This window comes from Myodes glareolus, chromosome 9 (assembly GCF_982192425.1).
Source record: "Myodes glareolus chromosome 9, mMyoGla1.1, whole genome shotgun sequence".
NCBI classification, from domain to species: domain Eukaryota; kingdom Metazoa; phylum Chordata; class Mammalia; order Rodentia; family Cricetidae; genus Myodes; species Myodes glareolus.
This window is the reverse complement of record NC_142034.1, coordinates 38,972,301-39,042,550: the sequence shown is the minus strand read 5'-3', so window position 1 is coordinate 39,042,550 and position 70,250 is coordinate 38,972,301. Positions and strand designations below refer to the sequence as shown.

Here is a 70,250-nt window from a genome sequence, read left to right as displayed (position 1 = left end):
ACACAGCACCTGCCCCATAGTAGGTACTCAGTCCTCCAACACTGACACAGCGCCTGTCACATAGTAAGTGCTCACTCCTCCAACACAGACACAGCCCCTGTCACATAGTAGGTGCTCAGGTGTCCAACACTGACACAGCGCCTGTCACATAATAGATGCTCACTCCTCCAACACAGACACAGCCCCTGTCACATAGTAGGTGCTCAGGTGTCCAACACTGACAAAGCCCCTGTCACATAGTAGATGCTCAGCAAAGCTTTACCAGACTGTTGTCTTGACTCCGGAGAATGGGGAGCGGGCAGAAACATATGAACAAGCATCAAAGGGAGAGGCTTCGTAAGAAAGGCTGAGTTTCCTCAGTCCACTCAAACTGGCGAGACTGGCTGCTTCTCTCAGGAATTAAAACACCCTACAATGCACTGCCCTCTACTCTAGGCAGGTGAGGAGAAGGCTGTGGCTGGTGACTAAGGCCTGGTGGCCAGGGTCTGGCAGTTGCTGTTGGGCTACTACAGCTGATGCCCTGGGCTATAGATGCCCCGCTGAACCTGTACTCTACGTAACCATCTACTTTTCTCTTCCATTCACAATTCAACATCTGCTGCCATTTCCCCAAAGTGACTTAGATACCACACTGGCAGTATCAATCTTTGGTTTACTGTCTTTGCAAGATGACTCTGTGCCGTAGCTCACCATGCTCTCCCATCTCAGCATTTGCCCTCTAGGAATACCCTAGATCCAAACATGCTCCCACTTTTGACCCCCAATGCTCAATTGACTCCCTAACAGTCCTATCCTCACACTGTCTGGAGGAGAGGCCAAGCTATCCACATGGACATATCCTGTTTCCTCCATGGATCCTGAATCTCTCCCAAGACTCTCCTGCCCTCTGGTCCCCTGTAGACAGTCATAACACCCAAGTACCCACTTTCTGAGAGTTAACAACCACTGGAAGAAAGGACCAGCTTGGAGTCAGACTGTGGATGGGCTCTGTCCCACACTACTTGTTTAAGGGAGTCCTCCACATACCCCGTTTTTTCTGTAATATGAAGGCAATGTGATACAGTCTGAGACACACTCCAATTCTAGCCTTCAAGAATAACCTTCGCCTTTTCTGAGGATGTTCTTCTTACAATGGGATCCATAGAACATTCACCATTCATATCTGCCATCCTCCTGTGCCCCAGAGCAGATGGCTCCGCAGCACCTCAGTGAAGCAAAGATGAACACGCTGTCTGATGTAGGCAGAGGCTCCTCCTTAACCTCACAAGTTTCAGCCTTCTTCAGAACTCTATCTTCACACGAAAGATAGCCTTCATCCTCAGACTCCCTGATGCCCTGTTACTACCTCTCATGCCCACCATATTTTCCACCTCATGGGACGGTCGTTTCTGACACTACCCAGGCATCAACAGGCTAGGTCTCCTTGAGGGAATAGTGAGATGGTATTTCAGGGTCTCTGTCCTGACAAACAGCAGATGAGGAGGATATCGCCTGAATTGTAATGTCACGGAAAATGAAGTCCATGCAGACCAAGAGGCCAAGACACAAACCCTTGATGTGTGACCACGAAGCTACTTGAACCCTGAAAGGTCCTGAGAAAGACCAGCTTGTGTGCTGTCAGTGAACACAGAAGACACGACCAGGGAGTTAAGGACAAGGCTGAGGACAGAAAGAACGGCAGAGACAGGTAAATGAGGAACAATGAGGTAGGAGAGACTTGTACTTTGTGAAATGACCACAAACGACCTCAGGATACTGCTCTGCCCCTTCCAACTTTTAGCTTGAAAGCACCGAGGAGGTCTGGCTCCTTCTTTGATTATGTTCTGTCTCTGAGAGGAGCCTGCTGCACTGTGAGGACTGGGACAAGCAGGTGAGTCGGGGTAATTGAGCTAAAGGTGAACAAGACTGGGTCCATCGTCCAGTTTTCCTCATTTGCCCTACTTTGAGTCTGAATTTCCCCCCTGCCTTGGTAGGCTGGATCTCCTACACAGGTTCCCAGAGACTATGAACATGAGGCATTTCCTAGGGACTGGCTAAAAAAAATCAACCATATGCTTAGGTGGGCTACTCACTCTGTCGGTAGGATATATGCATCACTAAGTATCAATCCTTATTTGTGTACTAGAACATTCTTTGTCTGGGTTTCCCAAACTTGTTTGTTTTTCTGCCTCGCTAGCAAGTGTGAACACTGCATCCTTCCTCTGGGGTTCTCTCTCTCATACACCCATCTCAGTCACCATCTTTGGTGTACCACTTCCCCCTCCAGCGTGCACCCCACTTCTCTGCTCCAGCTCCCTCCTTTCTCGTCCGTGATGTCACTGCTGGGAGAAGGCAATCAGGGAGGAACTCCTCACTTTCGGCCAACTTCAGTTTCCTTCTAAATGCCATGACATCATCTTTATTTAGGAAATTCCATTTTCCTCCCTACACCCCCAACCTCTGTCCCAAGCCCCAGAGTCCCTATGAAGAGGAGTTCCCAACTCAGACCAGCACAACACTCAGCCAGCTTCTGAAGCTTCTGTGCTCTGCAGTCTCAGCTCTGTACAAACCCCTCCTGCAGCAACACCATGAAGCTCTGTGTGTATACCCTCTCTCTCCTCCTGTTTGCAGCTGCCTTCTGCGCTCCAGTGCTCTCAGCACCAAGTAAGTCCATTCTTCCATTGCTGCTTTGAGACCCAGTGGGTTCAGTTTTACAGCTGGGGTCAACTCAACAGTGGGGTTTGGGCAGGAGGCCAAAGGGAGCTGGGAGGATTCCAGAGTCTACCATTAAACGTAGAGACTACCAAACATAACTACTTAATCTCCTGTTTTCTTAAGATTTAGCAGTTGAGCTGGGTGGTGGTTGTACTTGTCTTTAATCCCAGAACTCGGTGGGCAGAGGCGGGTGGATCTCTGTGAGTTCAAGGTCAGCCCAGTCTACAAGAGCTAGTTCTAGGACAGGCTCCAAAGCTACAGAGAAACCCTGTCTGGAAAATTTTTTTTTAAGAAATAAATAAATAAAAAGAATTAAGGAGCCAATAAGGGAAAATGGTGGGCTGGAAGCCAGGTATTGAATTGACTTTCTCTCTGGTTTAAGCTTGTCTGTCTCTTTTCCTTGATTTCCCCACCTGTACCATGAAGGAAATGGGAGATGTTCTGAGACTCACTCCAGTTTCAATCTTCTAGAATTTTTTTTCTCTTCTTCGAGGATGATCTCTTTGGAGTAAAAGTCCCACTCTGGGTGGATGACCATGCATTCAGGGCACCATGTTTCCGGTTCTAGTAATAGTGATGCTCAGTGAAGATCTAGAATGACTAGCACCAGGCACAGGTTTGACCTTGTCCTTGCTTTCTCTTCCAGTGGGCTCTGACCCTCCCACTTCCTGCTGCTTTTCTTACACCTCTTCGATTCTCCCTCGCAAATTTGTGACAGACTACTATGAGACCAGCAGCCTTTGCTCCAAGCCAGCTGTGGTGTAAGTATATACTGGGGTGAGGGCAAGACTCAAAAAGGGCCAGACACACATGAAAGGACTGTCGACCAGAAGGGATTCAGTTCTAAGGGTCTAAGCTGTTCCAGAGAACAGTGAGGTCATGAGGTCACTTTTTGAGTTCTGATAATTGCTGGATGGTCATTGAAATGGGGGCAGGGGTCACTCTTGTGGAGGAAGATAATATCCAGAGGCCATGAAACCAGAAGCAAATAAAAAACTATGCATACTATACGTAGAAAGGTATTTTCAAGGAGCATTGAAAAATTGGACTACCTAGTCATATTGATCCTAAAATCCATCGTTTCCTGATATAGGGAACCCCTGGGATCACAACTACACACCCAGGGCTCATAGTTACAGGGAGTCTCGACGTGTCAGGGTTATGCAGGAAGGATCCCATCTACCGTGGCTGCCCATGGAAGCAAAGCTCAAACAGAGTGAGATGCCTACCACAGGCAGGGACAGTGGTAGATGTCCTCTAAGGTCCCATGGGATTCTCATCTGCCCTCTTCTTCTTCTCCAGATTCCTGACCAGAAGAGGCAAGCAAGTCTGTGCTGACCCCAGCCTGCCCTGGGTCAGTGAGTACGTGAATGACTTGGAGATGAACTGAGCTGCAGGAGGAGCCACGTCAGCGAGGGGGGCCCTTGAGCCCTGACACCTTCCGTGGAGAAGTGCCCTGCTCCTTCCACTAAGAATTCCTGCCCCACTTCTTAATTCAGATCTTCACAGAGACTGTTATTTTATTTGTTATTACTATTTATATTTAGTTGAAGGACATGTGTCTCCCATGGAGATGGTTTACCATTGCTGTTTCTCTGCTATTGTGGATATGATCGTGTAATTGATTTCATGCATCTTCACAATAAATCTTTTTTTTCTATTTTTTAAATTTTTTTTATTAATTTATAAAAGTTTCCACTTCCACCCCTCCTCCCAATACCCTCCCATTTCCCCCACTCCCTCTCCATCCCTAAGAGCAGTCAGGGTTTCCTGCCCTGTGGGAAGTTCAAGTTCCTCCCCCCTCCCTCCAGGTCTAGGAAGGTAAGCATCCAAACTGTCTAGGATCCCAAAAATCCAGAACATGCAGAAGAAACAAGTCCCAGTGCCATTATCAATGACTTCTCAGACAGTCCCCGTGCCAGCCACATTCAGAGAATCCGGCCACATTCAGAGAATCCGTTTTGATCACGTGCTCATTCAGTCCCAGTCCAGCTGGCCTTGGTGAACTCTCATTAGATCAGTCCCCTTGTATCAGTGGGTGGACGCACTCCTCACAGTCCTGCCTTTCTTGTTCATGTTCTCCCTCCTTCTGCTCCTCATTTGGACCGTGGGGGCTCAGTCCAGTGCTCCAATGGGGGTCTCTGTCTCAATCTCATTCGTCATCGGGTGAAGGTTCCTTCTGATCCTGACTTCCTTGCTCACGTTCTCCCTCCTTCTGCTTCTCATTTAGACCTAGGGAGTTAAGTCCAGTGTTTCAATGTGGGTCTCTGTCTCTATCTCCATCCATCACCAGATGAAGGTTCTATGGTGATATGCAAAATATTCATCAGTACAGTTATGGGTCAAGGCCAGTTCAGGCACCCTCTCCTCTGCTGTCCAGGGAACAATCTGGGGATCGCTCCTTGGACCTGGGTACCCCTCTACATTTTACACCGGTCAGATTAGCTAAACTCAAAAACACCAATGATAGCCTATGCTGGAGAGGATGTGGAGTGAGGGGAACACTCATCCATTGTTGGTGGGAATGCAAACTTGTGCAGCCACTGTGGAAATCAGTGTGGCGGTTTCTCAGGAAACTGGGAGTCAACCTACCTCAGGACCCAGCAATTCCACTCTTGGGAATATACCCAAGAGATGCCCTATCATACCACAAAAACATTTGTTCAACTATGTTCATAGCAGCACTATTTGTAATAGCCAGAAAATGGAAACAACCTAGGTGCCGCTCAATAGAAGAATGATTAAAGAAGGTGTGGAACATATATACATTAGAGTTTTACTCAGCGGTAAAAGACACTGACATCTTGAATTTTGCATGCAAATGGATGGAAATAGAAAATGCTTTACTGAGCTAGGTAACCCAGTCCCAAAAGAGGAATATAGTATATACTCACTCATAAGTGGATTCTAGCCATAATTAAAGGTCTTTGCGCCTATTATTCGTGATCCTAGAGAAGCTAAATATGAAGGTGAACCTGTAGAAAATCATATAGTTTTCCTCCTGGATATTGGAAGTAGACAAGAGTGCCAGGCAACATTGGGTGATCAGGGGCGGGAGTGGATGGAAGGGGAGAGGGTTGGAGAGAAGGGAGTAGGAGAGGATTGGGGAAAGCTTGGGGGATTGTGATGGGGGAGGGAGGAAGGATGGATATGGAAGCAGGGAAGTATATATCTCAACTAAGGGAGCCATTTTAGGGTTTACTTTTTTTTTTCTTTTTTTCTTCTTCTTTTTTTCCATTTTAGGGTTTACAAGAAAACAATAAATCTTTTTTAAAATATCGTTTGTGAGTTTAAATTGATTTTCGTTTGGGCTGAAACTGCCTGGTGTTCTTAGTGATAAACTCCAGTTTGCCAAAGCAGTGAGAATGAGTAAATACTGAGATTTTAACGTATCTCCTTGACTACATGGACTCAATGCATTCTCTCAATGCTTCTAATGAGCCAAACTCAATGAGGAGACACAGCTATGACAGGAAGTGGCTAGTGGCCCAAATGACCTCAAGTGCTGTCTGTGTGACCGAGACCACATCAGATCCTCCCCGGGCCCATAAGATAATGCATGTGGCCTATCTCTAGAACCCATCTGCATGGAAGAAGTGACATGTATTTTGAGAAGAGTTTTGGTATAGTCATGCTTCCTTGTGCACAGGGGATTTTGTTTTACACCAGAAAACTTTTTTTTTCTAAAGTGTACTATAATTTGCCCAAAAAAGTGCCCTATATCAGACTCTAGAAGGTTGATCCAACATGGGCTATTGAGTCACGTTGAACTAGTTTTCCCTCCTTCCTCATTCAGATTGACACTCCGCTGGTCTCCATACATGGTGTTGTACCATTTCCACCTCTCCCCCTCTCTAACTTTCCTCTGTGGCTCCCTATTCCCTCTCAAATTCATGACCTCCTCTTCTCTACTCCCTTCTGTTACCTAATGAGTCCATCTCACATTACTCTTACATATACGTGTTTGGGGCAGATCATTCAGATTTGGATAACTCATAGGAAATTCACCTCCGGAGAAAGCTGATTGTCTCTCTTGTGACAACCATTGCCTGCCTGTAGTTTTTCACCAAGGGAGGGGGGCTGTGAAATTTCCTCATTGACCTTGGCCTAGGGCCTGGTGCCTGCAGAGGCAATGTCCTCGTCCTCTGCTCTCACAGTCTTTAAAGCACACAGGCTGTTTCCAGTCCTCCTGGTGTAAGCTAATGCTGGTAGCAAGATGCAAAAAGAAAAGGCAAAACCAAAGGCAATGGTGGATTTACCAGGGATAGGGCATCCAAGTTTCTTCCCATTTACTATCAATTCTAAAGAAAAGCATTATAATCGCTAGTTTCGTTAGAAACTACATCCCAGAAAACCAGGAGTGGGAAACATGCCTGCAATCCCAGCACTCTCAAGCTGGAGGCATCAGAACCAGAAGTTCATGGTCATCCTCAGCTACATCATTGGCTTGAGGCTAACCATGGGCATGTGAGACCCTGTCTCCCAAAACAATACACCGTGAATGTGTCCAGTCATCAGGACCTTCCTAACAGTCCATGCTCTTTATCTATTTACTGTTTCTGCTAGAAACCATCAGTCATCCACCCACCCCATCACTCTCTCTCTTCTTAGGAAGTCACCTTCGTACCTACGATTTAGTTCTGAGAGCTGGAAGAGGAAGTTAAAGCTGCCATGTCAGCCACTTTCAGCACGAGACACTATATATTTTCAGCATAACAACACCTACTGCAGTGGGTCCTCAGTCATCCATGTAAAGTTTTGTTTTAAATTTGAATGATGCCATGATGATTTTAAACAAATTCAGACCTTGTCTTACTGGTAGAGTTGGATAACAAATCCTAGGATATGTTGAGTCTATCAGGTTGGGTTTTCTGACCAAGTCATAATTTAGTTCTTTTGAATGAAGGCAATTGATGGAATATATAATCTCAGTGGCTATAGGGTTGTAAGACTTTTTATATCAATCCCCAACCAGGAAATAATGTTTATCACGTGTTCTCACTTGGGTTAGAAAATGACAGGCTTATATGCCTAATAATAGTTTCACTGACACATTGAATGAGTCACGGAAGGGTTGAGTTAGAAGAGTCTTCGAAATGATGTAGGTGACACTGGTGATTCCAGGAAAAATGGCTTGCTTTGGTTCACATATAGAACTGGTCAGCAATACACTTCACTGTCAGCAATATTTTCCACTGCATGTTCCACAAAGTGAAACAGCCTGAAACATAGTGAAATTTAACACATTTTTGGTAAATGAATAAATCCCATATTGGATAAAATGTATTACACTTGAAAACTTATCTAGAGCTGAATACTTATGGGAAGAGAAGTATAAAAAAAAAGACCCTAGTGACAAGATCTTTTCTTCTCTAGGAAAAACACCATGATCAATTAGTGACCAAAATAGATAGTAGCCAGTAGGAAACACAATGGACCCCTCCTTGGTTTCGAGGGGCTTAATCTATGTCCTAGATTCCCCATTCACTCAGCCTTCTCACAGCCCCGCGACAGCTCAGTATCCTACTTATGAGTCCAGGGAGTCTGGGAGGCCAATTCCTCTTCTTTGTCCTTACCTCCAACTACTCTGATCACCTCTTCTCACTTCTCACACTTCCCATGATCCACCTCTGTCCATTGATTTCTTTCTAGTTTTCACACCATGGTTCCACTTCCCTGGGTATCAGTCTCTGCTCTTGTTTGGCAGCAGTGGCCCCATGATTGGGCTGATTGATAATAACACCCTTGTTAGGTCTACCTCTGCTTTCCATAGGTTGCAGTAGTCATGGACCCATCACCCATGAAGGCAGAAACAGCATCCTGGAGTCAGGCTTCCTTCTCACATCCAGGACAGGCAAGGTTTCAATGATGCCATCCCTTCATTATGTGGTGAGTCCTTCATTTCCTGCCTGAGTTCTTGCCATTTTCTCTGGTGTGTGTGTGTGTGTGTGTGTGTGTGTGTGTGTGTGTGTGTGTGTGTGTTCATCCAATCAGATTTTATATCTTGATATGAGATGCCATTCACCCCCTGAATCAAGTATCATCTGTCCTCCAAATACATCTTGTCTTTTGCAACATCTAAGTCAGAGGCCAGGAAGTTACAGTCACTTTCACTCTTTTCTCTGCTCCCACAACTTCCAACTTCCTACATCTATTTAGCCACCTACTTTAGTCTACACTGGAAATTGAACCTGGTGTGGGGATATGCTGGAGAGATGACTCAATGTTGTGGGAGATCCTTCAGCTAATAGCCTTGAAGATATCGGTCCACTTTGGGCATGATTTCATGTACTCTAAATGCAGATGTAAAGCGTATGTGGGTCTCTTGGCTGCTGATTTCAGTTCCAGATTCTAGCACAAGCAGAGAACTGCAGATAACTACTCTTTCTATGAGTTTACCCCTAGATAAATAAACCTCTGTTATACTTCATTCCAGGCTAACAAGAAATTCTTTTGTAGTCCAACAAAAGGTTTCCCAACATGGTGTAACTACATCCACATAAAATCTGAGAGAGCTTGGGAAGGAGTTCTAGACCCAAAAGAACAGAACTAAGCACAGCTTCTTGATAGCCACATTTTTTCTATAGACTCTGTTGGCAGCAAGCAGAGACATGGCTCCTTTAAAAGAAGTCTTCCTGACTCAGTGTTAGTGGCAAAAAATGCATGACATCTTTAAGATCAAGATTCCTGGTTCATGCTGGCAGCATAAACTCTGGGTCTTTTGGGAGGTCCTGCACTTAAGTGGGGTTTGTAAGCTTCATGCCACCAGTTGCTTAATGGCAGCATAGACCCTCTGTGTCCCTGGAGCTATGACGGTGAGCATGTCTTACAGAGGTGGGGAACATCCCTCTGCTATGTTGGACAGGGTGGAAGAAACAGGCAGGGCTGAGGAGTTTGTCCTAGCTACGTTCACTTATCATTTAAAAAAAATAACAAAACACTCTAGGTCAGAAAAATGATTTCAGGTGTGCAATAAAGACAGATTCAGATGAAAAAGACCTCTGAATGGGTCACAGTGTTGGATAAATGTATGTAGCCTTGGGAAAGAGAATAAAAAAGAGTATAGACAGTTATGAAAAGAAATGTGTTTGAAAAATAATAGAAGATTATTGACAGTCTTAGATTAAAGAAGGAAAGAAAAAAGCCATATAAAGGAAGAAAACACAAAGAGAATATGGATTATGCATATTATTGTGCTTTCTTTGAATTTTTTGACTTCAGAGAGACAACTGATTCTGGGTGCTGCTACGCTAAACATATATATATTAGAGGTATCTTGACTTCAAAATTTGGGTCTAAGACTATGTGGTTTTGGAAAAGAGCTTCTGTTTTTGTTTCCACAGAAGATGAGAATCCTTGGATTCCTTCCAGGCTAAAGTGAATTAATAGAACAAGACCCCACTGAAAGGTCTCTGTGAACCCTTCAGAATACTTCATCCGACGAACAGCAGGAAGCAGTTTGGAGAAAACTAAACCCAAATTCCCAAAATGATTGTTTATACATGCTTGTTTTCACTTAGAGGAGATAAGATATAAAGATGAATATTTTGCACTGGAATGGATCTTGGTCTATTGATACAAATTTAAGGTCAACTTGCTATATTGTGTATATGTATTTCTGCCTTAAGGTACTGCGTTTGTGCAGCTCACTTAAAATGTAACGTGTAGTTAAGAAATACAGATTAATTGATAGTCATTTATAATAATCAAGCTTGTAGTCATGTTGGTTAGGTTTTCTAGATATACAGAGATATATTTCAGTTAGATAGATAATTTTCAACATTCTAAAGACTCAGGGAATATGGCATTTAAAATGCTTTAAAAGACTTTTTCTGACAGTGAGACCTGTGTGTTTCTGCCTGAACCAATTACTTCAAAAGGATGATAGGCATTGAAGAGTCTTCTTATGGAGTTTGCTAGCAATTTGGGCAAGAAACTGCTCTTGCCTGGACTGCTTGATGGTATGCTCTATAAACTGGACATGCAGGACCCACAGGAAAATGACTACTGAAGTTGCTTAAAGAAGGTCAGACAGTACTTCAAGGTTCGTGCTTCACAGATGAAACTGCTAGACATTCTGCCAGCTACAGAAGAAAGTGACTGTCAAACTGACAAGATGTTCAAAACAGCCTTTCAAATTTCCTGCTTCATGAAAATGTCTGCCAGATACTATGGGTCTGTAGGTTGAAGATGGGTGCCCCAACATTACAGAAGAACTATGGGTGATTGCCCAAGCAGCATGATTTTTCTGTCAATTCTTGAGTTTTGGAAGGTGCTTACAATGCACTTTCTGTTTACTTAGGTAATATTATTCCTTCTGAGGTCTTTCAAGAGTTGATGATACATAGTTTTAGTTTTCCTTAATTATGATAAAAGATGAATTAGATATGAAATGTAAGACTCACAAGGATAAAATAGATGATCGCATATTTTCTTCAATTTTGCCAGATACAATTAAACTAAATATTCTAACTGTAATTCTTGCTTGAACCTGTTTTGTTATATGTCATTTTACTATGTGAAAGTTAAAGTCTTGCTTTTTAATTCGACAGAAAGGGGAAGATGATGTGGGATATCCTTCTGTATATATGTTGCTTCTAATGGTTGATGAATAAACTATTTGTGCCAATGGTTTAGCAGAGTAAAGCCAGGTGGGAAAACAGAACAGAGATAGAGAGTAAGAATAGGTGGAGTCAAAGAGATGCATGTAGCTTTCAAAGGAGAAGGACACACCAGAACCTTAACAGTAGGCCACAGCCTTATGGTAATATACAGATTGATAGAAATGGGTTAATTTAAAATGTAAGAGAAAGTTAGGAATACACTAGAGTCATTGGCCAAACAGTGTTGTAATTAATATACTTTCTGTTTAATTATTTGGGTCTGAGCAGTCGGGGAGAAAATGAGAAGTCTAAACCTACAACTCAGTTTAAAGAAAGGTCTCTTGCAGAAGACCTGAGTTCAGTTCACAGCACCCATGCTAGGCAGCTCAGAACTACCTATATTTCAACTCCAGAGGCAACGGATGCCACTGGCTTTCATTTGTACCTGCTCTCAGGCACACATACTCACATAGACACACACCTGTATGTAATTAAAAATAAAATAAATCTTTAAAAAACAAAATCAAAAATTAAATAAAATGAAAAACTTAAACAATTTCTGTTAAAATATTTTAAATTTATTCCTGTCTATTATATTACATTCTGATCTTAATTTTTCCTTTCTCCTTTCTTCCCTCTCTGCTGAACTCCCACATCTACTCCTCCATTTTTCTTTAGAAAAATATAGGGCAATCAACCACATATGGCATATCAAGTAAGACTAGGAACCTTGTGGAAAAGAGTCCAAAAAACAGTTAAAGGAATCAGAGACAGACTCTCCTACTATCGGGAGTCCCAGAAGATAACCAAACTACAGAACTACAACATATATGCAGAGGACTTAGGTCAGTCTCACAAAAGCTCTCTGGTTATAGGTTCAGTCTCTGTGAGCCCCTCTGAACCCAAGTTAGTTGAGTATGTACATTTTCTTGTGGTGCCCTTGACACCTATGTCTCCTATAATCAATCCTTCCTCCCCATCTTCTGCTGGATTCCCTCTGCTCTGCCTAATGTTTGTCTGTGGGTCTCTTCATTTACTCCTATTAATTGCTGGATGAAGCCTCTCTGAAGAGTATTGTGTTAGGCACCAATGTATGAGTGTAGCAAAATATCATTAGGAATTATTTCATTGCCTTTATTTTTAGTCTTATTTATTTCTTTTTTTAATTGATTTTTATTGAGCTCTAAATTTTTCTCTGCTTCTATCCATACCACTTCCATCCCCTTCAACCTTCTCCCAAGGTCCCCATGCTTCCAATTTACTCAGAAGGTCTTCTCTTTTTCTATGTCCCATGTAGATTAGATATATGTATGTCTCTCTTAGGGTTCTCATTGTTGTTTAGGTTCTCTGGGATTGAGATTATGGGGCAGATTTTCTTTGCTAGTGAGAACATGTGATAATTGACTTTCTCTTTCTGGGTTACTTCACTCAAAATAATGTTTTCTAGCTCCATCCATTTGCCTGACATATTCAAGATGGTGTTATTTTTTTCTGCTGTGTGGTACCCCATTGTGTAAATGTACCACATTTTCCTTATCCATTCTTTGGTCGAGGGGCATTTATGTTATTTCCAGGTTCTGGCTATGGCAAACAATGCTGCTATGAACATAATTGAGCACATGTCTTTGTGGCATGATTGAGCTTCCTTTGGATGTGTATCCAAAGTGGTATTACTGGGTTTTGAGGAATGTTGTTTCCTAAATTTCTGAGAAATCACCACATTGACATCCAAAGGGGATGTACCAGCTTGCATTCCTACCAGCAATACAGAAGTGTTCCATTACCCCACAACCTCTCCAGCATAGGCTGTTAACAGTGTTTTTGGTCTTGGTCATTCTTATAGGTATAAGATGGAATCTCAGAGTTGTTTTTGATTTGCATTTCTCTGATGACTAAGGATGTTGAGCTTTTCCTTAAGTGTCTTTCAGCTATTTTAGATTCTTCTGTTGAGAGTTCTCTGTTTAGGTCTGTACTCCATTTTCTATTGAATGATTTCTTCGTTTGATGACCAATTTCTTAAGTTCTTTGTATATTTTGGAGATCAAACTTCTGTCTGATATGGGGTTGATGAAGATATCCCATTCTGTAGACTGTCATTCTGTGTTGTTGACCATGTCCTTTGCTTTACTGAATCTTTACAGTTTCAGGAGGTCACACTTATTAATGTTTCTCTCAGTGTCTGTGTTGCTGGGATTATATTTAGGAAGTGGTCTCCTGTGCCAATGCGTTCAAATGTACTTCCCACTTTCTCTTCTATGAGGCTCAGTGTGGCTGGATTTATCTTGAGATCTTTGATACATTTGGACTTGAGTTTTGGGCATGGTGATAGATATGGATCTATTTTTATTCTTCTACATGTTGATATCCTGTTATGCCAGCACCATTTGTTAAATATGCTTTTTTTTCAATTTTCCATTTGATATTTTTTGCTTCTTTGTCAAAAATCAGGTGTTCAAAGGTTGTGGATTAGTATCTGGGTCTTCGATTCAGTTCCATTGGTCCTCCTGTCTGTTTTTATGCCAATAACAGGCTGCTTTCAGTATTGTAGCCCTGTAGCAGAGTTTGAAGTCAGGAATTGTGATGCCTCCAGAAGTTCCTTTATTGTCCAGGATTGTTTTAGCTATCCTGGGTTTTTTGCTTTTTCATATGAATTTGAGTACTGTTCTTTCAAGGTCTGAAAATTTTGCTGGGATTTTGATGGACATTGCATTGAATATGTAGATTATTTTTGGTAAGATTGCCATTTTTACTATGTTAATTCTACCTGCCCATGAACATGGGAGATCTTTTCACTTTCTAGTGTTTTCTTCAATTTCTTTCTTTCTTTCTTTCTTTCTTTCTTTCTTTCTTTCTTTCTTTCTTCTTCTTCTTCTTCTTCTTCCTCCTCCTCCTCCTCCTCCTCTTCCTCCTCTTCCTCCTCTTCCTCCTCTTCCTCTTCTTCTTCTTCTTCTTCTTCTTCTTCTTCTTCTTCTTCTTCTTCTTCTTCTTCTTCAATTTCTTTCTTCAAAGATTTAAAATTCTTGTCATACAAGTCTTCCACTTGTTTGGTTAGAGTTACTCTGAGATAATTTATGCTATTTGTGGCTATTGTGAAGGGTGATGTTTCTCTGATTTCTTTCAAAGCCCATTTATCATCTGTGTACAGAAAGGCCATAGCTTTTTTTGAATTATTCTTGTATCCTGCTCTATTGCTGAAAGTGTTAATGGGTTGTAGAAGTTTCTTGGTAGAATTTTTGAAGTCACATATTTAAACTATCATATCATCAGCAAACAGTGAGAGTTTGACTTCTTCTTTTCCAATTCATATCCCCTTGATCTCCTTTTGTTGACTTATTGGTCTAGCTAGGACCTCAATAACTATTTTGAATAGATACGGAGAAAGTGGACAACCTTGTCTTGTTCTTGATTTCAGTGGAATCACTGGGAGTTCCTCTCCATTTAGTTTGATGTTTGCTGTTAGCTTGCTATATTTTGCCTTTATTATGTTTAGGTATGCTCTTTGTATCCCTGTTCTCTCCAAGACTGTTATCATGAAGGGGTGTTGTATTTTGTCAAAAGCTTTTAACATCTTATTGCAATTATCATGTGGGTTTTATTTTTCACCTTGTTTATATGATGGATAATGTTGACAGGTTTTCATATGTTGATCCATCCCTGTATCTCTGGGATGAAGGTGACTTGATCATGGTGGATGATGGTTCTGATGTGTTCTGGGATTAAATTTGCCAATAGTTCATTTAGTATTTTTTCATCAATATTCATGAGTGAGACTGGTCTGTAATTCTCTTTCTTAGTAATGTCTTTTTGTGGTTTGAGTATCAGCATAATTATATGGTGTGGGAGAATTGTCTGTATTCTTTCAATCATGTTTTAAATAAATGCTTATTGGCCAGGCAGGAGGTGTAGGCGGGAAAACCAGACAGGAACTGGAAATGATGCAAGGAGAGCAGGAGAATTCTGGGGAGGAGGAAGTTGATTCCTCCCACTCCTGCCCAGAACACCAAAGCAACAGGATGTGATCTGCCCCACTGAAAAAGGTACTGAGCCACATGGCTAACATAGATAAGAATAATGGGTTAAGATAAGTCATAAGAACTAATAAGTAGCCTGACCTAATGGGCCAATCAGCTTTATAACTTATAGAGATTTCTGTGTGATTTTTCTCTGGGACTAAACAGTGGAGGGGGTGAGCAGGACAGAAAACACAAAATAACAAGCAGCCCTCCATGTTATAGAATGGTGCCTGTTTAGCAATGTTCCTTCTGTTTCTACTGTGTGGAACAATTTGAGGAGTATTGGTATTAGTTCTTCTTTGAAAATCTTGTGGAATTCTGAGCTGAAACCATCTGGTCCTGGGCTTTTTTTTTTTTTTTGGTTGGGAGACTTTTGATGACTGTTTCTATTTCTTCAGCAGCTATAGGACTACTTAATTTGATTATTTGATCTTGATTTAATTTTTGTAAGTGATATTTATCAAGGAAGTTGTCCATTTCCTTTAAGTTTTCCAATTTTGTGGAGTACAGATTTTTGAAATATGACCTGATGATTCTCTGTATTTCTTCCTTGTCTGTTGTTATGGGCCCTTTTCTTTTCTGATTTTGTTAATTTGGGTGTTCACTCTCTGCCTTTTGTTTAGTTTGGAGAAAGGTTTGTCTATTTTGTTGATTTTCTCAAAGAACCAATTCTCTGTCTCATTGATTCTTTGTATTGTTTTCTTTGTTTCTATTTTGTTGATTTCAGCTCTCAATTTGATTATTTCCTGCCATCTAGTTCTCTTGGTGAGTTTGCTTCTTTTTGTTCTAAAGTCTTCAAATGTTCTGTTAATTCACAAGTGTGGAATTTTCCCAGCTTCTTTATGTAGGCATTTACTGCTATGAACTTTCCTCTTAACACTGCTTTCATTGTGTCCCATAAATTTGGGTATGTTGGGTGGTCATTTTCATTGAATTTTAGGAAATCTTAATTTTTTTCCTTTATTTCTTCTCTGACCCATCGATGATTCAGGTGAGTATTGCTTAATTTCCATGTGTTTGTGGGTTTTCTGGAATTAGTATTGCTGTTGAATTCTAGTTTTAAGCCATGGTGATTTGATAAGATACATGGAGTTATTTCAATTTTATTGTATTTGTTGAGGTTTGTTTTTTACTGAGTATATGGCCAATTTTTGAGAAGGGTCTATGAGGTGCTGAGAAGAAGATATATTCTTTTATATCTGGATAGAATATTCTATAGATGTCTGTTAAGTCCATTTGAGTCATAACATGTTAGTTCCCTTATTTCTCTGTTAATTTTTTGTCTGACTGACCTGTCCAGTGGTGAGAGGGGAGTGTTGAAGTCTCCCACTCTTAGTGTGTGGGGTTTAATGTATGATTTAAGCTTAGAAGTGTTTATTTTACATATGAGGATGCTCTTGTATTTGGGGCATAGATGTTCAGTATTGAGATTTCCTCTTGATGGATTTTTTCCTGTGACTAATATGAAATGTCCTTTTTTGGCTCTTTTGATTGATTTTAGATTGAAGTCTATTTTGTTAGATATTAGGATAGCTACACTAGCTCTTTTCTTAGGACCATTTGATTGGAAATTTCTTTCCCAACTCTTTACTCTGAGGTAATGTCTGTCTTTGAGATTGAGGTGTGCTTCTTGTTTACAGAAGAAGGATGGATTCTGTTTTCTCATCCAATCTGTTATCCTGTGCCTTTTTATAGGTGAGTTGAGTTCATTTATATTATGGGATATTGAGGAACAGTGATTGTTATCTCCTGATAATTTAGTGTTCACTCTTCTTGATGTTAATTTTTGCGTTTTTTCCTTCTTTAGCATTTACTGCTCTGAGATCATCTATTGTCTGTGTTTGCTGATGTAACCAACTTCCTTGGGTTGGAGTTTTCCTTTCAGCATTTTTTGTAGGGCTGGGTTTGTGGCTAGATATTGGTTAAATCTGGTTCTATCATGGAATATCTTGTTTTGTCCATCTATGGTGATTGAAAGTTTTGCTGGTTGTAATAGTCTGGGCTGGCATCCATGGTCTCTTAATGTCTATACAATGCTTGACCACAACCTTCTGACTTTCATTGTCTCAATGAAAAGAGAGGTGTAATTCTGATATGTCTGCCTTTATATGTTACTTGGCCTTTTTGCTTTGCAGCTCTTCCTTTATTCTGTATGTTTGGTGTTTTGATTATTATGTGATGAGGGGACTTTTTTATTTTGATCCAGTTTATTTGGTGTTCTATAAGCTTCTTGTATCTTCATAGGCATTTATTTTTTAGGTTGTCAGTGTTTTCTTTGGTGATTTTGTTAAATATATTTTCTGTGTTTTTGAGTTGAACTTCTCCTTCTTCTATACCTATTATTATTTGGTTTGGTATTTTCATGATATTCCTTATTTCTTGGATATTTTGTGTTAAGCTTTTGTTAGATTTAATGTTTTCTTTGACTGATGAGTCTATTTTCTCTATTGTATCTTCAGCACTTGAGATTCTCTCTTCCATCTCTTGTATTTTGCTGTTTATGCTTGTGTTTCTGGTTCCTTTTTTTAAAAAATTTTTTTTTGAAAGTAATTTTATTAAATTATAAAAAGTTTCCATTTACGCCCCTCCTCCCAACACCCTCCCACTCCCCCCTCCCTCTCCTCCTCCCTCTTTGTCCCCAAGGGCAGTCAGGTCTCCTGCCCTGTGGGAAGTCCAAGTTCCTCCCCCCTCCCTCCAGGTCCAGGAAGGTGAGCATCCAAACAGACTGGATCCCAAAAATCCAGTATATGCAGAGGAAACCAGTCCCAGTGTCATTGTCAATGGCTTTTCAGAAAGACTCCGGGCCAGCCACATTCAGAGAATCCGGCCACATTCAGAGAATCTGGTTGGATCACATGCTCGTTCAGTCACGGTCCATCTGGCCTTGGTAAACTCTCATTAGATCTGACCCCTTGTATCAGTGGGTGATAGTATCCCTCGCAGTCCTTCGTCATTTTCTTCCTCCTTCTGCTCCTCATTTGGATCTTGGGGGGCTCAGTTCGGTGCTCCAACGCGGGCCTCCATCTGTATCGCCATCCAACGCCAGATGAAGGATCTCTCTGGGAAGAACTGCTCAGCAGGGCAACAGGGCTAGCTGGTCTCGTGTTTGTGGTTCCTGATCGTTTTCTCATGATTTCTGTTTCTATAATTCCCCTGGTTTGTGTTTTTTATTGTCTCTATTTCAGTTTTCAAGTCTTGAATAGTTTTTTCATATGTTTGATTGGTTTTTCTTGGCTTTCTTTAAGTGATTTGCTGATGTCTTCCAATGTTTTGTTTGTCTTTTCCTCCATTTCTTTGAGGGAATTTCTCATTTCCTCTTTAAGAGTTTCAAACATTCTCCGGAAGTTATATTTTAGGTCATTTTCTTCTGCTTCATCTATATTTGGTTTTTCAAGTTTTGCTGTTGTGGGGTCTTTAGATTTTACTGGTGTTGTGTTGCTCTTTGTTGTGTTGTGTGTGTTCTTACCTTTTCTATTCATCTTTTCTTCTAATTGGTGTGGTTGGGGCTGTCCATGATTCTGTTGACTAATCTTCTATGTGCCAGTGAATCCAAGGCTCAGATGGTTGTTTCTTGTGGTACAGTCAGTGTCATGGGTTCTAGTTACCCCATTGGTCATTCCGTTTTCCTGGAGATCACTCAGCACTCCTGGGTTTTGCTCTGCTCCGTTGGAGTTTACTGTCTCAGGCCTGCTCTAGCCTAGGTTGTCAGCTCAGATCTGTTTCTGTCAATGTCCCTGGTCTGGATCCATTTCTGCAGAGGTCCCTGGCTTGGGATTGAGCCTGAAAAGGTCTCTGACTCTGATCTACTCAGCTGTAGGTCCCAGACTCGGGTGTGCCCAGACCTGCAGAGGGCCTGGCTCAGACCTGTTCCCTCACACTTGAACCCACAGAGGTTCTGGTTCTTGTTTACTCCTTTAATGTCCCAGACCAACACCCAGACCCTGGGAAGTCCTGGCTCAGGCCTACTTTTTCAAAGATCCCAGACTCATGCCCTGACCCACAACAGTCCTGGCTGAGGTCTACTCCCTTGAAGGTCCCATATTCACGCCCAGACCCACAACGGTCTCTATCTCTGGCCCATTCACTCAGCAGTTGTTCCCCTCTACCTGCTCCTGTGAAGGTCACTGTCTCAGGTCTGCTTTGGCCCAGGTTGCTGTCTCAGTCCTGCTGTTTTGGAGAATGCTGCCTCAGACCTGCTCTGGCCTAGGTTACTGTCTCAGTCTTGCTTCTGTGGAGTTCACTTTCTCAGGTCTGCTCTTTCCAGTCACGTTTGATTCTATCCCTGGTCTCTGGGCTATGCAGCCTCTGGGTTCTAGCACTCCAGGCATTGTCAGGCAGATCTGGACATGTATGAGGAGGTATGGTGCTATTCCGTGGACCTGAACAACCCAAAAGCTCTCAGGGTTGTCTCCCTGCTTCATTCCAGACTGCGACTCCCCCTGCTCTCTGAAACTTGTTGGGTATGAAGTTTGGGCTCAGGCTAGCTAAGGTTGTGTACCAAGTCAGCATGCCTAGTGGCACCACGGTGGTCCTTAAAGCAGTGGACTTAAGTGACCAAGATCTGGGTAGTTGCATGTGCAAGCACAGAGGCATGCAAACTGAAGCAGGGGTCAGGACTGGAGCAGCTTGCTTGACCCACCTCTGTGTGCCCTGTCTCTGTTTCTTGAGGTTGCCATTTTGAAGGAGGGAGGGAGGGAGCTGCACTCTGCGGCTGATGGCAGAAGAGCCTCTGGGTGCTAAACTGAAGGAAACTACAGAAAGGTTTTGATAAAATTTTACGTTAACTGGAAATAAAGAAAGAAGGCAGGAGACAAAAATAATAACGAAGGAAATGGAAAGAGACATTTCTCTAAAATAGCAATGTTGAAGAAATCAGAGAAACAGGCTGAAGGTATATAGGAAGTTGTGGAAGGCCAGGTGATGTGAAATATGTTTGCTCTGGTTTTTCATATCTGCACATACTAATTTGAGGGAAAAAGCATAAAGTAAGCTTTTAAAAACTGATCATAGTAGGATAATTATGGTTAAAAAGTTTTGTCTTGTTTAAGAGTTTTGCCTATTTCTTGAGAAAATTGTGTATGCTTGTTTTGTTAAAAAGTTTGTCTGTGTTTCTTTTGGTGTGTTTGTAAGTTTTGTTGCAAGTATGGCCATGAGACAAAAAATGGTCTAGATACTTTGCTATCTGCATCGACAGCAGCCAGTCAACACCCACTGCTGCTGTGGCTGAATGTATGGGCAAGGTTCAAAACTTATCTCTGAACTAGATTCAGGTTAGAAAGAATTCATTTGTCCTTTGATATAGGTAATGCTGAAACTGTTTTATGCTGTTCTTTACTGAGAAGCTGGCTCTAGAGTTAGAATATGGCTCATCCTTCACTAGACCCAGGCATGCTTATTTAAAAGTTTCCTCTGTGCCACTCTGCCAATCTGAGACCCTGACACAGTGATGCAGAAAAGAAAACGAAGCAAAAGAGTAAAAAAAAAAAAAAAAAGGACTTGGGCCTGGCAGTGGTGGTGCATGCCTTTAATCCAAGCACTCAGGAGGCAGAGACAGGTGGATCTCTGTGAGTTTGAGACCACCCTGGTCTACAGAGCAGGTTCCAGGACAGGTTCCAAAGATACAGAAAAACCCTGTCTCAAAAATGTATATATGAAATAAATTAGACTTGTTTTACTTAAATATTCTCTACTTTAAAATTCATAAGTATATTTTGTTAACATCCAGTTATGCCAGCACTACTTGTTGAAGATGCTTTCTTTCTTCCATTGTGTACTTTCAGCTCATTTGTCGAAAATCAGGTGTTCATAGGTTTGTGGGTTAATATCCGGTCTTTTATTCAATCCCATTGTTCAATGTCTCCACTCCAGCTGTCACGAACACATGCTTCTCCCCTTCCTACTAAAGACATCTTAAGATGCACAGAGGCACAGCTACAGACAGTGTCATCTGAAGCTGCTGGGCTGCTAGAGGCAAACTGATAGCTTTGGGGGCTATCTCAGGTTATCTGGAATGATGGTGAGTGAAACAGAGACACCCACATAATGTCACTTAGAGCTTGTGCAGGAGATTCCACAGTGAGCGTGACAGCTCTGGCAGTTTCTGCAGGTAAACTGAGTCTCCTACAGTTTGGACAGCTGGACTAGCATCTCACTGGACAGCCATGAGATATTTAAAGCACCCAAAGCTATCAGGTCAGCCTCCCTGAAGGATAGAAATGGTTGATTGACATTCCATAGTTTGCAGGTAAAGTAAGAGACTTAAGTGCCTGCCCCCTTTGCTGGTGGAACTTCAGATAGCAACAATGTCACTTATAACCTTGTCAACTGGGGACAAGGAGGCCTCAGCAATTGTAGCCTCTCCTTTTAAAAAAAATACTTTTGATTTGTTCATTTTGTGTGCATGTGAGATCAGAGGACTATTTGAAGAAATTGGGTCTCATTCTACCACATAGGTCCTGGGGCTAAACCATGCCATGAGACTTGGTGGCAGGTACCTTTATCCATCCTGCCAGTCACAGGAGAGCTTCTCTATTGGACCTCTGTCTCTGCTTGATCTGGGGTAGTTGCCTGACTGGGCAGTTGCAGCAGGTCAGTAGAATAGAAGAGTCTATTGGATGTGGTGACTTGGTTGTATCATTTATGTTCTGATTTTGACCAAGTAGTTTAACCTCTCTGAGCCCGGCTTTCCCTTTCTGTCAGGTGGAGGGGGTTGATTGTGCAGTCTCAGGTGCACTCTGCACTGGCAGGTGCTTTAGTCTGCTCTCAGGCGCCCTGACAACACACACGAGAAACTCAGTTCAGCGGAAGAAAGCTTTATTTCCACTCATGGTTTCTGAAGTTGGCCAGGTACTTTCAGCCAAATGGTGAGGCCCCGTCATGGCAGAGGCAGGCGAAGAAAAGCAACGAAGGAATAGGTCTTGCTGCTACCCCAGAAATCCCACCCAACTCTCCAAACCCATTAAAGCATGACTTCAATACAGTTCACGAGGTCAGAGTCCTCATCACCAGTCACCTCTGAACACTGCAGTTTACAGCAATCCTCAAAATTGTTCTTAAGAAAGCTTGAATCCTGGGATGCATAACTAATATGCTACTTGATATTTATTTGAATGTTGATCTTTTCTAAGCAGGTTCATTATGAGTTTCTTCACAAAATAGCCACCATTCCAGTGGTCTAGAGCCATACTTCCAGTATGAAGGGGAGTGCCCCATGGAAGTCCACCCATTTTCACTTTCCCACCTCTTCTCCCCACCCCTGAATCTTATTTCACATCTCTTTATTATTTGCTGTTATTCCTCTTCATCCGTAATTCTGAATTTCCAGAAAAAGAAAAAAAATAAAATAAAACTCAATTCCAGTCACTTTCATAAGAGCATATTTATTATTCTTCTGTGTAAACAAAGCATCCATTGTTTCTTTGTCAGTATGTGACCTTGTCACTGCATCTACCTAGAACAGGCTGGTGACAGCCACTCCCACTGTCACCAAGCACAGTGTGAGCAAGGGGAGGGGGAACGGGTGTTGGACAGTTCCCTGAGATCTTTCAGAACTAAGAGTCACAAACACAAGTGTGACAATAAAATAAATTACAAAATTAAATAGTATAAAATTAAATTAGAATGTAAGTTGAGAGTCCCTGGGTGTAGCTACTTGGCAGCAAACAGTTTACAGGAGATGGAGCTGTGGAGGTGGCTGGGATATTCTGCAGCTCAGGACCCTGCTCCACACAGGGCCCATGTGGGTCTCGTGGGTTTCTCACTGCCTCCAAACCACTCAGGCATTCAATTCCAGGTCAGCAATGTATTCTTGCACCCAGGTTTCTCTGGGGTCAGCGCAGAACTGCCGGTTTCTCTTAGTTTGGAAACTGTGGAGAGAGATGAGGGTCAAAAATCAAATCATCCTATAGAAGAGTCTGAGGTCCTCTGTGGCATCTCCATCTAGATCCCTATCCAAAGAGATGCTCCAGAGAGCCTCTCTCACTGGCCCCCTGTGAGGATCCTGTGCTTCCCCTCTCCCATGGCTGATAAGTCCTCCCTCACCCTGTTCCATACCCCACCATTTAAGGGAAAACATGAGAACAGAACTTACATGACACCTGGCTGAGAGCAAAGGCTGCTGGTCTCAAAATAGTCAGCAATGAATCTGCGGTTAATCTGCCGGCTATAGGAGAAGCAGCAGGAGGTTGGGGTGTCAGCACCATCTGCAGGGGGGAAATCAGAATGTGTTCAAGTCAACAAAGAGCAGAAAAATTGGCCACCACTACTTCTGGAGACAGTAACGAAGGCTAGAGCTTGACCACATTTGGGACCAGAAATTTCCTCTTTGTCTGTCTTTCCTTTTCTGGTCTCTCTCTCTTTGTTTCTCTGTTTCTCTCTGTTTCTCTCTGTTTCTCTCTCTCTCTCTCTCTCTCTCTCTCTCTCTCTCTCTCTCTCTCACACCACTATGGGCTTTCTCTTTCTCTGTGGGTTACCCCATGTCCCTTCCACAGCTTTTTCTGATACAAGAAATTAGCAAAGGACACCTGGGGCATAGCTTAAGTCGTCCTACAGTCAGAGCTCCAAAGGCATCCTAGGGCTGGCTGGTAAGTGATTGACATCACCCTCCTCGCTCACTGTGAATCCAAGTCCCAGGTACCTAAAAAAGGTTAGACATCCCCACCCCACAGAGAGAAAAATAAAAATCTTAAAGAGAAAGATCAGTTTCTCCTTTTCTGTAGCCACAGAAAAGACTGCTGTGGTCTGCCGAAGACCAGAGTGGGGACACGCGCTGTAGCAATGTGGACTCACGTGGAGCTGAGAAGACGTGGTCACAGAGAGCCATGGTGCAGAGAAGGACAGCCAGGGCAGCTATGGGGACCTTCATGATGCAGAGCAGGTGATGGAGCTGGGGCTTGTCAGCAGAGACCGGTCCTCACTGCCGCTTGTGTCCTGCTGGTGTTTGAAGCCATATGTCCCTTCTCTTTATAGGCAGCTGGGCAGAAGGGGAAATGGAATCTGGGGGTGTGGAGGGAAATTTTTCAGCACAGCAATGGTGTCATTTTGGATATTGCACAACCCAGGGTCCTCAGTGACCACACGGGGCTCAGGATATCCAAGAATAGAATCTCTGAGGTGTAGTCTCAGTTCTAAACTCGTGACCTCTTCTTACTTCTTGTGGGGAAATTAGTTTTTCTGATGAGTGGGAGGAGCTAGGACAGTATCAACCCAGGGCTATTCTGAGCAGGTCTCTTCTGATAGAAAACGCTCTGTGAGTGAACACTCTAGCCCTGTTCCTCACCATGGAAAGGAAACTCTGTCATTTCTCAGCTTCTCTAACCGTGGATGGAAGGGTTGTGGATGGTGGCTCAACAGCCCCTCCCCCACCACCATGAGCAGCTGAGTTAAAGCATTCACAGCTAGAGCTGTAGGGACTTGAGGTCACATTTCAGGTATTTGTCCAATCACCAGCTGCAGAGTGACTAGGCCACTGGGGTGGGGAGTATTTGGAGATCATAATGATACTTCATATGTGAGTGTCGATACATGAGGAGCCTAAAAATATTTATACCCATTATTCTAGAAAAAGCCTTTCTAGGAAAGTTTTGTGGAAACAGCCCAAATGTGAAGGCATCTTTAAACATAGAGAGCTGGCTCCAAACTCTCCCCTCAGGAGTTGGAGTTCACAGGTTTGATACATGAACACTGTGGAGAGCTTCAGGCACAGCAAAACAAGGACACACCTAAGGAAGTTGCTTCTTTCTAAGTGTCTATAGAGTTACATTTTTCAGTTTTATTTTATACTGGTTACTATTGGTACATTGCATGTGTGCAGGCCACAAGTGTGTTTATGTGTATGTGAATGTCCTGTGTGCTGTAACATGTATGTAGAGGCCTGAGGACAGGATTCATGCATCTTTCTCTTCTTTCTTTATTTTTTTTTATGCTTTCAGCTTAGTGTTTTATCTTTCTCTTCTTTTCAGGCATTGAACTAAGAGAGTCAAGTATATGTAGAAATTGATGCTGCCTACTAAGAATTCTTGCCAGCCCTCTATTACAATTTTGAAATGAGGGACATTTCACAAACAGTCTCCCAAAGTGAAACACCCCCAGGACGATATGAGGTGCTGCTGACAGCATCAAAGATTCGCTAAGATTGACCTTTCCTGATTCTAAGATTTTGTTTCAGGAATTCTCATACCAGGGGCTGGAGAGATGTCTCAACAGTCAGAGCACTGGGTGCTCCTGCAGAGGGCCTGAGTCCAGTGTCCAGCGCCCATGTGCCAGCCCACAACCACCTGGAACTGTAGCTGCTAGGGATTCAAGCCCTCTCTGACTTTCTCAGGCTCATACATGCACCCAACACTCATATGCATACAATAAAAATCAGTAAAGTTTAAAAAAGCATTCTCATCCCTATGGAAAAGGAAATTAATTGCTGGTGATGAGAGGTTAAGTTTAATGCCTTAAAATGTGCTTCAATCCTGTGTCCTTAGACTTTTCTTATTGGTACAGCATATCACTTTTTTTTATGGATCAAATACACAACTGATTTTTATTTAACCATAGAAAAAAAATGAAATCAAGGTCTTTTCAAGAACATTAATAATTATTTTTTTTAATTTTCTGTCTTACTCATTATAGAATTTTTTTTGAAAGTAATTTTATTAAATTATAAAAGTTTCCATTTATGCCCCTCTTCCCAACACCCTCCCACTCCCCCCACTCCCTCTCCTCCTCCCTCTTCGTCCCTAAGGGCAGTCAGGGTTTCCTGCCCTGTGGGAAGTTCAAGTTCCTCCCCCCTCCCTTCAGGTCCAGGAAGGTGAGTATCCAAACAGACTGGATCCCCAAAATCCACTATATGCAGAGGAAACAAGTCCCAGTGTCATTGTCAATGGCTTTTCAGAAAGACTCCGGGCCAGCCACATTCAGAGAATCCGGCCACATTCAGAGAATCTGGTTGGATCACTTCCTCATTCAGTCACAGTCCAACTGGCCTTGGTAAGGAAATAGTCAAGAGTCCCAGGTAACCTCGGGTGCATGGGGGGGGGGAGGGTTGTTGGAAGGGGAGAGGGTTAGAGAGAAGGGAGTAGGGGAGGAATGGGGAAAGCTCGGTTGACCGGGATGGGGGGGAGGGAGGAAGGATGAATATGGGATCAGGGAAGAATATATTTCAACTAAGGAAGTCATTTTAGGGTTTACAGGAGACATGTTTATATATGGGATCCCAGGTCCAAGGAGAGATCCCCAGATTGTTCTCTGGACAGAGGAGAGGGTGCCTGAACCGGCCTTGGCCCATAACCATACTGATGAATATTTTGCTTATCACCATAGATACTTCATCTGGCGATGGACGGCGATACAGATGGAGACCCACATTGGAGCACCGGACTGAGTCCCCCAAGGTCCAAATGAGGAGCAGAAGGACGAAGAAAATGAAAAAGGAAATAAGGACTGCAAGGGATGCTATCACCCACTGATACAAGGGGACTGATCTAATGAGAGTTTACCAAGGTCAGCATATCACTTTTTCACTTAAATTCTTGAGAATTTCATACATTAGTAGTGTTGATGGGAGCACATATGTCCTTTATCTCGCAGGGAAGCTCTGGAAAACCAAGAGTGCTAAACACACAGGGAAGTCTCTTCATTGAGAGAAATGTATAGCCTGTTTTCCACCCCGAAGTCTGGGAATGGAGGTTGCTAACAGCCTGGTGATCTGTGTTGTCTGTAGGGACAGCCCATACCAAGGTCCCACAAGCAAGCCCAGAGGTGGCCAATGGTCTAGGTGACTTTTGCATTATTTGTATGCCCAGGGGTTTTCCTGAGCCCCCACAACTACCACTGCAGATACTTAATAGTCTAGGTGGCCTGTGTGCTACCCAAATATCCAGGGACTCCCCGAAGATCCCACAACTATGACAGGAAGTGGCTAGTGACCCAAATGACCTCAAGTGCTGTCTGTGTGACTGAGACCACATCAGATCCTCCCCTGGGCCTATAAGATAATGCATGTGGCCTATCTCTAGAACCATCTTCATGGAAGAAGTGACATGTATTTTGAGAAGAGTTTCAGTATAGTCATGCTTCCTTGTGCACAGGTGATTTTGTGTTACACCAGGAAACATTTTCTAAACTGTACTACACTTTAATTTGCCCAAAATAAAGAGCCCTATATCAGACTCTAGAAGTTTGATCCAACACAAAATAAAGGACTCTATATCAGACTCTAGAAGTTTGATCCAACAAGGGCTATTGAGTCATGCTGAACTTGATTTTCCTTCCTTCCTCATTCGGACTGACACTCCACTGGCCCCCACATATGGTGTACATCATTTCCACTCCTCCCCTTCTCTAACTTCCCCCTTGGTTCCCGAGTCCCTCTGAAATTCATGACCTCTTCTTCTCTACTGAGTCCATCTTGCATTGCTCTTACGTACATGTGTTTGGGGCAGATCACTTGGATTTGGATAGCCCATTGACAGTTTATCCCCAGAGAAAGCCGATTGTCCCTCTCTGACAGCCAATTGCCTGCCTGTAATTTTTCACCTTGGGAGGAGGGCTTTGTGAAATTTCCCCCATTGACCTTGGGCTGTGGACTGGTGGCTGCAGAGGCAGTGTCCTTGTTCTCTGCTCCTACAGTCTTTAAAGCACACAGACTGTTTCCATTTCTCCTGGTGATTCCTAAAGTTGGTAGCAAGAGGAATAAAGAAAATGCAAAATCAAAGGCAAACGATTTTACCAGGGATAGAGTATACAAGTTTCTTCCTATTTACTATCAATTATAAAAGAAAAGTGTTATAATTGCTAGTTTCATTAGAAACTACATCCCAGGAAAACTAGGAGTGGGAGACAGGCCTGCAATCCCAGCACTCTCAAGCTGGAGGCATCAGAACCAGAAGTTCATGGTCATCCTCAGCTACATCATTGGCTCGAGGCTAACCATGGGCATGTGAGACCCTGTCTCTCAAAACAATGCACCGTGAATGTGTCCAATCATATGGACCTGTTAACAGTCCATGTTCTTTATCTATTTACTGTTTCTGCTAGAAACCATCAGTCATCCACCCACTACCCCCCCATCACTCTCCCACATCTTAGGAAGTCACCTTCGTACCTACGATTTAGTTCTGAGAGCTGGAAGAGGAAGTGAAAGCTGCCATGTCAGCCACTTTCAACACGGGACACTTTCTAGTTCCAGCATTACGACACCTACTGCAGTGGGTCCTCAGTCATCCATGTAACCTTTTGTTTTAAAATTTGAACGATGTTCTGTCGATGTCCTGTTGGTTTTCAACAAATTCGGAACATGTCTTACTGATAGAGTCTGGATAACAGATCCTAGCACATGTAGAGTCTAACAGAGTGGGCTTCCTGACCAAGTCACTAATTTAGTTTTTTTGAATGAAGGCAATGAATGGAATATATAATCCTCAGGGTCTATAGAGTTGTAAGACTTTTCATATTAATCCCCAAACCAGGAAATAGTCTTCACCATGTGTTCTTACTTGGATTAGAAAATGACATGCTTATATGCCTAATAGGTGTTTAGCACACACGTTGAATGAGTCATGAAGGGGTTGAGTTAGAAGTCTTAGAAATGCTGTAGGTGACAGACTGGTATTTCCAGGAAAAATGCCTTGTTTGGGGTCACACATAGAACTGATTAGCAATACACCTCACCATCAGCAATATTTTCCACTGAATCTGCAATAGCGCCAGCCCGCCTGAAACATAGTGAAACTTAATGCATATTTGGTAAATGAATAAATCACATATTAGATAAAATGTGTTATGCTTGAAAACTCATCTACAGCTGAATACTGATGTGAAGAGAAGAATAAAAGAAGACCACAGTGGCAAGATCTTTTCTTCTTTAGGGAAAACACCATGATCAATCAGCAACTATAACAGATAGCAGCCAGTAGTCAACACAATGGACCCCTCCTTGGTGTCGAGGGGCTCAATCTGTGTCCTAGATTCCCTGTTCATTCAGCCTTCTCACAGCCCACCACAGCTCAGTATCCTACTTATGAGTCCAGGGAGTCTGGTGGGCCAACTCCTCTTCTTTGTCCTTCCCTCCGACTGCTCTGCTTGCCTCTTCTCACTTCCCACACTTCCCATGATCCAGCTCTGTCCATTGATTTCTTTCTGGTTTCCCTACTGTGGTTCCATTTCCCTGGGTATCAGTCTCTGCTCTTGTTTGGCAGCAGTGGACCCATGATTGGGCTGATTGATAATAACACCCTATTTAGGTCTTCTTTTGCTTTAGGCAAAAGGCACATCACTCATGAATGCAGAAACAGCATCCTGGAGTCAGGCTTCCTTCTCACATCCTGGAGAGGCAAAGTTTCAATGATGCCATCCCTTCATTTTGTTGTGAGCCCTTCATTTCCTGCCTGAGTTCTTGCCATTTTCTCTGGTATGTGGGGTGTGTGTGTGTGTGTGTGTGTGTGTGTGTGTGTGCGCATCCACCATAGATCTGGTTGTATATCTTTATACTGGACTCCATCCACTCCCTGAATCCCGTATTATCTATCCTCTGAAAATATCTTTCTGATCAAGCTTCCAAGTCAGAGGCCAGGAAGTCACAGTCGCTTTGACTCCTCTCTCTGTTCCCACAACTTCCAGCTTTCTACAACTATTTAGTCACCTACCCTAGTCTACAGTAAAAATTCAAACTGGTGTGGGGAAGTGCTGGAGAGATGACTCAGTGTTAAGAAATGGCTCTTGCAGAGACCTGAGTTCAATTTCCAGTACCCATGCTGGGCAGCTCACAACTGCCTACACTTCAACTCCAGAGGCATGGGATGCACTGACTTTCATGAGTACCTGCTGTCAGGTGCACATACTCACACATAAACTCACACACCTATATATAATTAAAAGTAAAATAAATCCTTAAAAAATAACAAATAAGGGCTGGAGAGATGGCTCAGTGACTAAGAGCATTGCCTGCTCTTCCAAAGGTCCTGAGTTCAATTCCCGGCAACCGCATGGTGGCTCACAACCATCTGTAATGAGGTCTGGTGCCCTCTTCTGGCCTGCAGACATATACACAGACAGAATATTGTATACATAATAAATAGATAAATATTTAAAAAAATAACAAATAAACGAATAAAAAACCAAAAATTAAAATAAAATGAAATCAACTTGTATAATTTCTTTTTAAATATTTTTTAAATTGTCTGCTCTCATATTTGACATCCTGACCACAAATCTCCTTTGTCTTTCCTCCTTGCTACCCTGTTCCACTCCTTCTCCATTTCTCTGAAGAAAAAGATAGACCTCCCATGGATATCAACCAAACATGGCATCTCAAGTTACAGCAAGACTAGGCACCTTGCGGAAAAGGGTCTAAAAAGCAGGCAAAGAGTCAGAGACTGCCCCTTCTCACTGATAGGAGTCCAACAAGACAGTCAAATATACAACTGTAACATATATGTAAAGGGCTTAGGTTAGTCCCACCCTGGTCATAGGTTCAGTCTCTGTGAGCCGTACTTGCCAGGTTAGCTGATTCTGTGGGTTTTCTTGTGGTGCAATTGACTCTTCTGGCTCTTATAATCCTTCCCCTACCTCTTCTGCAGGATTCCCTGACCTGCACCTAGTGTTTGGCTGTGGATGTCTGCATCTACTCCCATTAGATGCTGAATGAAGCCTCTCTAATAACGATTGAGCTAGGCACCAATCTACGAGTATAGCAGATTATTATTAGGAATCATTTCATTGAGTTACTCAGCAGGGCCACAAGCCGCGAACTAGAAGCAGGGTTTCCTCCCAGCTTCACCAAAGTGGTCTTGCTAAGGCCCCCGACAGTCTGCTCTTCCTGTGACGTTCCTCAAATCCACTCAGCTGTTATTCTAGTGACTTGGAAACTTCCCTGTGCCCTGGCCCCAGCCTGCCTACCTGGCTTTCAAGCCATTCTTCAGGCTTCCTGATTGCCTTTGCTAACTGCCCGCAGCTGTCTGTGATCAGTGCCCACTGGGAAAGCCAGAGGATCACTGTTCTGCACAGCACAGGGCCCAGTGAAGCAGCATGGGCAGAGCCCGTCCCAAGGCAGCCATGGGATCCATAGTGAGACCAATAAAAAAATTTCTGTTTTTGATGGTATACATATAGTTTTACTACTTAAAAAATATTTATTTATTTTATATTTACAGGTGTTTTGTCTGTATGTCTGTCTGAACACCAGAGGAGGGAACTGGATCCCATACAGTTATAGACAGTTGTGAGCCACCATGTGGGTTCTGGGAATTGAACCCTGGACCCCTGGAAGAGCAGTCAGTGCTCGTAACCACTGAGCCATCTCTCCAGCCTCCAATATCTTCATTGCTTACATGTAAAGTATTCTTCTCCACTCCAATTTCCTGCTGCCCCATCCCTCCCTGCTGCCCCCTTCTGCTGTCACATCCCATGTGTCCATTTGCTCCCTCCCCCTTCTCTTTGAAAACTATTAAAATTAAAAAAAAGAGAGAAATAAACTTCCCTGCTCCCATAACCATCCTTCCTCCCTCTCCCCTCCCAATCCCCCAAGCCATCCCCAATTCTCCCCCTCTCCCCTCTCCCTAACCATCTCCCCTGACTTCCACCCCTCCACCCCCCCGTGCACCCAAGTTTGTCTGGCAATCTTGCCTACTTCTAATATCCAGGAGGATAACTATATGATTTTCTACAGGTTCACCTTCTTATTTAGCTTCTCTAGGATCACAAATTATAGACTCAAAGACCTTTAACTATGGTTAGAATCCACTTATGAGTGAGTACATACCATATTCCTCTTTTTGGGTCTGGGTTACCTCACTCAGTAAAGCGTTTTCTATTTCCATCCATTTGCATGCAAAATTCAAGATGTCCGTGTTTTTTACCGCTGAGTAAAACTCTAATGTATATATGTTCCACACCTTCTTTAACCATTCTTCTATTGAGGGGCACCTAGGTTGTTTCCATGTTCTGGCTATTACAAATAGTGCAGCTATGAACATAGTTGAACAAATACTTTTGTAGTATGATAGGGCATCTCTTGGGTATATTCCCAAGAGTGGAATTGCTGGGTCCTGAGGGAGGTTAAGGGAGCCAGTTTAGGGTTTGCAAGAGACTTAATTCTGGAGGGGTTCCCAGGCCCAAGGAGAGGTCCCCAGATTGTACTCTGGGCAGCAGAGGAGAGGGTGCCTGAACTGGCCTTGGCCCATAACCATACTGATGAATATTTTGCATATCACCACAGAACCTTCATATGGTGATGGATGGAGATAGAGACAGAGACACATATTGGAACACTGGACTTAACTCCCTAGGTCCAAATGAGAAGCAGAGGGAGGGAGATGGTGAGCAAGGAAAGCAAAATCAGAGGGGGCCTTCATCTGACGATGGATGGAGATAAAGACGGAGACCTACATTGGAGCACTGGAAGCCAGGACCGCGAAGGGTGCGTTCACCCACTGATACATGGGGACTGATCGAATGAGAGCTTTCCAAGGCCAGCTGAACTGGGACTGAACGAGCATGTGATCAAACCGGTCTCTCTGAATGTGGTTGACATGGGGGCTGACCGAGCCCCCAAGGTCCAAATGAAGACTGAGAAGCCATTGACAATGGCACTGGGTCTTGTTTCGTCTGCATGGACTGGCTTTTTGGGATCCTGGCCTGTTTGGATGCTCACCTTCCTGGACCTGGAGGGAGGGGGAAGGAACTTGGATTTCCCACAGGGCAGGAAACCCTGACTGCTCTTGGGAAAGGTGAGGGAGGAGGAGAGGGAGTGGGGAGAGTGGGGGGAGCGGGAGGGTATTGGGAGGAGGGGAGGAAGTGGAAAGAGTGTTTTCAAATACTTGAATAAACAAGTCTAACGGAAAAAAAAAAAGAGAGAGAAGTTCATGGATTCTATTGCTCAAGACATGTGAACCGAGAGACCGCAGCACACTGACCGGACTTGGCTGTTAAGCTTTTAACAGAAATTTGCAAAGAAGTGAGTTTCCTTTTCAGACTTACTTATCTTAGCGCCAGACTTCCTTGCTTTCATTTCCAAATCTGTGGTGAATCAGCTGTGTGTTCTTCTGCAGGTTAGTCACCTCTCTGTGCTCAGTGCTTTCATGTGTGACAGGAACTAATAATGATACCGACTTCAAAGCAGCACTGGGAGAATTGAACAGGTTAGTACTTAGTCTGGTACTGACACACGGTTAAGAGCTGTGTTAAGTGCTAACCACAATTACTATCATTTACTTGTTTTTTTGTAAATCCCAAGTTTTTAATTAAAAATAATTTGAATTATTTTAGTTGACTAATAAGTAAAACACAGACTTTACAAGTTTACAGGCACCATATAGTATTTTAATGTGTATAACTGTATGATTCCAAACCAGGGTCTGCATATCCATTGGTAATTTCTTGGTGGTGAAAACATGCATGGTCTTTCTCCCTAATCTGTTGAAATATACAGTACATTACCATTGTCCTTACCTATCCTACTGTGACATAGGACATAATAAATACATCTCACTTATAAGAGCTCATTTTATCCTGAATAACCAACACCCACTCTCTGACTAGCTAGAGAGTCCTCAGCTCAACTTAAAGAAACAATCGAATGTTCAAAACAATCAAATGGATGGACCTACCTATGTGTTCATGTATTAAACACAAATGTTAGTGCTTCATCAATACTGTATTTCAGGAATGACTCAGTGTTCAGTAACTCTGCAGAATATGAACCAACAATTGAAAGACAGACATGCTGGTGTGAGAAAGAACATAAGTGCTAACAGTTAGGTACATAACGATACAAAATTGTAAGTCTTACGTCTTAAATCTTAAGAACTTTAAGGTTCATGTCTTCCTATAGTTTTTAAAAGTTTTACAGCCACCATACATACTTTTTGGTAAAAGAAGAGCAACCTAATGTAATTTTCTTTTAAAAATTCACACTTCGCATTTTTATCTTTTATTTCTTCTTTGACAACATGGCATATGTATACATGGATATACCCATTATCCACCGTAATCCCCCTACACCTATGATGATCCCTCAATATGCCCTCTTCTCCTCTCCTCCCTCCTTCCTCTTCCCTCTCCCCTCCCATCTCTTCCCATCTGTCCTCCCCATTCTTCTCTCCTGTCCTCTTTCACCTCCTCTCCCTCTCTCTGGTACCCACTAAGCCCACTGCTGCCTGCTGACATTTGGACTGCTTTGTTGGCTTGACCTTGAGCAGATCCTGTGCAGATATTCGTAATTGCCTTGAGTTCAGGGGTACAGCAGACAAAACAGCATTCCACCGCACTCTTCCCCACCCTCCCACCGCACCCCTTCCCACCCTCCCACCGCACTCTTCCCCACCCTCCCACCGCACCCCTCCCCACCCTCCTACCACACTCCTCCTCACCCTGTCTCTTACACACTTGCTGTCCCTCTTCCAAAGCCTCACATCTTTGGAAACATCTCTCAACACTTCATAACCACCATTTGTCGTGGCATTTCAATCATATTTTAATAGATAAAGACTGACTGAAGGGCTGAGAATAAAACAGTCCCACTGGTCAGCCTTACAGACCAGGTTATGGTAAAACACACCTTTAATCCCAGTAGCCACACTAGTTGCCATAGAAATTGGGAGGGGCATGCCTTTAATCCCAGTGGTGCATGCCTTTAATCCCAGTCCTAGAGAGAAATATAAAATGGGGAGGAGGGAGACAGCTGTCAGACACAGTCTCATTCTGAGATTCCAGGAGAAAGGATTGCCATTTCAGACTGAGGGTAAGGTAAGAGCTCATGGCTAACTGTTTTGCTTTTCAGATCTTCAGGTTGAACCCAAATTTTTGACCCTAAGTGTTTATTAATTGTGTTGCATCCATTTAAAATAGGAACCTCCAACACTGACACAGCCCCTGATACATAGTAGGTGTTTAGCCCTATACACTGACTCAGCCCCTGTCACATAGTAGGTGCTCCATCCTCCAACACTGACACAGCACCTGTCACATAGTAGGTGCTCCATCCTCCAACACTGACACAGCACCTGTCACATAGTAGGTGCTCTGTCCTCCAACACTGACACAACCCCTGTCACATAGTATGTTCTCAGTCCTCCAACCCTGACACAGCCCCTGTCACATAGTAGGTGTTCAGTAAAGCTTTACCAGACTACTGTCTTCTCTCGGGAGAATTGGGAAGAGGGCAGAAATACATGTACAAGCATCAAAGGGAGAGGCTTCCTAAGAAAGGCTGAGAGTTTCCTGAGTCCACCCAAACTGGAGAGACTGGCAGCTTCTCTCGGGAATTCGACACCCTAAAATCACTGCCCTCAACCATGGACAGCCAAGGAGAAGGCTGTGGCTAGTGACTAATGCCTGGTGGCCAGGGTCCGGCAGTTGCTGTTGGGCTACTACAGCTGACGCCCTGGGCTACAGATGCCCCTCTGAACCTGCACTCTACGTAACCATCTACTTTTCTTTTCCATCCACAATTCAACGTCTGCTGCCATTTCCCCAAAGTGACTTAGATACCACATTGGCAATATCAATCTTTGGTTTACTGTCTTTGCAAGATGACTCTGTGCCGTAGCTCACCATGCTCTCCCATCTCAGCATTTGCCCTCTAGGAATACCCTAGATCCAAGCATGCTCCCACTTTTGACCCCCAATGCTCAATGGTCTCCCTAACAGTCTTAACAATCACACTGTTCAGAGGAGAAGCCAAGCTATCCACATGGACATATCCTGTTTCCTACATGGATCTTGAATCTCTCCCAAGAGTCTACTGCCCTCTGGTCCCCTGAAAACATTCATAACACCCAAGTACTCACTTTCTGAGAGTTAACAACCACTGGAAGAAAGGACCAGCTTGGAGTCAGACTGTGGATGGGCTCTGCCCCAAACTAATAGTTTAAGGGAGTCCTCAACATGCCCTGGTTTTTCTGCAATATGAAGGCAATTTGATACAGTCTGAGACACACTCCAATTCTAACCTTCAGAAATAGCCTTTGCCTTCTCTTAGGATGCTCCGCTTACAATGGAATCCATAGAACAATTGTCCATTCATATCTGCCATCCTCCTGTGCCCCAGAAGAGATGGCTCCACGGTCCCAGTGAAACAGAGATGAACACGCTGCTTGATGTAGGCAGAGGCTCCTCCTTAACCTAACAAGTTTCAGCCTTCTTCAGAACTCTGTCTTCACATGAAGAATAGCCTTCATCTTCAGACTCCCTGATGCCCTGTTACTACCTCTCATGCCCACCATATTTTCCGCCTCATGAGATGGTCGTTTCTGACACTACCCAGGCATCAACAGGCTAGGTCTCCTTGAGGGAATAGTGAGATGGTATTTCAGGGTCTCTGTCCTGACAAACAGCAGATGAGGAGGATGTCGCCTGAATTGAAATGCCACGGAAAATGAAGTTCATGCAGACCAAGAGGCCAAGACACAAACCCTTGATGTGTGACCACGAAGCTACTTGAACCCTGAAAGGTCCTGAGAAAGACCAGCTTGTGTGTTATCAGTGAACACAGAAGACACGACCAGGGAGTTAAGGACAAGGCTGAGGACAGAAAGAACAGCAGAGACAGGTAAGTGAGGAACAAAGAGGTAGGAGAGACTTGTACTTTGTGAAATGACCACAAACGACCTCAGGATACTGCTCTGCCCCTTCCAACTTTTAGCTTGAAAGCACCGAGGAGGTCTGGCTCCTTCTTTGATTATGTTCTGTCTCTGAGAGGAGCCTGCCGCACTGTGAGGACTGGGGCAAAAGGTAAGTCGGGGTAATTGAGCTAAAGGTGAACAAGACTTGGTCCATCATCCAGTTTTCCTCATTTGCCCTACTTTGAGTCTGAATTTCCCCACTGCCTTGGTAGGCTGTATCTCCTACACAGGTTCCCAGAGACTATGAACATGAGGCATTTCCTAGGGACTGGCTAAAAAACTACCTTATGCTTAGGTGGGCTACACATTCTGTCGGTAGGATATATGCATCACTAAGTATCAATCCTTATTTGTGTACTAGAACATTCTTTGTCTGGGTTTCCCAAACTTGTTTGTTTTTCTGCCTCGCTAGCAAGTGTGAACACTGCATCCTTCCTCTGGGGTTCTCTCTCTCATACACCCATCTCAGTCACCATCTTTGGTGTACCACTTCCCCCTCCAGCGTGCACCCCACTTCTCTGCTCCAGCTCCCTCCTTTCTCGTCCGTGATGTCACTGCTGGGAGAAGACAATCAGGGAGGAACTCCTCACTTTCGGCCAACTTCAGTTTCCTTCTTAATGCCATGACATCATCTTTATTTAGGAAATTCCATTTTCCTCCCTACACCCCCAACCTCTGTCCCAAGCCCCAGAGTCCCTATAAAGAGGGATTCCCAACTCAGACTAGCACAACACTCAGCCAGCTTCTGAAGCTTCTGTGCTCTGCAGTCTCAGCTCTGTACAAACCCCTCCTGCAGCAACACCATGAAGCTCTGTGTGTATACCCTCTCTCTCCTCCTGTTTGCAGCTGCCTTCTGCGCTCCAGCGCTCTCAGCACCAAGTAAGTCCATTCTTCCATTGCTGCTTTGAGACCCAGTGGGTTCAGTTTTCCAGCTGGGGTCAACCCAACAGTGGGGTTTGGGCATGAGGCCAAAGGGAGCTGGGAGGATTCCAGAGTCTGCCATTAAATGTAGAGGCTACCAAACATTACTTCTTAAGCTCCTGTTTTCTTAAGATTTAACAGTTGAACTGGGTGGTGGTTGTACATGTCTTTAATCCCAGAACTCGGGGGGCAGAGGCGGGTGGATCTCTGTGAGTTCGAGGTCAGCCTGGTCTACAAGATCTACTTCCAGGACAGGCTCCAAAGCTACAGAGAAACCCTGTCTGGAAAAAAATTTTTTAAAGAAATAAATAAGTAAAAAGAATTAAGGAGCCAATAAGGGAAAATGGTGGGCTGGAAGCCAGGTATTGAATTGACTTTCTCTCTGGTTTAAGCTTGTCTGTTTCTTTGCCTTCATTTCCCCACCTGTACCATGAAGGAGATGGGAGATGTTCTGAGACTCACTCCAGTTTTAATTTTCTAGAAGTTTTTTCTCTTCTTCGAGGATGGTCTTTTTAGAGTAAAAGTCCCACTCTGGGTGGATGACCATGCATTCAGGGCACCATGTTTCCAGCTCTAGTAATTGGAATGCTCAGTGAAGATCTAGAATGACTAGCACCAGGCACAGGTTTGACCTTGCCCTTGCTTTCTCTTCCAGTGGGCTCTGACCCTCCCACTTCCTGCTGCTTTTCTTACATCTCTTCGATTCTCCCTCGCAAATTTGTGACAGACTACTATGAGACCAGCAGCCTTTGCTCCAAGCCAGCTGTGGTGTAAGTATATACTGGGGTGAGGGCAAGACTCAAAAAGGGCCAGATGGAGGTAAAAGGACTGTCGACCAGAAGGGATTCAATTCTAAGGGTCTAAGCTGTTCCAGAGAACAATGAGGTCATGAGGTCACTTTTTGATTTCTGATAATTGCTGGGTGGTTATTAAAATGGGGGGACACTCTTGTGGAGGAAGATAATATGCAGAGGCTATGAAACCAGAGCAAATAAAAAACTATGCATACTATACGTAGAAAGGTAATTTCAAGAAGCAATAAAAAATTGGACAACCTAGTCATATTGATCCTAAAACCCATCATTTCCTGATAGAGTGAACCCCTGGAATCACAACTACACACCCAGGGCTCAGAGTTACAGGGAGTCTAGCCGTGTCAGGGTTATGCAGGAAGGATCCCATCTACCGTGGCTGCCCATGGAAGCAAAGCTCAAACAGAGTGAGATGCCTACCACAGGCAGGGAAAGTGGTAGATGTCCTCTAAGGTCCATGGGATTCTCATCTGCCCTCTTCTTCTCCAGATTCCTGACCAGAAGAGGCAAGCAAGTCTGTGCTGACCCCAGCCTGTCCTGGGTCAGTGACTACGTGAATGACTTGGAGATGAACTGAGCTGCAGGAGGAGCCACGTCAGCGAGGGGGGCCCTTGAGCCCTGACACCTTCCGTGGAGAAGTGCCTTGCTCCTTCCATTAAGAATTCCTCTCCACTTCTCAGTTCAAATCTTCATAGAGACTGTTATTTTATTTGTTATTACTATTTATATTTAGTTGAAGGACTTGTGTCTCCCATGGAGATGGTTCACCATTACTGTTTCTCTGTTATTGTGGATATGATCGTGTAATTGATTTCATGCATTTTCATAATAAATCTTTTTTTAAAATATCAATTGTGATTTTAAATTGATTTTCATTAGGGTTGAAACTGCCTGGTGCTCTTAGGGATAAACTCCAGTTTGCCAAAGCAGTGAGAATGAGTAAATACTGAGACCTTAACCTGTCCCCTTGGCTACACGGACTCCATGCATTCTCTCAACACTTCTAATGAGCGTGTTAACACCTGTATGAGGGTGGAGATTGGTGCCTACAGTTTTACAAATGGAGAAACAGAAGCACAGAGAGAAGAGGTTTTCTGAGGCTTGTAGATTTTCTTGGGAAGCATTGTGAAAGAGTGATCCAGAGGGACAAGTTTGGTCCTAAGGGTTATTAGATGGACGTTCCACGGGGGAAGCTGTGAATGAGACAAGACAATACAGAGGAAGGGGATGTGGTCAGAAAGGGGGCTTCATTGCTTCGTTATCACTGTGACATTAGAAAAGTCACTTACCTTACTAGAGCTCAAATTTTCTGACCTGAAAAATGGGGTAATAGTGCTTACTGTATTGGAATGCATATAGCACCCAGAAGGTTTATCTCCTTTTCTGAACCCCCATTGTGGAAAGCAAGGATTTCTGACCTTCGTATTAGCTCATGGGCCAGCAATCTAAACCACAAAGCAAAAGGGATGACAGAAACCTAAGTGCCTGGTTGGGCTGAAAAATACCACGAACCTAAGCCATGACTACTTAATAATTCTCAGGCATAACTCACTTTACATAGACAGATAGAAAAGTATAATTAAACAAACAGCAGTTTTAATCAATAGTTCATAGACTCGCAGGGTATTGAAGCTGGAAAGGGAACCGTTAGGTCATCCAGTCTAACTCTCATTTTGTGGAAAGTGAGTTAAAGACAAAGAAATAACTTGCCAAAGGCCACTACTCTGTGTGGCAGAGCAGCACTAAGCTGATGTCAATCCCCAGGTCAGTACCTCTATTGGGTATCTTTCCTGGTGAGATACTTCTGTGATTCCCAAAGGGATGACCCTCTGAGTAACACAGACAAGGAGAAATGGCTTTGAAAACCGTTTCAGCTTTGCCTTCCGGATGCAAGTGTAATTGGACCCTATTCTCTGAGCCAACAAACAAAATTCCCTTCCTTGTCTCACCCTCAGCTGCTTCTAGCATCCTGACTCCATAGAAACAGACCCAGAGCAGGTCTGAGAGGCTGGTGGCTAAGAACTTTTGGCTTCTCATTTTCTTTATCTCAATTTGTGCTGTCCAATATGTTAGCCACTAGCCAGAGCACCTACTTAACTTCCAAAAAAAAAAAAAAACGCAACTAAAATAAAATTGAATTCAGCCTCTCATTCACACCATTCACCAGTGTTGATGTTAGAAGGTGCTAGCATAGAGCTGCCCAGATCCTGTCTGTCATCACACAAAGCTCCATTGCATGCTCCTTCCTAGCAATCCTGGCCTATAGGAGAGTGGTGGTCAGGGAAGTTGAGGTAGCCTAGAAGGTTATAGTAAAGATTCAGAGATACACAGTTTCGTTCTGAGTGGATAGGACAAGAGAGGAAATGGATGGTCGTCAAAACTGACAAGGTACGCATCATTGTAGAAGACTGAACAATGGCTTCCCAGATGACCACATCCTAAGCCCTAGAACATGTCACTGTTACCACAAGGAAAATGGGATTCTACAGATTAAGTTAAGGATCCTGGGGTGAAGACACAGTCAGGCCCCCCATGTAGCCATGCACCCTGATATACAGGGGAGGCTGAAGGAAATTGGAAGGAGAGCAGGCAGCAATGTGACAACTGAAGAGAATATCATACTGTGGCCTCTGAAGAGGGCAAAGGGGACCATGGTCTATGGCTGGAGAGATGGCGCCAAGAAGAAGAGGGCTTGGGGCTCTTGCAGAGGACCTGGATTTTATTCGCAGCATTCACATGGCAGCTCATGGTCACCTGACTCTTGTTTTGGGGAATCAAATGCCTTTTTCTCTTCAAGTCTCCACAGGTAGCAGGCACCATGTATGGTGCATATACATACATGCAGGCAAACACAGAACATTTCTTCAATCTCCAGAAGTATTGTAGATCTAAAAGCTGGAAAAGGTTTCTTCCCCCGCCCCCAGGCTGGCGAAAATAATTTTTTACTTCTGACCCCTGCCCCAAAGTTTAAGGAATTAAATGTGTTTTGTTTTAAAACACCAAGATTACCATGATTTGTTATAGCAATAATAGGGAACTGGTACAACGCACTGGCAGTGGTGACACCTACAGGTGCAGAAGAGAATGAAACATTCTAGAAAGTAAACCAAATACCCTTGAAGGGTAAGATGAGGTGGGCATACTCCAAAGCGGTAGACTACGGTGAAATAAGTCTCTGTTACAACAGTTGAAGATGAGAGCTGAGTCATCCCCGAGGTACCTGGCCCTCAGGGAGAACATCTAAGAATCCTGTGGCATGCTGGGAATCTTAAATTCTTAGCTGGAGATGAATCCATCCTCTCATTTGTCAGATGAGGCCTAGAGTAGGGTCAGGGCCTATTCATGTTTGTATTATTGATGAGAGAGCAGGGGTGGGTCCAGAATCAGGAACTCCTCCTTTATAATTAGTTCTTGTCGCCTTATGGCCCAACTCTGGGAAAACTGGGAGGGAGGACATCAGCTTCACAGAGGCGGGATTGCAAAAATTCTGGAACAGTTCTGTGAAGAACGGCTTTGCCCAGGAGCAATAAAGGATGGCATGGAGCCTTCCCTGTGTGGCAATGTGGAACTCCACCTGTTGCATCATGTAAAACTCAGGTCTCTCCCTTCTCTTGGCGTGTGACCTCCTTTTTTAGTCTACTGTGAGGTATCTTATCTGCTTGCTTGTCTTTCCATATGGACTTTCTCCAGGTTTCTGGGTGTGCAATAGAGCCCAGAGAGAGAAGGCAGAGCAAGGGAAGGGACCTGTAGTCTCTGGAACAACATCTACATGCCAACCTGTACAGCTCTCCTTCCATGCCCTCTTTCCAATAGGTGCAGGTATCCTTATGATATGGTATGGAATTGTCTGGGTATATACCCAGAGGCAAAATAGCTTGGCTATATAGTTAACTCTATTTTTTTTTATTTTTGAGAAATCTCTAATTAGTTTCGACAGTATCTGTATTAATTTACAACACCACCAACAGTGAATAAGGGTTCCTTTCTCTCCACATCCTCTCTTGTGTGTGTATAGGGGGGTATATACACACACATGCACACACACACACACACACACACACACACACACACACACACATCCTATAAGTTCATTGTGTTCTTTAGATCCGTGAGATTTCTAGCCCTGGTACATCTGCAAATAGGGACAGTTGTTGTCTTCTCTTCCTATTGTTTTCTCTTTTAAGTGTTTTCCCAATTGCTATAGCTAAGATTTAAGAGATATATTGAATAACAGAGAGTAGAGTTGGCATCCTTATCATGTTCTAGGTTTTAGAGGAAATACTCTCAGTTGGCCTCCCCTTAATATGATGTTGGCTGTAGGTTTGTTGTGGATAGCCTTATTCCTCTGAGGTGTGTTCAAAATATTCTTAAAGTCTCTGGAGCTTTTATTTTGAAGGTATGTTAAATTTTGCCAAATGCCTTTTGGGTCAATTGAAGTAATTGTGTCCTTGACGTTACTTATATGTTTATGAAAGAAATTGGTTTGTACCTTTTTGTAGTATTTTTACCTGATTTGGGTATCAGGTTAATATTGACTTCGTAGAATGAATTTGGTAGTGTTCCTTCACTTATATCTAGTGGAAAAATGAAGAATTTGTCTGAGAACTTCGGTGAAAGTTGACTGACATTCAGCAGTGGATCGCTCTAATCCTACAGAGCGATCTTTCTTTGAATGGAGCCTTTAATAACAGCTTTAATCTCATTTCGTATAATTGGTTTAAGTTACTTATATCTTCAGGACTTAATTTTGGTACATGATATGTATTTAGAAATTATTCTACTTCAGCCATTAGGGTCGAACAGGAAAAAGAGACCCACATGCCTGACCACGGCAGCCTCCCTGGGCAGGTGCTAGAAATCATACCCCTGCCCAGCACCTTGTGGCACCAGGCTGTTGGGCACCAGTATGTGACAATGCTTTATGGCTTGGACACTGTGATGTGAAAGCACATGATAATAGGTATGGAGTGATTATGTTTATAAAGGAGGTGTATGTCTCTTGAAGAGCATTTGTCAGGATCCCCTCTACTTTGTGCTATAATGTTCACTAAATCAATGTGTATTTATGAAAATAAACTAGTTCCATTTGTGATATAAAAAAGAAATAAATTCTTCTTGTTCCTCTGGGACATACAGCTTTTCAGAATACGTTTTCATAGTACTTTCTAATTGTATTCAGAATTCATTGGAGTCAGTTTCAATGATACCTCTTTGATCTCCACTTTTATTCATTTTTAACTTCTCCCTCTTTCTTTTTGCCAGATTAGTTAAGGACTTGTCAATCTTACTAACCTTTTCAAAGAACCAACCCTGATTTAATTGGTGCTGTATATTGTTCTTTTAATGTCTGTTTCATTCATTTCTCCATTAATCTTTATTGTTTCTTGCTGTCTACTGTGGCTTGGCTTGACTGTTTATTGGTTTTCAGAAGCCTTGGGATGTATTGTTGGGTTACTGATTTGATATCTCTCCGATTTTAAAGCACAGACACTTCCTTCTATAACCTTTCCTCATAGGACTACCCTGACTGCATGCCAGAGATTCTAATAGGACATGTTTTCATCTCCATTGTCCTCTAAGAGCCTTTTATATCTTCTCTGATGTCTTAGATAACCCACTGTTCATTCAAGAACGTATTGTTTAGTCTCCAAGTCTTTTTCTGGTTTCTGTGGTTTCTCCTATTGTTGATTTCTAGTTTTACTGCATTATGATCTGATTGGAGACAAAGATTTATCTCAACTTTTTGTATCTGTTGAGACTTAATTTCTGTCTTGTGATGTAGTTGATGGTAGAGACGGTTGCATGTAGAACGAAAAGTTCTATTTCCTCTCTGCTGGGTGCAAACATATACCAAATAAATATTAGTCCAGCTCATTCGTGGTCTATTTTAGCTCTGAAGTTTCTCTGTTTTTAGTTTATAAGACCTAATTAAATATAAGACTGGAATACTGAAGCCCCCACTATTATTTCATCAGGACTTAGGTGCCTCTTTGTGTCTTTTACTGTGTGTAAAAGGCCCCAATATTTGGTACATAGAAGTTACAAATGTTATATCTTCTTGATGAATTGTCCCTGTGATTAACATGTGCTGTCCCTTTTTATCTTTGCTAATTAGTTTAGGTTTGAAGTTTACTTTGATACAAGGACAGCTATGCCTGCTTTTTATGTTTTCCATACTTGGATACTAAGTTTTTGATGTCTTATTTTTTTATAAACTTGTTTCTTGGAGACCACATATACTTGGTTCTTGGCTTTTCATGCAGCCCATTAACTTATAACTTTTGTGGTAAGTTGAGGACATTTACTGCTATTTATAAAAAGGGATTTTCTGTTTCCTATAACTGTGTTAGGTGATGTTTTGTTTTGTTGGCTTTTTTTCCTTCTCCTGTGTTAATTTTGATGGTTTGCTGAGTTACTGGGCTGGAAATGGTTGTTTTTCTCAAGGTCTAGTCTGTTTGTGTGTAGTTCTGATGGAGTGTCCATTTTGATGCATTTGCATCCAGGAGGCTGTCTTTCTTCCTCCCTGCAACTTTCTACAGTGCTGGGCTAGTTGTTTTGGGTTGCCTTAATTTGTTTTTCTTTTCTTTTTTTTTAAAAAAAATATCTTTTATTTTATATACCAATCCAAGTTCCCTCTCTCTCCCCTCTTTCTGCTTCCCCCATCTTCCCCCCACTCCACTTCCCATCCTTTCCTCCCATGGGGAGTCAACAAAGTCTATCACATCACTTGAGGCAGGACCTAAACCCTTTTACCTGTATCTAGACAGAGCAAAGTACCCCTCCACAGGGAATGGGTTCCAAAAAGGCCAGTCCCACAAACTTCCAAACCCACACAACTGTCACCCACATTCAGAGGGCCTAGTTTGATCATATACAGGTTCCCCAACTATCAGTCCAAAGTCAGTGAGCTCTCACTGGCTTGGATCACCTGTTTCTGTGGGTTTGCCCATCGTGGTCTTAACCCCTTTGCTCATACTATTGTTCCTCCCTCTCTACGACTAGACTCCAGGAGCTTGGTCCAGTGCTTAGCTGTGGATCTCTGCATCTGTTCCATCAGTTACTGCATGAAGGTTCTATGATGGCAATTAAGGAAGCCATCAATCTGATTAAAGGAGAAGGACAGTTAAGGCGCCTTCTCCACTATTTTTTAGATTCTTAGCTGGGGTTATCCTTGTGGATTCTTAGGAATTTTCCTTGTGCCAGATTTCTCACTAACCCCATAATGGTTCCCTCTATCAAGGTATCTTTTTCCTTGCTCTCCCTCTCTGTCCTTCCCTCAACTTGACCTTCCCAATCACTCATGTTCTCCACCCTCCTCCCTTTTTCCTCCTCCCCTTCTCCCTTCCCCCACTTCCACTTTACTCGAGAGATATCTATTTCCCCTTCCCAGGGGAATCCATGTATGTCTCTTTTAGGGTCCTCCTTGCTTCTTGTCTTCTCTGGGACTGTAGGTTGGTTATTCTTTATGTCCAGTATCCACTTATGAGTGAGTACATATCATGTTTGTCTTTCTGAGTCTGGGTAACTTCACTCAGGATGTATTTTTCTAGTTCCATCCATTTGTCTGCAAATTTCAAGGTGTCATTTTTTTTCACTGCTGAGTAGTACTCCGTTGTGCAAATGTACCACGTTTTCTTTATCCATTCTTTGGTTGAGGGATATCTACGTTGCTTCCAGGTTCTGGAATAATTATTATGAATAATGCTGCTATGAACATAGTTGAGCAAAAGATCTTGAGGTATGAGTGTACATCCTTTCGATATATGCCCAAGAGTGCCATTGTTGGGTCTTGAGGTAGACTGACCACCAATTTTCTGAGAAACCGCCATGCTGATTTCCAAAGTAGCTGTACAACTTTGCATTCCCACCAGCAATGGAGGAGAGTTCCCCTTTTTCCACATCCTCTCCAGCATAAATTGTTATTAGTATTTTTGATCTTAGCCATACTAACAAGTGTAAGATGGAATCTCAGAATTGTTTTGATCTGCATTTTCCTGATGGCTAAGTATGTTGAGCAATTCCTTAAGTGCCTTTCAGCCATTTGAGATTCCTCTGTTGAGAATTCTCTGTTTAGATCTATACCCCATTTTTAAATTGGATTATTTGGTATTTTGTTGTCTAGTTTCTTGAGTATTTTGTATATTTTGGAGAACAGCCTACTCTCAGATGTGAGGTTAGTAAGTATCTTTTCCCGTTCTATAGGCTGCCATTTTGTCTTGTTGACTGTGTTCTTTGCCTTGCAGAAGGCTCTGAGTTTCAGGAGGTCCCATTTATTAATTGTCAATCTCAGTGTCTATACTACTGGTGTTAAATTCAGGAAGTGATCTCTTGTGCCAATACATTTAAGGATACTTCCTACTTTCTTTTCTATAAGGTTCAGTGTAGCTGGATTTATATTGAAGTCTTTGATCCATTTGGATTTGAGTTTTGTACATGGAGATAGATATGGATCTATTTGCATTCTTCTACATGTTGGCATCCAGTTATGCCAGCACCAATTGATGAAAATGCTTTCTTTTTTCTATTGTATAATTTTAGCTTCTTTTTCAAAAACCAAGTGTTCATTGGTGTGTGGATTAAAGTCAGGGTTTTGTGTTCTGTTCCACTGGTCAACCTGTGTGTTTTTGTGTCAATATCAAGCTGTTTTCATTACTATAGTTCTATAATAGAGTTTGATATCAGGGATGATGATGTCTCCAGAAGTTCCTTTATTGTACAGGATTGTTTTGGTTATCCTAGGGTTTTTGTTTTTCCATATGAAGTTGATTATTCTTCTTTCAAGGTCTGTGATGAATTGTGATGGGCTTTTGATGGGGATAGCATTGAATCTGTAGATTGCTTTTAGTAGGATTGCTATTTTTATTATGTTTATTCTACCTATTCAAGAGCATGAGAGATCTTTCCATTTTCTGATATCGTCTTCAATTTCTTTCCTCAAAGACTTAAAATTCTTTCCATATATGTCTTTCATTTGTTTGGTTAGAGTTACCCCAAGATATTTTATATTGTTTGTGGCTATTGGGATGCATGATGGTTCTCTGATTTCTTTCTCAGCCCATTTATCATCTGAATATAGGAGGGTTGTTGATTTATTTGAGTTAATCTTATATCCTACCACATTACTGAAGGTATTTATCAGCTGTAGAAGTTCTCTGGTAGAATTTTTCAGGTCATTTATGTATACTGTCATATCATCTGCAAATAGTGAAAGATTGACTTCTTTCTTTCCAATTTGTATCCCCTTGATCTCCTTTTCTTGTCTTATTGCTCTAACTAGAACTTCAAGTACTATATTGAATAGATATGGAGAGAGTGGACAGCCTTGTCTTGTTCCTGATTTTCGTGGAATCACTTTGAGTTTCTCTCCATTTAGTTTGATGCTGGATGTTGGCTTGCAGTATATTGCCTATATTATGTTTAGGTATGTTTCTTGTATTTCTGATCTCTCCAAGACCTTTATCATGAGGGAGTGTTGAATTTTGCCAAAGGCTTTTTCAGCATCTAATGAGATAATCATTTTTTTTCAGTTTGTTTATATGGTGGATTACATTGACAAATTTTCATATGTAGAACTGTCCCTGTATCCCTGGAATGAAGCCTACTTGATCATGGTGGATGATTTTTCTGATGTGTTCTTAAATTCTGTTTGTCAGTATTTTTTGAATATTTTTGTGTCAGTGTTCATGAGGGTGATTGCTCTGTAATTCTCTTTCTTAGTTGTGTCTTTGTGTAGCTTGGGTATCAGGGTAACTGTTTCTCATAAAAAGAATTTGGTAATGTCCCATCTGTTTCTATTGTGTGAAACAATTTGAGGAGTATTGGTATTAGTTCTTTGAAATTCTGGTAAAATTTTGCTCTGAAACTGTCTGACCCTGGGATTTTTTTTTCCTATTGGGAGAGTTCTGATGACTGCTTCTATTTCCTTAGGGGTTATAAGTCTTTTTAAATTGTTTATCTGGTTTTGATTTAATTTTGGTATATGGTACCTATCCAGATAATTGCCCATTTCCTTTAAATTTTCCAATTTTGTGGAGTACAGGTTTTTGAAGTATGACCTGATGATTCTATGGCTTTCTTCAGTGTCTGTTGTTATGTCCTCCTTTTTATTTCTGATTTTGTTAGTTTCGATATTCTTTCTCTCCCTTTTGGTTAGTTTGGATAGAGATTTGTCTATCTTGTTGATTTTCTCAAAGAACCAGCTATTTGTCTCATTGACTCTTAGTATTGTTTTCTTTGCTTCTATTTTGTTGATTTTGGCCCTTAATTTGATTATTTCCTGGCATCTGGGTGAGTTTGCTTCTTTTTGCTCTAGAATTTTCAGATGTGCTATTAAGTCACTAGTGTGAGAATTCTCCAGGCTCTTTATGTAGGCACTTAGTGCTATGAACTTTTCTCTTAGCACTACTTTCAAAGTGTCCTATCAGTTTGGGTATGTTGTGTATTTATTTTCATTGGATTCCAGGAAATCTTTAATTTCTTTCCTTATTTCTTCCTTAATCCAGGGGTGATTCGGTTGAGCATTGTTCAATTTTCATGAGTTTGCAGTCTTTCTGCAATTAGTGTTGTTGAATTCTAACTTGAAGCTATGGTGACCTGATAAGATGCAGGGGATTATCCCAATTTTTTGTATCTGTTGAGGTTTACTTCGTTACTAAGTATGTGGTCAGTTTTAGAGAAGGTTCCATAAGGTGCTGAGAAGAAGGTATATTCTTGTGTTTGGGCAGAATGTTCTGTAGACATCAGTTAAGTCCATATGAGTCATAACATCTGTTAGTTCCTTTATTTCTCTATTAAGTTTCTGTCTGGCAATCATGCAGTGGTGAGAGTAGGGTGTTGAGGTTCTGACTATTAGTGTGTGGGGTTTAACGTGATTTAAGCTTTAGTAATGTTTATTTTGCAAATGTGGGTGCCCTTGTGTTTGGGGCATAGATGTTCAGAATCGAGACTTCATCTTGATGAATATTTCCTGTGATGAATATGAAAAGTCCTTCTTCATCTCCTTTTATTAATTTTAGTTTGAAGTCTATTTTATTAGATATTAGTACAAAAACATCAGCTTGTTTCTTGGGTCCATTTGATTGAAAAAATGTTCCAACCCTTTACTGTGAGGTAATGTCTATCTTTGAAATTGAAGTTTGTTTCTTGCATGCAGCAGAAGAATGGATCCTTTTTTTAATCCATTCTGTTATCCTGTGTCTTTTTATAGGCAAATTTAACCATTGATAATAAGAGATATTAATGACCAGTGATTGTTAGTCCCTGTTATTTTTGGTTTTGGTGGTGGTGGTAGTATTATGTATGGGTTTCCTTTCTTTGGGTGTTACTGGTGTGGAATTATGTATTGCCTGTGTTTTAATAGGTGTAGCTAACTTCCTTGAGTTGGAGCTTTCCTTCTAGCACTTTCTGTAGGACTGGATTTGTGGATAGGTATTGTTTAAATCTGGTTTTATCGTGGAATATCTTGTTTTCTCTGTCGATGGTGATTGAAACGTGGCTGGCTGTAGTCTGAGCTGGCATCTGTGGTCTTTTAATGTTTGTAGAACATCTACCCAGGACCTTCTGGCTTTCAGAGTTTCTGTTGAGAAGTCAGGTGTATTTCTAATAGGTCTGCCTTTATATGTTATTTGACATCCAGGCATGTCTGCTCAATATGAAGGAAGGACACATGAAGTAGATCACGTGACCAAACAAACCTCCCTCAATCCCTGAAAAGTAATTCTACAAAGATAACTCAAAAGCCAGCCACATTTCACCACTGCAGTTCTTTCCCTGAGAGTCTGTCACTGGGTCAGCGAAAGAGGCAGGTACTCTCCTCCAGACCAGAGGAGAGTCTGCATGTCTCCTGTGGCTCCCATCCCTCTTCTGCTCACCTTGTAGGCTTCTTCCTAAAGATCTGTCTTACAGAAAAGCATTGTTCAAAGATGACCAACCATCACAGGGTCTGCCTCTTTACTTCCAACTAGTTCTAGTCACATTGAAATCTTTGAGAATCCACCTCTTCCAAGAGCCATACATCATTGCCTACTTCTGCAGGTAAAAAGGGCCCAGATTCCATGCCTGTTTAGGAATCTCATCCATAGATCTCAAAAAGACACAACCAGCATCTATTCAAGAAGAGTGATGGATGTCTAGGAAGGCCCGGATGACCCAGATACTCCAAAGTGGTGTCTCGGCTTCAACTCTCTGAGATGCTGAGCTACACAGAAATAATTATGTCCTTCCCTCTCCACTCATAAAGGGCTAAGCTGTGATGCAAGGAGGAACAAGTGATAAAATGTGTTCTTGACTTTTTTATGGTTATCATGTGAATACCAAGGAAAAACTGGAGAGAACCCAGTCATGAAATAGAAAAAGGAGCCAGGCTATTGGCGGGCAGTTTCTGGAAAGCACTTGTTTTTATAGACTTCCCAATTGTCTGCCTCCTGTCACACCCAGGCTTCTAGCAACACAGAAGCTAAAACTTCATTTGTGCATTCAACCCAGCCAGAGCCAACATGAAGACAGCCACAGCCTTGGTTCTGATGGCTTTGATCGCCATAATGATGGGCATGGCTGGTGCTCAGGGATCTTCTCCCAAAAGTGTGTTGAGGTGATGAAAGCTAAAAGCAGAGAGGAGTCAAAGACAACAAGGTCCTAGCGCAGAGCAGCCAGCCATGAGCTGACTGCTTGGATCAAACTCACTTCCTTTGACCTAGAAAAGTGATCAGTCTACTTTTCTCATCTTTCTTAAGGCGGGGAAGGGGAGCTGCATCTGACAAAAGCTGGGGTAGAGATCAGGGCAGCTCCTCTAGTCTGGAGATGTGCCTTGAATGTGGTGGTCACAGGAGCATTGCTCACAGATGAAGCTGGGGTATGGTGGGATGGGAGAGGTCTGGCTGTCATTAGAGGGTTTACAGCATCTTCTCAGGTGTACAGAAGGGGCTGTGATGGTGGAAGGTTCTTTCTTCTGAGACTGTACAGGCTTTGGGGAGGGAGCACACTCTCCCATGGCCAAGTAACACTCAGGCCTCAGAGAGAGACTGGAGCTGATGAAGCTGAAGGAAGAGCCCCGGGGTACAAAGGATATAGAATAAGCTGGTTTCCTGCAGGTGACCAGGCTTTCAGACCTCTAGCATCAATTTTCAACCTAGATTTTCTGACTGCTTCCAATTCCATTGTATTTCAGGACTGCAGAAACCTGGAGCTTGTCCCAAAGTGCCCACAGGAACTATTGGAGGTTGTATTGGATAATGCTCAGAAGATGGATCATGCCTTGGGAAAATAAAGTGCTGCAGCTTTGGGTGTAAACACAAATGCATGGCCCCTGTCTTTAAAGTGAGTATGGTCCCAGGTCTCACTTTCCTATTGTTGTGAAATCACAACAAAGGCAACTTAAAGAAGAAAGAGTTTACTGGGGACCACAGTTTCAGACGGTGAGTCCATGACATCATGGTGGAGAACATGGCAGCAGGCAGACAGGCATGGCGCTGGAGCAGTAGCTGAAGGTTTACATCTTGACACACAATCATGAAGCAGAGCCCAAACTAAGTGGGAAGAGTGTGGGCCTTTGACACCTCCAAGCCTGTTCCCAGTGATGCATCTCCTGCAACAAGGCCACATCTCCTAATCTGTCCACAAATGCGCCAACAACTGTGAGCCAAGTATTCAAATGTATAACCCCATGGGGGTCGTTACCATTCAAACCACGCCATCAGGTCAAGGGATGTCCAAGGGAGAGATGTCCAAGGTATGTCCATGGAAGTAATTGAGTGTCCAGGGGACTTTGGTGGGACAGTCTCATGTTGCTTTGTCCACTGACTGCACACAAGGGTCTAGATGTGACCAAGAGAAAGAAACTGGAAGTAAATGGCAGCAGGACACTGGGGTACAGGCTCTGTGGCCCTCTCCTCTGCAAAGATCCCCACAGCGACTACAGTGACACAAGTCACCATGACAAGGACCACATGGCCATAAACTGGGATAGCGCACTCTTTCCATCCCCAGCCCAGGAGGGCTGACTCTCCCAGAGAACAGGCTTTCCTGGGAGGGACAGAGATAATGAGGTAAATGGAAATACTCGTTCATTTGAATGCCTTATGCAATAGGTAGGCCTGTGCAGGATGAAAGTAAGATGTAAATGTAACTAAAGAAACAGACGTGGGGGTCAGCATGAGAGCTGCACCAGTCTCTGCTACTGGTATTATTCTGACAATGCTGAATAGCTTTTTCTCGGCAGAGGTGGGAAAGTGTAAGAAGGGAGATCAACTAAGAGAAAGCTTAAGTTAGGGTACACGAATCCCACCAGACAAATGGGCAAGTTCTGGTGGGAGATTGTGGGTGTTCCCTGGCAGATGTGGGAATGATTGCCCTGGATAGCTGTGGTGTCTGGGGGTGGGAACAGGACAAGACCACATCCAACAATAATGAGCTGCCCAGCACAGCATGAGGGCTGAACAACTGGATCTTTCTCAGCAGATGAAAACCATGATCAGATTTCTCTTACACATGGATGACAGCCGGTGAAAGATGGATTCGATTATTATCAGGATGACTTATGACCAGCCCCAGAAGATTTCTTCTGAATCCATGGACACCATGCCTGCTACTCCCTAGCCATAGAATTACATCCTCAGAAACTGCAGTCCTATTATAATGTTGTGACTGCTTCCTGGTCTTTGTGTCTAAAATAAATGATCCTTGGTGTTCTCTGGCTGCAGAGTTCTTCACATTTGAGCACCCTCTTGTCTATTCTGATTAACAGTAAGCCATCTCTGTAGCCTCCAGAGAGTCCCATGAACACTGAGCCCACAGGATCCCAGCAGTCAAAAGACAATTTGTTCCTAAATAATCCCTCTTCCCATGCTGTGTCTGTGCCTGCAAACATGCAGAGGACAGAAGAGTATTTTCTGGGTGCATTCTGTGACCTTAAGTTTGGTCAAGCAAACAAAATGAAGTAAGCATGTCCCAACAAGGAGGCCTGCTGGGTCTGTGTTTACTGGGTCATGATTCAGGAGGAGCAGGAAGGACTCAGGAAATCCCCCATTCTAAGCAATGCAACCTCCTGCTGGACTGGATCTCCTACCCCAGGAGCACAGCCATGGCCTCTGGGGTGTGGGTTCTGCTGTTCATGAGTAAAGAGACTGGGGAGCTGGTTCAGGGGTTAACAGCACATGTTGCTCTTGGAGGACCTGAGGTTAGTTCCCACCAACCATCACAAGAGTAGCGCAACTTCCTATAACTCTAGCTCCAGGGGGATCTGACACCTCAGACCACATCAGACACCGGCCCTCATGTCACCTATATTCCACCCCCACACCATACCTTGCACATAATTTAAAGTAACTTTTAGATCGTTCAGAAGCATGGATTAGAAGCACCTGTTCCTGTCTACATTAGGTATTATAACTTAAGTGAAATACCTCCAGGAGTCTGGGGCCCTTCCCTATCCTTCAAGCCCAGCACTGGTGCAGGGAAGGGCTCTGCCCCTCCCTTGGCCTTAGCTGGATGCCTGGAAGCCAGTCCATGTTTGATGCCAGGTTCCCACAGCATTGCTGGGCTTCCTGGAGCATGGCTACAAAGGATCAGTCATGGGAAACCCTTCCTTTAAGATCAGAATCTAATCAGGAAACATTCAGCCTGTCCTCTCTCCTAGATCCCCGACTTCGTCTGCCAGAGTTTGTTGTGTCAATCACAGCACTGCTCCTGCACCTCGCACGGCTTCCCTAAGTACAGGATGGCCTGTGCCTCCTCCCATGGAGTTCCCTCTTCTGTCTCTCTTCTTGTTCGCCCACATGGACCTGCCAGTCATCTGCCCTCCAGCTCCTCCATCCAGGCCTGGTGCTGCTCTTTGCTACTGCAGCTAAACTCAACTCCACGGCTCCTCCATTTCTCAGCTGTGCCCCTGGACTTTGGATGGTTATCTTATCAATCTAGATTCTACTTTCATCCCTCAGTTCCCCTGCTCCTCTGGACTTCTGAAATCTTTGAATTCTGCGGTGACCTATTAACCCTTTATAGTCATTTCTGCAACACATGTATAAGTGTGTATGTGTATTTAGACAGAGAGATGTATTTCCTGTGTGTTGTGTAATATGTGATTTGACAGTTAGTATGAGTAATTAAGGTTGAAATAAAGAAGGCTGTGTTTGTCTTGGCCAGGGTTACCAATGAAAGCAGAACTGCCTGGTCAGTTGCTTCATTGAAACTGGTGTGTCTTAAGGCAAGCGATGATGGTCCATGCTTTCGATCCTAGAACTGAGGATTCAGCGCATAAAGGATCTCTGAGTTAGAGGCCAGCCTGGTCTACAGAACAAGTTATGGGATAGCCAGGGCTACAAAAATGAATCACATCAGGAAAAAAAATCCTAAAACAATACTGTATCTTGGGAATTATGGTTATTCCATAAATTATGACATTATAAACAAACACAAATGAATTTGCCTATATTTCTGACATAACATGGACAGAGAGATGGGGATAAGTTACAGGCCCCCAGGCATGTCTGTTCAATCTGAAGGAAGGATCGGAAACACATGGAGTAGAGCATGTGACCAAACAAACCCCCTTAGTCCCTGAAAAGTAACTCTACAAAGACATCTCCAAATCCAATCCCCAGTGACTAGGGCGTCCCACAGCTGTTGACATTTTACCACTACAGATCATTTTCTCAGAGTCTGTAACTCTGACATCAAAAGAGGCAGGGTCTCTCATCAGGGACCAGAGACACTGAATGTCTCCTGTGGCCCCCATTCCTCCTTTGCTCCCCAGTGCAGCCTTCTTTCTAGAGACCTGTCTTACAGAAAAGCACTGGTCTCAGATGACCAACCATCACAGGGGAGCCTGTCTTTATTTTCAACTGGCTCGAACCACACTGAAATCTTTGAATATCCATCTCTTCCAGGAGGGACGTCAATGCCTCCTTCTGCAGGTTAGAGGAGCACAAATTCCACAGTTGTTAGTATCTCATCTATAGAGCTCCAGAGGGCACAAGCACCGTCTCTCCCAGATGCAGACTACAGCCTTACACCTGGATGTCTAGGAAGCCCCAGATAATCCAGACACTCCTCAGTGGCTGTCTTGGCCTCAGCTCTCACTCTGAGCTGTTGAGCTACACTGAAACAATTATTTCCTTCCCTCCCCATTCATAAGTAGTTAAGCTGTGGTGTAAGAAGGAAAACAATGCTAAACCTCTTGTGGTTATCATTCGCATCTACCAGTAAAAAACTGAAACAAAACCAGTCATGAAATAGAAAAAGGAGGCAGGCTCTTGGTGGGCAGTTTCTGGAGAGCTCTTGTTTTATGGACTTCCCCACTGACTGCCTCCTGTCACACCCAACCTCTAGCAACATGGAGACTATAAATTGATTTGTGCATCCAGCTCAGGCAGAGCCAACAGGAAGACAGCCACAGTTTTGATTCTGTTGGCTTTGATCACTGTGGAGCTGGACATGACCTGTGCTCAGAAATCTTCTTCCTGGTGTAAGTGTGCTAAGGGAACACGAGTCGAGAACAGAGTGGACCCAAAGACCACTATGGCCTGAGGACTCACCTGCCATAGGGGAAAGCCATGTGCCCACTGGTTGGATCAAATTCTTTTCCTTTGGCCTAAGAAGTGATCAGTTTGTTATTTCTTATTGGGGGGGGGGCGGCGGGGGAGTTGGTCTGACTGAGGCTGGGGTAGATATCAAGGCAGTTCATCTAATCTAGAGATGTGCCTTGAATGTGGGGGTCATGGAGCCATTGCTCAGAGATGAACCCAAGGTATGGTGGAATGGGAGAGGTCTGATTGTCAGAGGTTTTATAGCACCTCCTCAGAAGGAGCTGTGATGATAGAATGTTCTTTCTACTGAGACTGTATAGGCTTTGGGGAAGGAGCACACCCTCCCATGACCAGACTGAGCATCCAGGCTTAAGAGCAAGTCTGGAGCTGATGAAGCTGAGGGAAGAGTCCCAGGTGTAAAGGAGACTATGGAATAAGCTGGCTTCCTGCAGGTGACCAGGCTTTAGGCCTCTCACATAAATTCTCAGCCTTGTCTTTCCGAATGCTTCAGGCTCCATAAACACCATTGTGTATTTCAGGATTTCAGAAACCTGGTGCTTGTCCCAAGATACCTACAGCAGGTGTTGGACGTTGTCTTGAACGCTGTTCAGGAGATGAATCATGCCCCAGGGAAAAGAAGTGCTGCAGCAATGGGTGTGGTCATCTCTGCGTAGCCCCCGTCTTTAAAGTGAATATAGACCCATGTCTTACTTCCCTACTGTTGTGAAACTATGACCAAAGCACTTACAGATGAGTTTCTTTTGGGCTTACAGATAGTGAGTCCATGACCTTCTTGGTGGGGAGCATGGCAGCAGGCAGGCAGGCATGGCACTGGAGCAGTAGCTGAAGACTTACATCTTGGCATAATATCATGAAAGAGAGAACAAGTTAAGTGGGAATAATGTGAGCCTTTGTCACCTCCAAGCCTGTCCCCAGTGCATCTCCTCCAACAAGGCCACACCTCCCAATCCTTCCACAAATGCTCCAACAACTGTGAACCAAGTAATCAAATATGTAATCCCATGGAGGTTACCAGTCAAAGCACCACACCCTTTCCAGGTATGTCCAAGGGAGTAGTGAGTGTCCAGGGGACTTTGGTGGGACACTCTCATGTTGCTTTGTCCACTGACTGCACACAAGGGTCTAGATGTGACCAAGAGAAAGAAACTGGAAGTAAATGGCAGCAGGACACTGGGGTACAGCCTCTGTGGCCTCTCCTCTGCAAAGATCCCCACAGTGACTACAGTGACACAAGTCACCGTGACAAGAACCACATGGCCATTAACTGGGATAGCGCACTCTTCCCCTCCCCAGACTAAGAGGGCTGACTCTCCCGGAGAGCAGTTGCTCAGGGGAGGGAGAGACAGGGAAGTGAGTGGGACCCGTCACCCATTTGAATACTTTATATGTCAGGTAGCAAGTGGTAGAATGGAGATTAAGCAGTAAATGTAACTAGTCTGGAGAATCAGCCCGGTGTGTCAGCATGAGCACTGTGCCAGTGTCTACTAAGTTCTGATAATGGAGACCAGCTTTGACTGGTGTCAGGATGAGGAGAAAGGAAGAGCCGAAAGAGTAAAGATCAATGAGGAAAAAGTTTAAGATATATTACACAAAGCCCTTCCAGACAAGAAAGGCAAGTTCACATGTTGGGAGATTTGCAGATCTTCCTTGGGAGATGGGGAGATGAGAGCCATGGAGAGCTGCGGTGTCTGGGAGCCGGGGTGAGGGTGGGGACAGGAGAACAAGGCCACATCCAAACAGTAATGAGCTATGCAGCATAGCGGGAGGGCTGAGCAGCTGGACCTTTCTAAACAGATGAAAATCATGATCAAATTTGTATTGTAGACAGATGACAGCTGGTGAAAGATGAATTTGATTCGATACTCATAAGCACCTCTGGAAGATTATTTTTCTGAATCCACGGAATCCATGCTTGCTACTTTCTTGCCCTAGAATTGCACCCTTAGAAGATGAAAAACTATAATGTTGTGACTGCCTTCTAGTCTTTGTGTCTAAAATAAACACTTATTAGCATTCTCTTGCTGAAGAGTTCTTCCCCTTTGCTCTTCCTGTCAACTATATTGATCTGCAAAGCCATCCCTGTAGGCTCCAGAGAGTCCCATGAACACTGAGCCCAGAAGATTGGGGACAAAGTGCTGCTAAGTAATCCTCTTCCCGTGCCATGTCTGTACCTCCAACGTGGCAGAGGACATAAGAGTATTTTCTGGGTGAATTCTGTGACCTTAAGTCTGCTCAAGCAAACAAAATGAAGTGAGCATGTCACAACAAGCAGGCCTGCTGGGTCTGTGTTTACTGGATCATGATTCAGGAGGAGCAGGAAGGGCTCAGGGAATTTCCCATTCTAAGCAATACAACCTCCTGCTGGACTGGATCTCCTACTCCAGGAGCAGAGGACCTGAGGTCAGTTCCCAGCATCCATTGCAGATAACTGACAACTTACTATAATTCCTACTTTAGGGATACTGATACCTTTGACATCCTTAGACACACCTGCCCTCATGTTCCCATGTACCCCACTCTCACCCCCATGCCAGTATTACAGCTCCGGAGGGAAAGATATCCTGACTTATTTGAAAGTCAGGCTTTGCCTACAGCTAGTGAAGGAAGTATCCTGGATACCTACAGCTCTAGAGGAAAAGGTATCCTGACTTGTCAGGCAGTCAGGCTACACCTGAAGTTAGGATCCAGTGATCCAGTGGGGGATGCTTTCCCTGCAGGATGTGTCAAGCCTGCTCCTCTCAGAGAGAGAGAGAGAGAGAGAGAGAGAGAGAGAGAGAGAGAGAGCCATCCCAGAGGAGCTCTGTTCTGCACCCATAATGCAGCTTCCCAGCAGAGGTATCCATTTCTTCTCAGCTCAGGCCCAAGATGGTATTTCTTCTGCTTCACTCTGCTAATGGAAAACCTCTTCAGAAATGTACAATCTGCCCTGGCTCTGGTGGAAAGTTGTTTGTTCTGCTCTGCTCCCCTAAGAGAACTTCCCGGCAGAGATTCTACTCCACACTGGGGAAAGATCTTCACCCAAAACTCTTTCAGTAGATTTATCTGGGAAGGAGGAGTCCAGGAGAGTGGCTACTGTAGTGAGGAGCAGCAGGCAGGCCTGCTTTTCGTCCCGCCCAGCTCCCGCATGGCTAATTTAGCCCCAGAAATAACAACACACAAATTGTATTCATTTAAACACTGCCTGGCCTATTATCTCTAGAGAGTTAGTTACTGGCTAACTCTCACATCTTGATTAACCCATTTCTAATAATCTGTATGTCACCATGAGGTCGTGGTTTACCAGGAGAGATTCAGCATGTCTGATCTGGTGGCTGGCTCCATGGCGTCTGTCTCATTGCTCTCTTCCCAGCATTCTGTTCTGTTTACTCCGCCTACCTAATTTTCTGTCCTATCAAAGGGCCAAGGCAGTCTCTTTATTAACCAATGAAAATAACACATAGACAGAAGGCCCATCTACATCATTTCCCCTTTTTCTATTTAAACAAAAAAGAAAGACTTTCACTTTAACATAGTAAAATTACATATAACAAAACAGTTATCGAGTAAGAATTACAGTTACAATATTTATATCTATTTTATCTTTATCATAATAATGGAAAACTATAACTATAACTAACTATTCTTCAACTCCATCAAAGACTCCAGAAGAATATAATATTACTTAAGTAAACAAGAAGTAAGCAACTTCCAAAACTCTAGAAATGACAGAGACATCTTGCTGCCTGGACAGTCACCCAAAGTTCCTCTGTACCATTGGGACATCCATCTTCAGCCTTTAGGCCCATAGTATCCAGCAGATTTTTCCATGAAGCAGGAAATTTCAAAGGCAGTTCAGTCACTATCTGCTGTGTCCTGCAGAATGTCTCACAGACTCTTTCATGAATCAGGAACCCCGAAAGACCATCTCACCTTTAAGCAAGTTCAGCATTCCTCTCTCTATGGGCTCTCTGTTGTCCAGTTTATGCAACAGTCCAGGCAAGAGCCGTTTCTTGCCCAAGTGGCTATCAAACTCCATAAGTAGCCCCTTTGATGCCCATCTTTCTCTTGAAGTAGATTGGTGCTGCCAGGAGCAGATGTGTCTCATTGTCATGAAAACCCTAAGTTATTAAAACATTAAATGCCATATTCTGTAGTCTTTGAAAGATACGAAGAATGCCTACCTGAAATATATCTATGCACATCTAGAAAATCTAACTATTAATGACTACAAGCTTGATGATTATTGATGATCATCCATTAATAACCTATATATCCTAAATATACATTACATTTTTAAATGAACTACATAATCACAATACCTTAGTCAAGAGAAGAAACATATATACATATAACAAAATTAACCTTAAAATCCATAACAAAGCAAATTATTCATATCTATATCATATCCCCCTTTAAATGTAAAGGAATATTTATAAACAATATCTGGGAATATGGACGTAGTTATTTCTCTCCAAACATCTTCCTGCTGTATAGGGGCGCTGTATATCAGGTCTTTCATGGTATAACCTGTCTGCCAGGTTCATCTCAGTTGGCAGTTGAATGAAGTAATTTTTTGAGGGTGTTCACAGCAAACTTTCAGGAGGGCGTGGTCTATCATACCATATTGGGATAGAAGCAATCCACAGGGTCTCATCCTCTGTGAAAACAAAAGAAGAAACTCTTTTCCAAAGTATCATATCCTTAGATCCAAATTCTGAAGTCAAGGTATCGGGCTGCCTCTGCAGGATAGAGAAGGACAGCTGTCAACTGTACAGGCAGAGGGGCTATATAGACCGTCTTAGGGACAGAGGTTTTCAGAGAGGGAATTGGTCATATTTTGGTCCTGTAAGCTTAGACAAGCTCTGATTGCCTAGATTTTCTGCTCAGGGATTAGTAGGTTTCATGTTCAGTTAGTTAAGGGCAGATTTGACTCTGGTTTTAGGGCCAAAGTGTGTTTCTCTCACTGGTCCATTTTAGCCTTTTGGCTCTACTTTTGAGAGGGCCAGGCAAATGCCAAACCAGGCTACCAATAACTCACTTAACAATTAGGCCTTAGTCCCTGCCTCTTGAAAATGAACTGGTAGTTTCTGAGGAAGCCATGAAATGGACAATCAATCACCAATGCCCTTGATGGCAAGGTCATCAGAAAAACTGCATGTATCAGACTGAAGCCAACCCCATAGTTATAACCAAATAATGAAAGATCCTGAGACTTCTACAAGCTTGCCCCCAAATGGAAAGCTATAGCCTTAGCCTACCCCTTCTAGCCCTAATCAATATGAAACTAGTCTGATTGTCATTCATGTAAGCCAATCCTACATACAATGAAGGTTCTTCCTTTAGAATTCCTTTAACCATGTATGAACGGAACCTGTGAGTTTCTCTGGGCATCATTGCCAATGGGCCTTTATGTCAGGTGTGTGACCTCTGTATGCTGGATCACTTTTCATGCTTGAGAACTGAACAGTCGTGCTAATTGCATATGCATCTGGTAGGATCAACTCTGCCAGACCGAGGTAACTTATCTGGAATACATACTCAAGGGGGTAAGGGATAACTTTCAACAGACCCAACAACCATCGAGAAGTGATGGATTTTCTGGGATCGGCTGGGTTGTGTAAGCTCTGGATCCCTGGGTTTGTTGAATTGGCACAGCCCTATGTGAGGCTCAAGGGTAGGGAAACTCCTTCTTACTGGACTCCACAGATGAAAAAAAAACCCTTTGATGAAATCAAGGCAGCTCTACTAGATGGACCTGCTTTGCCACTACCAGATGTCACCAAGCCCTTCCACCTATATGTGGACAAAAAAAGAGGGAATTGTCAAAGGGAAATCAATGCAAACCATTGGCCCGTGGAAGAGGCTGGTAGTCTACTTATCAAAAAGATTGAACCTGTTGGCTGCTGGTTGGCCTCCTTGCCTCTGTATAATTGCAACAACTCCCTTACTAATTAAAGACTCAGACAACTGACCTTGGGACAAGCCCTTAAGGTAACAAAACCCCATGCTATGAGGGAATTCTTAAACACCCGCCATAGGTGGCTAACTAACACTTGACTGACTATCAGCCTCTTCTCTTGAACTCACCCAGAATTCAGTGGCCACCCTGCTGCTAGATCAAGACCTGGACCAACCTCTCCATGACTGTATGGACATCCTGAGTCATCGTCACCAACTAGATGACTCAGACCTCAAGTATGTCCCTCTGATGAGGGTTGAGGTAACATGGTTTACTGATGGCAGTAGCTTTATCAAAGATGGTACCAGGTATGCAGGCACAGCCGGCCCCACTCAGGGAGGGGTAATATTGGCAGAGACCATACTCCTGGGACATCCACACAAAGGGCTGAACTGATAGCTCGACTAAGGCACTAGAGTTGGGAAAGGACAAGAGACTTAACATCTATACTGATAGCCAATATGCGCTTACCAAGGTGCACATCCATGGCACCATCTACAAGGGAAGAGGGTTATTAACTGAAGAAGGAAAGACTATTAAAAATAAATACTAGATTTTAGACCTCTTACAGGCCATCTGGCTGCCCAGACAAATAACTGTCATGCACTGCCTGGGGCACCAAAAAGGAGAGGACCCCATTTCCAGATGGAACAACCAGGCAGACACAACAACAACGGAAGCCGCCCTCCAGATGACAAACATTCTGCGGTCACACCCCCAAAAATAGTGCTTCCCACGCTGCCAGATTTTTCATCATACATCAACCAAGAGCTCCAAAGGATTCACTCTTGCACCAGTGCTTACAAGGACAAGGATGGATGGTTCAAGACCCCAGATGGACGAGTTATTCTTCCAACAGACTTTGCCACTCATCTAGTCAAGCAGGTACATCAGAGTACCCACCTGGGAGAGAAGAAAATGCAAGACGACCTTCTAAGGAAAACACATCTCAGGGTTGTTGGCCTTAAGGCTAAGATGGCAGAGGCCTTAGGCTGGTGTCTCAAATGCCATCTTGTAAATGCAAAGAGCATGGTCATAAGGACTGTACACTGAGAAAGGAGAATCAAAACCAGACCAGAAACAAACTGGGAAATCAACTTCACTGAGGAAGAAGCAGGCCTATATGGCCATTTATTATACAAATATTTATTATACAAATATTTATTAGTCTTTGTTGATATCTTTTCAGGATGGGCTGAGGTCTTTCCAACCAAACATGGAGCAGTACTTAAGAAACTATAAGAAAAGATCATCCCAGTGTGTGGCTTCCCGGAACTCCTAGACTCAGACAACAGACCTGCCTGCGTTCATCTCACAGGTCCCACAAAAGCGAGTTAAGGTTCTAGGGACTAACTGGAAATGTCATTGTGCAAACTGTTGCCAGAGTTCTGACCAGGTAGAAAGGATGAACTGGACTCTAAAGGAGACCTCAACTAAATTAACCCTTGAGACTGGTGGTGCTGGGTTTCTCTCTCTCCCTTTAATCTTTACTGGGTTCGCAATTCCCCCTATACCTTGGGCCTAACCCCATTTGACATCGTGTACATCAGGCCTCCACCCATTCTGCCAAACCTTAAGGCAGACAATAAGTGAATTTAATGATAAAAATATTCTTTACATCCTACAAGTTCTCTCTCCAGTCTAGAAATAAGTCTGGCCCAAGCTGCAAGCAGCCTGAGAAGGAACTACCTCATGTGTCCCATGGAGTCTGGTCAGGGGTTCTAGCAGTCACCAAACAACATTGGAAAGAGACTTTATAGTTTGAATGGAAGAGGCTCCACACTGTCATCCTGTCTTTGCCCGTGGCTGTTAAAGTAGATGGGGTCCCTGCCTGGATCCATCACTCCCACATGAAGCCTGGGGACCCACATGCGCATCCAGAGGATCTCTTTGTATCTGGAACATTAAACACTCATGCTAATTGCATACAAGTCTGGTGGTCTTTGAAGGACTTCTTTAAGACCCTAACAATTTCAGGGCCAGAGTGTGTTTCTTTCACTGGGTCTGGTCTTAGTGCTAAAGTGTGTTTCCTTGGCTTTGGTTCAGGGTCAGACCGTGTTTCTGTGGTTCTGGTTTCAGGGCCAAATTGTTTCTTTCACTGATTATAGTCTTTGGGTTACAGTGAGATTTTTGTTTGTTTGTTTTGCTTTGTTTTGTTTTGTTGAGTGACTCTGGCTTCTGGCCCAGGGTGGATTTCCTCGGGTGGCCCTATTACCCTACACTAGGTCTCCTTATATAGCTCCTTCATCTGTCTAATTTTTTAACTCTTGGCATTTTACCACCTCACGTCTTTCTCTGAGAGCCTATAATTAGGCCAGTAAAAGAGGCAAGCATACTCCTCAGGGACTAGGGACACCGCGTGTCCCCTGTGGCTCCCTTCCCTCCTCTGCTCACTCCTGCAGCCTTCTCACTAAAGACCTGTCTTATAGAGAAACATTGCTGTAAGACAATCAGCCATCACAGGGGAGCCTGCCTCCTTTGAACTTGCTCTGGCCACTTTGAAATGGTTGAGTATCCATCTCTTCCAGGGTACACTTCATTGCCTACTGCAGGGGAGAGGGGCCCAGATTCCACACCTCTTCAAAGGTCTCATCTAGAGAACTCCAAAGGACTCAAGCATTGTCTCTCCCAGAAGTGGGCTGCATCACACACAACCAGATATCCAGGAAGCCTGAAATGGCCCTGACCCTCCACAGTGACTGTCTCGGCTTCACTTCAGTGAGTTGCTGAGCTACACAGAAGCAATCATTTTCCTTGCTCACCATGTATAAAGGGCTAAGTTGTGCTCTAAGGAGGAACTCAGTGCTAAAACATACATAATTTTCTTTCCTGGTTATCTATGTTACCTATCAAGAAATGGTACTCTAATTGTAATTAGAGATAAGCCAGTTATGAAATAGAAAAGGGAGTCAGGCCATTAGCAGGCACTTTCTGGGAAGCTCTTTTGCCTATACTTCCCAGTTGACTGTTTCCTGTCACACCCAGGCTTCTAGCGTTACTGAGGGTATAAATTGACTTGGGCATTCAGCCCAGCCAGAGCCAACATGAAGACACCCACAGTCTTGGTTTTGGTGGTTTTGATCGCCACAGTGATGGACACGGCCTATCCTCTGTCTTCTTCTGGAAGTAAGTGTGCCAAGGGGATACAAGCTAAGAGCAGGGGAGGGCTCAAGGTCACTACAGGCTGAGACTCAGCTGCCACAGGGCAAAGTCTTCTGACAATCGCTTAGAGCAAACTCCTTATGGCCTACAGGAGTAAACGCTCTTTATTTCTTATCTTTCTGTTGGAGAGAGAGAGAGAGAGAGAGAGAGAGAGAGAGAGAGAGAGAGTTGCCTCTGACAGAAGCTGGATTAGGGATCAGGACTCCTTATCTAGTTTGGAGATGTGTCTTGGATGTGGGACTCATGTAAGCCATTGCTCAGAGATAAAGCTGGGGGATGGTGGGATGGGAGAGGTCTGGCTGTCATTAGAGAAGTTTATAGCATCTTCTCAGATGTAAAGAAGGGGCTGTGATGGTGGTTCTCTCTGCAGAGACAGTACAGGCTTTGGGGAGGGAGCACACTCTCCCATGGCCAGGAAACACCCAGGCCTCAGAGAGAGACTGGAGCTGGTGAAGCTGAGGGAAGAGCCCTGGGGTGCAAAGGAGAATACAGAATTAGCTGCTTTCCTGCAGGTGACCAGGCTTTGACCTCTAGCATCAGCTCTCAACCTTGTCTTTCCGACTGCTTCAGATTCCATAAACACCACTATGTATTTCAGGATTGCAGAAACCTGGAGCTTGTCCCAAGGTGCCCCCAAATACTGGTGGAGCATGTGTTGAAAGATGCTCTGGAGATGATTCCTGCCCTGGAAAAATGAAGTGCTGCAGCAATGGGTGTGGTCATGTCTGCAAATCTCCTGTTTCCTAAGTGAGTACAGTCAGGGTCTCGCTTTCCTATTGTTGTGACACCGTGACCAAGACAACTTATAAAAGAAACTTTCAAACTCTTACTCCTGTCTCCAGTGATACATCACCTCCAGCAAGGACACACCTCCTAACTCTTGCACATAAGCTCCAACAACTATGCACCAAAAATGCAAATATACACACTTTTTTGTAACTTAACCATTCAAACCACCAAATCCTTTTAAGATATATCCAAGGGAGTAGTGAGTGTCCAGGGGACTTTGGTGGGACAGTCTCATGCTGCTTTGTCCACTGACTGCACACAAGGGTCTAGATGTGACCAAGAGAAAGAAACTGGAAGTAAACGGCAGCAGGACACTGGGGTACAGGCTCTGTGGCCCTCTCCTCCACAAAGATCCCCACAGCGACTACAGTGACACAAGTCACCGTGACAAGGACCACATGGCCATAAACTGGGATAGAGCACTCTTCCCCTCCCCAGACTAAGAAGGCTGACTCTCCCAGAGAGCAGGCTTTCCTGGGAGGGACAAAGATAATGAAGTAAATGGAAAGATTCATTCATTTGAATATCTTATGCAATAGGTAGGCCTGTGAGGGAATGGAAGTAAGATGTAAATATACTAGAGAAACAGATTTGGGGGTCAGCACGAGAGCTGCACCAGTCTCTACTAAGTTCTGATAATGCTGACCAACTTTGTCTGGTGTCTGGATGGGGAGAAGAAGTTTGCAAGAGTGAGATCAATAAGGAGAAAGTTAAGTCAGGTTACACAGAGCCCACGAGACAAGGAAGGCAAGTTGAGAAGGTGGAAGATTTGCAGACCTTTTTTGGGAGATGGAGAAATGATTACCCTGGAGAGCTATGGTGTCTGGGATAGTGGTGGGGACAGGACAACAAGGCCACATCCAAACAGTAATGAGCGGCCTAGCATAGCATGAGAGCTGAACAGTAGGACCATTCTAAACAAACGAAAATCATGATCAAATTTGTATTGTAGAAGGCTGGCAGCCCTGAGAAGGATGGATTCGATGCTTATAAGCATGATTGATGATCAGCCCCAGAAGATTCTGAATCCAAGGAGCTGGGCCTGCTACTCCCTCATCCTAGAACTGCATCCTTAGAAGATACAAGCCTACAATGTGGTCACTGTTTCCCAGTCTTTGTGTTCAAAATAAAACCTCTTTAGCATTCTCCTGCTGATGAGTTCTTCCTATTTGTGCATCCTATTGACTATTCCAATTAGCAGAGCCATCCCAGTAGCCTCCAGAGGGTCCCATTAACACCTAGGTCCCAGGATAGAGGACAAGTAGTTCCTAAATAATCCCTCTTCCCCTGCTGTTTTTTTTATCTACAATCATGGCAGAGGACATAAGAATATTTCCTGGGTGCTTTCTGTGACCTTAAGTCTGGTCAAGCAAACAAAATGAAGTAAGTCTGTACCACTGAGCAGGCCTGCTGGGGCTGTGTTACTGGATCATGATTCAGGAGGAGCAGGAAGGGCTCAGGGAATTCCCCATTCTAAGGTAGCACAGCCACCTGTTGGACTGGATCTCCTACTCCAGGAGTATGACCAGGACCTCTAGGTTGTGAGTTCTGCTTAGCAAGACTTAATAGGCTTGGGCAGGAGGTTCAGGGGTTAGTAGCACATGCTGCTCTTTCAGAGGACCTGAGGTCAGTTCCCAACATCTATTACAGGTGGCTGACAACTTTCTATAACTCCTGCTTCCGGCATATTGACACCTCTGGTGTCCTCAGACATCTACCCTCATGTGCACATCTACTCCACTCTCACCCCCATGCCAGTGTTATAGCTTCAGAGAAAAAGGTATCCTGACTTATTTGAAAGTCAGGCTTTGCCTACAGCTAGTGAAGGAAGTATCCTGGATACCTACAGCTCTAGAGGAAAAGGTATCCTGACTTGTCAGGGAGTCAGGCTCCACCTACAGCTGTGAAGGGAAGGCATGCTGGGCACCTGCACTGTGAGGAGAAAGGTATCCTCACTTGTCAGGGAGTCAGGCTATACCTGAAGCTGGGGCCCAGTCAGGGATGCGCTCCCTGCAGGATGTGGCAATCCTGCTCCTCTCTGAGAGAGAGAGAGAGAGAGAGAGAGAGAGAGAGAGAGAGAGAGAGAGAGAACCATCACAGATGAGCTCTGCTCTGCACCCATAATGCAGCTTCCCAGCAGAGGTATCCATATCCATTTCTTCTCAGCTCAGGCCCAAGATGGTACTTCTTCTGCTTCACTCTGCTAATGGAAAACTTCTGCAGCAACGTAGCAATCTGCCCTGCCTCTGGTGAAAAGTTGTTACTTCTGCTCTGCTCCCCTAAGGGAGCTTCCCAGCAGAGATTCTGCTCCTCACTGGAGAAAGATCTTCACCCAAAACTCTTTCAGTAGATTTATCTGGGAAGGAGGAGTCCAGAAGAGTGGCTGCCTCTGCAGGATAGAGAAGGACAGCGGCCAACTGCACAGGCAGAGGGGCTATGTAGACCTTCTTAGGGACAGAGGTTGTCAGAGAGGGAATTGGTCAGATTTTGGACCCCTTGAGCTAAAATAAGCTCTGATTGCCTAGATTTTCTGCTCAAGGATTGGTAGGGTTTCTTCTCAGGAATTGGTAGGTTTCATGTTCGGTTAGTCAAGAGCAGATTTGGCTCCGGTTCAGGGCCAAAGTGTGTTTCTTTCATTGGACTGTTTTTAACCTTTTGGCTCTACTTTTGAGAGGGTCAGGATCTCATACCATACCAAGATTCTAATAACTCACTTAAAAATTAGGCCTCAGTTCCTGCCTCTTGAAACTAAACAAGCAGTTTCTGAGGAAGCCATGGACTATGTACAATCCATCACCAATGCCCCTGATGGTGAGGTCATCAGGGAAACTGCAGTTACCAGACCTAAGCCAGCCTCTCAGTACCTCAAGGCAATGACCAAAAAAGGACAGATCCTGGGATTTGTCCAAGCCTGCCCAAAATTGCAAAGACTATAGCTTTAGTCCTCCCCTGCTAACCCTAACCAATCAGAAATCTATTAGTCTGATTGGCACTCATGTAAGCCAATCCTAGATAGAATGACCTCACTTTCTTTAGAATTCCTTTAGCTGTGTATAAAAAGAGCCTGGAGCTTGTCTTGGGGTCATTCCCATTTTACCTTTATGTCAGGTGTGTGGCCTCTGCATGCTGGATCTCCTTTTATCTTGAACATTAAACACTCTTGCTAATTGCATACAAGTCTGGTGGTCTTTGTGGGACTTCTTTAAGACCCTAACAGTTTCAGAACCAGGGTGTGTTTCTTTCACTGGCTCTCGTCTTAGGGCCAAAGTATGTTTCCTTGGCTCTGGCTCAGGGTCAGACTATGTTTCTTTGGTTCTGGTTTGAGGGCCAACTTGTTTCTTTCAGTGACTCTGGTTTCAGGGCCAGGGTGAGTTTTTTGCTGTTTTGTTTTGCTGGCTGACTCTGGCTTCAGGGCCAGGGTGGAATTTTTCGGATGGCCCTATTGCCCTACTCTTGATCTCCTTTTATAGCTCCTTCCTCCGTCTAATTTTTGTTCATCACCTGGATCTGCCATCCATCTGATCTCCGGTTCCTTCATCCAGGCTAATCCTGCTCTTTGCTTCTGCAGCCAAACTCAACTTTACAGCTCTGTTTTCAAACAGGTGACCTGATGTGACCTGACCTGCAGTCACCATAGTTTCTCCAGACTCTCCTCTCCACCCTGGGTCATTACCTTGTCAATCTAGCTTAAACCTAGATTCTTCTGTTTTTCTGTTCCTCGGGACTTCTAAAATCTCTTGAATTCTTCTGTGGTCTATTAACCCTTTACAGCCATTTCTATAGCACATGTAAGTACATATTTGTATATTGATGGAGCGGTATATTTACGGTGTTTTGTGTAATATGTGATTAAGAGTTAGTATTAGTAATTTAGGTTGGAATAAAAGAAAGTGTGTTTGCATTGGCCAGGGTTACAAGGGAAAGAAAAACTGCCTGGCCAGTTTCTTCCACTAAAACTGGTTTGTCTTAAACCAAGTAGTAGTGGCCCATGCTTTTAATCCCAGCAGTCAGGAGGCAGAGGCAAGCTGCTCTCTATGAGCTGGAGACCAGAATGATCTACAGAGTGAGTTCCAGGACAGCCAGGTACTACACAGATAAACCCTGTCACAAGAAAAAAAAAAGAAAAGAATTAGTAAATAGAAAACAGCTGCTGGATCTTATGAATGAATT

The 70,250-nt window shown here is 43.5% G+C and overlaps 4 protein-coding genes and 1 long non-coding RNA gene across 6 annotated transcripts; 4 read left to right on the top strand and 1 right to left on the bottom strand.

Moving 5' to 3' along the window:
- The first annotated feature begins 2,288 nt into the window (after positions 1-2,288).
- Positions 2,289-4,363, top strand: LOC148120828 (C-C motif chemokine 4-like). The gene is made up of 3 exons (XM_087909535.1): positions 2,289-2,643; positions 3,341-3,455; positions 3,997-4,363. The coding sequence occupies exons 1-3, from the start codon at positions 2,568-2,570 to the stop codon at positions 4,082-4,084; spliced, it is 279 nt and encodes a 92-aa protein (XP_087765661.1). The 5' UTR covers positions 2,289-2,567; the 3' UTR covers positions 4,085-4,363.
- An 18,306-nt stretch (positions 4,364-22,669) lies between these two features.
- LOC146893230 (C-C motif chemokine 3-like) lies at positions 22,670-24,401 on the bottom strand. The gene is made up of 3 exons (XM_085694446.2): positions 24,098-24,401; positions 23,400-23,511; positions 22,670-23,175 (listed from the first exon to the last, which is right to left on the bottom strand). Exons 1-3 carry the CDS (start codon positions 24,171-24,173, stop codon positions 23,085-23,087), a joined length of 279 nt encoding a protein of 92 aa, XP_085550572.2. The 5' UTR covers positions 24,174-24,401; the 3' UTR covers positions 22,670-23,084.
- A 13,007-nt stretch (positions 24,402-37,408) lies between these two features.
- Positions 37,409-39,503, top strand: LOC148120827 (C-C motif chemokine 4-like). Its single transcript, XM_087909534.1, has 3 exons — positions 37,409-37,797; positions 38,495-38,609; positions 39,141-39,503. The coding sequence occupies exons 1-3, from the start codon at positions 37,722-37,724 to the stop codon at positions 39,226-39,228; spliced, it is 279 nt and encodes a 92-aa protein (XP_087765660.1). The 5' UTR covers positions 37,409-37,721; the 3' UTR covers positions 39,229-39,503.
- A 16,519-nt stretch (positions 39,504-56,022) lies between these two features.
- Positions 56,023-58,207, top strand: LOC146893231 (uncharacterized). The gene is made up of 3 exons (XR_015003428.2): positions 56,023-56,109; positions 56,710-56,858; positions 58,016-58,207. It is a non-coding gene; the product is annotated as an uncharacterized LOC146893231 (long non-coding RNA).
- Positions 58,208-65,099: 6,892 nt separating this feature from the next.
- LOC148120826 (WAP four-disulfide core domain protein 18-like) lies at positions 65,100-67,226 on the top strand. Of its 2 annotated transcripts, none has more exons than XM_087910165.1 (3): positions 65,100-65,255; positions 65,890-66,038; positions 67,033-67,226. In XM_087910165.1, the coding sequence occupies exons 1-2, from the start codon at positions 65,174-65,176 to the stop codon at positions 66,036-66,038; spliced, it is 231 nt and encodes a 76-aa protein (XP_087766291.1). In that variant the 5' UTR covers positions 65,100-65,173; the 3' UTR covers positions 67,033-67,226. The 2 variants fall into 2 exon arrangements, with proteins under 2 accessions (XP_087766291.1, XP_087766292.1); XM_087910166.1 differs by lacking the exon at positions 67,033-67,226 and adding an exon at positions 66,519-66,537.
- The last annotated feature ends 3,024 nt before the right edge of the window (positions 67,227-70,250 follow it).

Bases quoted from the DNA above. Each gene is read 5' to 3' on its own strand.
- LOC148120828 (XM_087909535.1), top strand. From the start codon at position 2,568: ATGAAGCTCTGTGTGTATACCCTCTCTCTCCTCCTGTTTGCAGCTGCC. The intron at 2,644-3,340 runs GTAAGTCCATTC...TTTCTCTTCCAG, and splicing joins TCCAGTGCTCTCAGCACCAA to TGGGCTCTGACCCTCCCACT. The intron at 3,456-3,996 runs GTAAGTATATAC...CTTCTTCTCCAG, and splicing joins TGCTCCAAGCCAGCTGTGGT to ATTCCTGACCAGAAGAGGCA.
- LOC146893230 (XM_085694446.2), bottom strand. From the start codon at position 24,173: ATGAAGGTCCCCATAGCTGCCCTGGCTGTCCTTCTCTGCACCATGGCT. The intron at 23,512-24,097 runs GTGAGTCCACAT...TCCCCCCTGCAG, and splicing joins CCACGTCTTCTCAGCTCCAC to ATGGTGCTGACACCCCAACC. The intron at 23,176-23,399 runs GTAAGTTCTGTT...CTCTCTCCACAG, and splicing joins TGCTCTCAGCCAGGTGTCAT to TTTCCAAACTAAGAGAAACC.
- LOC148120827 (XM_087909534.1), top strand. From the start codon at position 37,722: ATGAAGCTCTGTGTGTATACCCTCTCTCTCCTCCTGTTTGCAGCTGCC. The intron at 37,798-38,494 runs GTAAGTCCATTC...TTTCTCTTCCAG, and splicing joins TCCAGCGCTCTCAGCACCAA to TGGGCTCTGACCCTCCCACT. The intron at 38,610-39,140 runs GTAAGTATATAC...CTTCTTCTCCAG, and splicing joins TGCTCCAAGCCAGCTGTGGT to ATTCCTGACCAGAAGAGGCA.
- LOC148120826 (XM_087910165.1), top strand. From the start codon at position 65,174: ATGAAGACACCCACAGTCTTGGTTTTGGTGGTTTTGATCGCCACAGTG. The intron at 65,256-65,889 runs GTAAGTGTGCCA...TATGTATTTCAG, and splicing joins TCCTCTGTCTTCTTCTGGAA to GATTGCAGAAACCTGGAGCT.